The sequence below is a fragment of the Daphnia magna genome, unplaced genomic scaffold, assembly GCF_020631705.1.
Source record: "Daphnia magna isolate NIES unplaced genomic scaffold, ASM2063170v1.1 Dm_contigs189, whole genome shotgun sequence".
Lineage (NCBI taxonomy): Eukaryota > Metazoa > Arthropoda > Branchiopoda > Diplostraca > Daphniidae > Daphnia > Daphnia magna.
The window spans coordinates 1-70,353 of NW_025533163.1; the positions used below are offsets into that span (position 1 = coordinate 1).

A 70,353-nucleotide genomic window follows, 5' to 3' on the forward strand; every position below is an offset into this window, starting at 1 on the left:
GAACACCCAAAGCGTGAGAATGAATATGTGGTAACCAACCGGGCAAGCAAGGCGCGGCGTTCAAGCAGCAAGGCAAGCAAGGGGGCACAAGCAAGCAAGGTAAGGCGCCATGCTGATGGGTAAGAGGCTCCAAAAATACAAAAACATTTCGTGTTGGTAGGGAGCAGTAGTTGCCATTATTTTGCATCGATGGTTCTGTGTTAGAATGCTGGTTACCCGGTCGATGCATTTTAGTAACACAACAATTTAAAATGCTACGAAAGGTGTAATTGGAACGTAATGCAGACTTTCAATTGCAACAGCAGAGTGGCGCAGCGGAAGCGTGCTGGGCCCATAACTCAGAGGTCCGTAGATCGAAACTACGCTCTGCTAGTAAAAACTCGAAGGTGAAATATGAAGTCGATACATTTACAGAATTAATAACTAAGAAAAAAAATTTATTAATACCAGTAAACAAACTGTTGTAAATGATGTGTAACGAATAAATTCATAAAACAGCACCAAAATTCTCAGTATCGATGGTTCAGTGGTAGAATGCTCGCCTGCCACGCGGGCGGCCCGGGTTCGATTCCCGGTCGATGCATTTTACGTCTAATATTGACATTTCATTTAAAGAATCCCTAGGCGACCGTAACAAACACAAATTGCGACTAATCAGTTTCCCTAGTTACGTCACGACTTTCACGAACCCTAAGTATATCGCTACATGCAGTTGGCGAACTTCACCTTCTCTTAACATTACTACATTTTTGGTAAGCTACCACTTACTTGCGCATCATTAATATGCAATTTGAAATAAAAGTATTATTGAATGCAATTGTCAAATGGTTTACACGTCCACAAAGTTTAAGGATTATTGCCCTGGAATAGCTGTCACTCTAACGTCATTGAATGATACATTTAAACATGAAATGCTGAACAAACCCTCTGATCTCGACGTGATTTGAACACGCAACCTCCTGATCTGTAGTCAGGCGCGCTACCATTGCGCCACGAAATCCGAAACATAATGTTTTGTTTTGCAATCAAATAATGCACAACATTCAAATGCAAGTGCTACGTACGCCATTTAATTTTGTTTTTGGAGATCTGTAGTACATCATTAAAGTTAGGCAGAAAGATAATTTTACCTCGTTTTTAAGAAATATTTTAGATTTCAAGATAATTTAGAGTTATTGTGTGTAGTCAGGAGCGCTACCATTGCGCCACGAAATCCGAAACATAATGTTTTGTTTTGCAATCAAATAATACACAACATTCAAATGCAAGTGCTACGTACGCCATTTAATTTTGTTTTTGGAGATCTGTAGTACATCATTAAAGTTAGGCAGAAAGATAATTTTACCTCGTTTTTAAGAAATATTTTAGATTTCAAGATAATTTAGAGTTATTGTGTGTATTTCATTAACCTTGTGAGTAGCTTTAGAATAGTGGTAAACATGCGCTGTAAATGTTGAAGGAAGATCCCAGTGAATATTGGTGATAAACTTGATTGACACGCCGGAATCAGATAGATATACTAGGCAGATGCTTTCTGTGCTTTCCTATACTATAGAGGCCAAGGAACTTCGACAGTTAAAGAGACTATTTCGGACTAAAAGTTTTTTCGTTAAAGCACGGATGGTAATCAAGTTGCTGATGGGTAAGAGGCTCCAAAAAATACAAAAACATTTCGTGTTGGTAGGAAGCAGTAGTTGCCATTATTTTGCATCGATGGTTCTGTGTTAGAATGCTGGTTACCCGGTCGATGCATTTTAGTAACACAACAATTTAAAATGCTACGAAAGGTGTAATTGGAACGTAATGCAGACATTCAATTGCAACAGCAGAGTGGCGCAGCGGAAGCGTGCTGGGCCTATAACCCAGAGGTCCGTAGATCGAAACTACGCTCTGCTAGTAAAAAATCAAAGGTGAAATATTAAGTCGATACATATACAGAATTAATAACTAAGAAAAGTAATTTATTAATACCAGTAAACAAACTGTTGTAAATGATGTGTAACGAATAAATTCATAAAACAGCACTAATATTCTCAGCATCGATGGTTCAGTGGTTGGATGCTCGCCTGCCACGCGGGCGGCCCGGGTTCGATTCCCGGTTGATGCATTTTACGTCTAATATTGACATTTCATTTAAAGAATCCCTAGGCGACCGTAACAAACACAAATTGCGACTAATCAGTTTCCCTAGTTACGTCACCACTTTCACGAACCCTAAGTATATCGCTACATGCAGTTGGCGAACTTCACCTTCTCTTAACATTACTACATTTTTGGTAAGCTACCACTTACTTGCGCATCATTAATATGCAATTTGAAACAAGATTCCTTCGGTAATGTCCTTCGGGCAATTTTTTTGAAAAAAAAATTGTCTATAGACATGTAACGTGGGCCAAAGATAAACAGATTTTGGATCCAAGATTTCTAAATTTCAATCAATTTATAGTGTTCATCTGCTGTAGTCTACTGTCCGGAATTAGCAGCACGGGAGCTTATGTAAAAAATTAAAATGCAATAACGAATTTGAAGAATTTTATACAAAAAATGTACTACCGAATGCAATAGTTTTTTTAATACACTTCTGGGAATCTAACCATATCAATATTGGCTAGGATAATGTAAGTTTAAGACCTATCAAGCGACTTAAAAAAATTTTCCAAAAATTAGAAAACAATGACATGAAGAAAAAATGTTTTATTTCCGCATGAGTATTGAACAATTAAACTTAATGGTGCCAGCGCAACCCCTTACCACTACGCTGTTATTGACATAATGCGACTAGTATGAATAGCAGTTTAATTTTACATCATCTGCAGCAGTATACTGTCCGGAATTAGCAACACGGGGACTTATGTAAAAAAAAATGAGAATGCAATCGTGAATTAGATGAAGATTTTTCCTCAAAAAAGACAACAAATTGAATTGTCTTGTAAAAGCAATTTCAGGGAATGTAACCATATAAATATTACTTAGGATAGTTTAAGTTTAAGACATACTAAGCGACTTAAAAATTTAACAAAATATACGCATAAAAAGGAAAAAACTAAATAAATTTTGCGTTTTAAAGAGTATTGATCCATTGATCTTAGTGTTATGAGCCCAACACCTTACCGCTGAGCTATAACACACATACATGTGGATATAGCATCTAAAATTAGTTATCTTGTCGCCGCTGTGTAACTTTCTTTTTCATAGTCTCCGTTCTGGCAGCACGTTTACTACTGCAATATAAAAAAATATATAAAAATCTACTGCTTAAAACATTTTGTTAAAGAAAACACTTACTGTTTAGTGACTGTTATACAGCCTTCTGCACTGACTGCAATGCATTGACAGTTGTAAGGTTACGCAAACAAAATCAAATTCACTGCCTAGGATTCGGCAACCAGCTAGGTAACAATTACGCAAATTATTTTTTTAAAACTGTAATAGAATCAAATGAAAAAGCTACTATACCACGTATCAAATTTTGACAGAATTTTGTACAAAATTTGGGGACGATTGGTCATTCAGGGAAGAAACGTATATGGAAATACATAATGGACATTAAACCTTCTGAGATCTACTACTACTCCTACCCCCCCTATACCCCACACCCTAAAATTGTTAAAGTCCTTCAGTATATATACATATATACCCTCAGGGATAAAAGTATTATTAAATGCAATTGTCAAATGGTTTACACGTCCACAAAGTTTAAGGTTTATTGCCCTGGAATAGCTGTCACTCTAACGTCATTGAACGATACATTTAAACATGAAATGCTGAACAAACCCTCTGATCTCGACGTGATTTGAACACGCAACCTCCTGATCTGGAGTCAGGCGCGCTACCATTGCGCCACGAAATCCGAAACATAATGTTTTGTTTTGCAATCAAATAATGCACAACATTCAAATGCAAGTGCTACGTACGCCATTTAATTTTGTTTTTGGAGATCTGTAGTACATCATTAAAGTTAGGCAGAAAGATAATTTTACCTCGTTTTTAAGAAATATTTTAGATTTCAAGATAATTTAGAGTTATTGTGTGTATTTCATTAACCTTGTGTGTAGCTTTAGAATAGTGGTAAACATGCGCTGTAAATGTTGAAGGAAGATCCCAGTGAATATTGGTGATAAACTTGATTGACACGCCGGAATCAGATAGATATACTAGGCAGATGCTTTCTGTGCTTTCCTATACTATAGAGGCCAAGGAACTTCGACAGTTAAAGAGACTATTTCGGACTAAAAGTTTTTTCGTTAAAGCACGGATGGTAATCAAGTTGCTGATGGGTAAGAGGCTCCAAAAAATACAAAAACATTTCGTGATGGTAGGGAGCAGTAGTTGCCATTATTTTGCATCGATGGTTCTGTGTTAGAATGCTGGTTACCCGGTCGATGCATTTTAGTAACACAACAATTTAAAATGCTACAAAAGGTGTAATTGGAACGTAATGCAGACATTCAATTGCAACAGCAGAGTGGCGCAGCGGAAGCGTGCTGGGCCCATAACCCAGAGGTCCGTAGATCGAAACTACGCTCTGCTAGTAAAAAATCGAAGGTGAAATATTAAGTCGATACATTTACAGAATTAATAACTAAGAAAAGTAATTTATTAATACCAGTAAACAAACTGTTGTAAATGATGTGTAACGAATAAATTCATAAAAAAGCACTAATATTCTCAGCATCGATGGTTCAGTGGTTAGTTTATGGAGGGTTTTCCGGAAGGGGAAAAAACATGTATGAGGTGGGTGAATTTTAAAATATTACTAAAATTACATAAATAAAATATATGGGAAAGAATCTACTAATCTACTGGGTAGGGAGTTTCTACGGGAAAAGGGGGGATATCCTCAGCTTCGGGGTTTGGTGCACCATGATGGAAATGGGCACACACCATTTCCATTGATCCCTGGATCGATGCCAATCGGGCCTTGAATCGGAAGGCACCCCAGGATCTTCCGTTGATTCCGAGAATCGAACGGATTTCGTCGTTCCTGGGGTACCATGATCCAAGGGACCCGACAACCAGGGGGAGAATCCTCCCATGCGAAGAATATTTATCATATTTCCGCTGGTAGGCATTCTCCATACTCCCTGGTTGGTCATAGCAGACCACGACGTCGACCATCACCCGGGAACCGGATAGTTGAAATTCAACATCCGGTCTTAACCTTTGCCCGGGGATGGCATTGTTGATCGTGACGTCGTGTCCCTGCTTGACTAGCAGCGACTCCAAGAGATCTTGGATGGTGTTGTGCCTCTTGGTGGCGAGCTGGAGACCTTCTTCACAGTGGTTAAGCACATGAAACCCGGTCTCGTTTTCCTTTCCGCATCGGCGGCAACTCGTATCTTGCTCCTGTGAGCAAAACCACGAGTGCCCCCGAAGAGGAAGGATGTCGAGCCGGGCCCTGTGAAGATATCTCCAGTCTCGGAAGGAGAGGGGCGTACGGCAGGATACCAGGCGAGCCATGTCTTTCGACTTGTCTTCCAGGGAGAGGCCAGTGGCAACTACTCCCTGGTGGCTCTTGTCGGAAATTAGGTCCCTGGTATAGCGCTGCCGAGCTACTTTCCGAAGTCCGCGGACTGCCTTGACTGGGCTTACGGAGACGTCATCGGCGACAATTCTTATATTTTCATCGCCGGATACATCAATCCGCACTCCCAGTCGTTTGGCAGCTTGGCGGGCAAGAGTCCAAAGATTGGACCCTGCCTCCGCGTACCTCAGTCTGTAGAGCCCCCCATCCACGGATCCCGAAAGATATTCCCCAACTGGGTATTCCCCAACCCAGCACTAATATTCTCAGCATCGATGGTTCAGTGGTAGAATGCTCGCCTGCCACGCGGGCGGCCCGGGTTCGATTCCCGGTCGATGCATTTTACGTCTAATATTGACATTTCATTTAAAGAATCCCTAGGCGACCGTAACAAACACAAATTGCGACTAATCAGTTTCCCTAGTTACGTCACCACTTTCACGAACCCTAAGTATATCGCTACATGCAGTTGGCGAATTTCACCTTCTCTTAACATTACTACATTTTTGGTAAGCTACCACTTACTTGCGCATCATTAATATGCAATTTGAAATAAAAGTATTATTGAATGCAATTGTCAAATGGTTTACACGTCCACAAAGTCTAAGGATTATTGCCCTGGAATAGCTGTCACTCTAACGTCATTGAATGATACATTTAAACATGAAATGCTGAACAAACCCTCTGATCTCGACGTGATTTGAACACGCATCCTCCTGATCTGGGGTTAATATTCCATTCTACTTGTTTATTTATATTCATTTTTCAACTCATTTTCCGTTCTTTTAAATTTTTTTTCCCATTTCCCTTCAAGGTGAGCGAGGTAGCGGTCCCTGGTCTGGGGATCGCAAGAGACAATTGGCGGAGACACACATAAAAGAAAGACATTCTAGGAGAGGGGTTCAGTACACCACCCAGTATGTTTGCCTTGGCTGTAAAAAGGAATTTAATTCGTTTATTTCAGCCGGCAGACATGCAAAACCTTGTACTGAGTCCCTTTCCTCCAGTATTCTCCGCCAATCCCTCGAACTAACCATTGCATCTGCAATGGATGGTTTCGCAGGGGTCTCCTAATCCCGCTCACTCTTCTCTCCCCACGTTTTCCCCTTCCAGAATTGAAGGGGACAAAATCATTTTAAAATACCCTGGGAAACCCACGAAGTTGTGTGAGTGGACTACCTTGGCAACTAACACCAGAGCTATGGGTAGTATCCACAGACACCTAGAGACAGCCCACACACTAGGACTAGTTAAATATTGGGAATGCGGAGTGTGTGGATTTGCTGGAGATGGCCCTACACTAAAAGGGCATTACCAGAGATTGCACTCAGCACCACAGCAATCACCCTCCATCCGGTCGCCACGGTTTTTCAACGCAGATACCTCTGTTCGGGATTCTTCTGTGGTAGCGACCTTCCAAGAGGAGATCGCTGTCACAGAAGATGAGCGTCAAGAGTTATCCGTGATGGGAATGCCGGCGATCGAAGAGGAGGGGCCTGGTAATGCCCAATCTCCAGCAAATTTTACCCAAAGCCCCATTTTAATTCTTGAGAGGGAGTTCACCACATCTTTTAATACACAAAATTTTTGTTGGCTCTACAAACTCCCTCTACAAGAAATTTCTTATCCACCACCTGTAGCTCCGGAAGGGCCCCAACCTGATCCCACTCAAGAGACCCAACCCTTTTTCCCCAGTCAGCAAAATGTTCGAAGATGCAGCCAAGACAGCTCAGAAGAGCAAAGCCAAAGAGGCGGCGATTTCGCTTGTCTCTGGGTACCTGCTTTTCTGAGCTGCGAGACCCCCTTCTTGATCTTGAAGGCGTCCTCGAACGTTGCATTGCTGACTGGCTCCCAAAGCACAGATTTTAGAAGACCCTAGCCCTGAAAAACCCCGAGGAAACCCTAATGGTAGAAAAAGAAACCAAAACCGGCAGATGCAGAGAGCCCGGTGACAGATCAAGCTCAAGGCCTACGAAGCGAGGAAGATTCAACGGCTTTTCAATATCTACCCAAGAAGAGCCGTTCGAGAGGTGCTCGGAGATCGTTCACCCTCGTACGATGGCACTGTTGAAGCTGCGGAGGAATACCTCGAGAGGACTTACCACCGCTCGAGTCTACCTTCGCAGCAGTGCCAGAGTGCGAGGGTACTCTACGACACCTGCGACTGGTCCCATCCATCAAGGGACCAGATGGACTTCATCAATCGTGCGCCTAGCCAAAAAGAGCTTGAGGCTAAACTTCGCCGGGCTACAAATACATCACCAGGGGTCGATGGCCTAGAATATCGACATCTAAGAGCCCTCGACCCCGACTGCATCTTGCTTGAAACAGTTTGTAGAATAGTTTGGAAGATTGGAATTCCTAACTGTTGGAAAATATCGCGAACAGTCCCCATCTTTAAGAAAGGGGACACTAGCGATTATTCCAACTTTAGGCCAATTTCCCTTCTTCCGACCATCTACAAACTGTTCTCGGGGAGTAATCAGCCAGAGACTCACAGAGGTCGCCTCAGATCTTGGCTGGTTATCTCCCCGAGCAAAAGGGTTTCCTCCCGGGGGTCCATGGTATCCAGGAGCACACACAGCTCTTGCAGACCGTTGTCGAGGAGACAAGGACCAAACGAGGCATGTGTCTATAGCATGGCTAGACATGTGCAATGCGTTTGGTTCTGTTCCTCACGCCGTTCTTGGAGAGCTGTTTGCTTCTCTTCCGATACCAGACGACCTTCGGCGCATCCTGGCGGACATTTACTTGGGGAATCGGATGGATTTTGCCGTTCAGAAAGAATCTGTTCGTATTTCCCCAACAGCAGGTGTTCGTCAGGGTGACGCTCTTAGCGCCCCTATTTTTAATCTGGCTTCCGAGCCCCTCGTCAGGGCCGGAAAGTCCAATATCAACCCTGGATTTTTTTATTTGGCTCACTCGTCAAGACCACGGCATATGCTGACGACATTGCCGTGGTTACAAATTCTCCTGACGAGCTCCAAAATATTTTAGACATTTTATCCCTCACCGCTGACACCTTAGGGCTGCAATTCAACGCCGGGAAGTGTGCTTGCTTGGTCATTGACAAAGGCAAGCCGTCTGAGGCTCTGTGCCGAATCGGTACTCAACCCATTCGGTGCTTGGGACCAGACGACCAAGAGACATATCTTGGTACACCGATCGGAAGGGAAATTGCGGTTTCGTCCTCCCACTGACCTTATCCCTAACCTTGACAAGATTGCCGCCTCCCACCTCGCAACATGGCAAAAACTTGAGATTTTCCGTAGCCACCTTCTACCTTCCCTTTCCCATCACCTCGCTTCGGGTCGGGTCCTGAAAGACTGCCTCACCCAACTGGACACTGAGTGTAGGAAGTTCTTAGGCCTTTTTGCAACCTTCCCAATCACGCAACGGTCCCGTTTTTCTAAGCGGACCGGCGGGTTGGGGGCCTAGGAACATACCGCCTCACTGATGATGCCGATATCTGGACCATCGCCAGGGCTGCTCAGCTCCTCACTTGTAGAGACCCTACAGTGAGGAACATATGTCGAGAGCAGCTCCATGAAACCATCCGGCGAGGGTTCAGAAACGAGCATCCAGGAGTGTTGCCAGTTGGGGAATATCTTTCGGGATCCGTGGATGGGGGGCTCTACAGACTGAGGTACGCGGAGGCAGGGTCCAATCTTTGGACTCTTGCCCGCCAAGCTGCCAAACGACTGGGAGTGCGGATTGATGTATCCGGCGATGAAAATATAAGAATTGTCGCCGATGACGTCTCCGTAAGCCCAGTCAAGGCAGTCCGCGGACTTCGGAAAGTAGCTCGGCAGCGCTATACCAGGGACCTAATTTCCGACAAGAGCCACCAGGGAGTAGTTGCCACTGGCCTCTCCCTGGAAGACAAGTCGAAAGACATGGCTCGCCTGGTATCCTGCCGTACGCCCCTCTCCTTCCGAGACTGGAGATATCTTCACAGGGCCCGGCTCGACATCCTTCCTCTTCGGGGGAACTCGTGGTTTTGCTCACAGGAGCAAGATACGAGTTGCCGCCGATGCGGAAAGGAAAACGAGACCGGGTTTCATGTGCTTAACCACTGTGAAGAAGGTCTCCAGCTCGCCACCAAGAGGCACAACACCATCCAAGATCTCTTGGAGTCGCTGCTAGTCAAGCAGGGACACGACGTCACGATCAACAATGCCATCCCCGGGCAAAGGTTAAGACCGGATGTTGAATTTCAACTATCCGGTTCCCGGGTGATGGTCGACGTCGTGGTCTGCTATGACCAACCAGGGAGTATGGAGAATGCCTACCAGCGGAAATATGATAAATATTCTTCGCATGGGAGGATTCTCCCCCTAGTTGTCGGGTCTCTTTGATCATGGTACCCCAGGAACGACGAAATCCGTTCGATTCTCGGAATCAACGGAAGATCCTGGGGTGCCTTCCGATTCAAGGCCCGATTGGCAGCGATCCAGGGATCAATGGAAATGGTGTGTGCCCATTTCCATCATGGTGCACCAAACCCCGAAGCTGAGGATATCCCCCCTTTTCCCGTAGAAACTCCCTACCCAGTAGATTAGTAGATTCTTTCCCACATATTTTATTTATGTAATTTTAGTAATATTTTAAAATGCACCCACCTCATACATGTTTATTCCCCTTCCGGAAAACCCTCCATAAACTAGCCACTGAACCATCGATGCTGAGAATATTAGTGCTGTTTTATGAATTTATTCGTTACACATCATTTACAACAGTTTGTTTACTGGTATTAATAAATTACTTTTCTTAGTTATTAATTCTGTAAATGTATCGACTTAATATTTCACCTTCGATTTTTTACTAGCAGAGCGTAGTTTCGATCTACGGACCTCTGGGTTAAGGGGCCAGCACGCTTCCGCTGCGCCACTCTGCTGTTATGAGTTTCTACGGGAAAAGGGGGGATATCATCAGCTTCGGGGTTTGGTGCACCATGATGGAAATGGGCACACACCATTTCCATTGATCCCTGGATCGCTGCCAATCGGGCCTTGAATCGGAAGGCACCCCAGGATCTTCCGTTGATTCCGAGAATCGAACGGATTTCGTCGTTCCTGGGGTACCATGATCCAAGAGACCCGACAACCAGTGGGAGAATCCTCCCATGCGAAGAATATTTATCATATTTCCGCTGGTAGGCATTCTCCATACTCCCTGGTTGGTCATAGCAGACCACGACGTCGACCATCACCCGGGAACCGGATAGTTGAAATTCAACATCCGGTCTTAACCTTTGCCCGGGGATGGCATTGTTGATCGTGACGTCGTGTCCCTGCTTGACTAGCAGCGACTCCAAGAGATCTTGGATGGTGTTGTGCCTCTTGGTGGCGAGCTGGAGACCTTCTTCACAGTGGTTAAGCACATGAAACCCGGTCTCGTTTTCCTTTCCGCATCGGCGGCAACTCGTATCTTGCTCCTGTGAGCAAAACCACGAGTGCCCCCGAAGAGGAAGGATGTCGAGCCGGGCCCTGTGAAGATATCTCCAGTCTCGGAAGGAGAGGGGCGTACGGCAGGATACCAGGCGAGCCATGTCTTTCGACTTGTCTTCCAGGGAGAGGCCAGTGGCAACTACTCCCTGGTGGCTCTTGTCGGAAATTAGGTCCCTGGTATAGCGCTGCCGAGCTACTTTCCGAAGTCCGCGGACTGCCTTGACTGGGCTTACGGAGACGTCATCGGCGACAATTCTTATATTTTCATCGCCGGATACATCAATCCGCACTCCCAGTCGTTTGGCAGCTTGGCGGGCAAGAGTCCAAAGATTGGACCCTGCCTCCGCGTACCTCAGTCTGTAGAGCCCCCCATCCACGGATCCCGAAAGATATTCCCCAACTGGCAACACTCCTGGATGCTCGTTTCTGAACCCTCGCCGGATGGTTTCATGGAGCTGCTCTCGACATATGTTCCTCACTGTAGGGTCTCTACAAGTGAGGAGCTGAGCAGCCCTGGCGATGGTCCAGATATCGGCATCATCAGTGAGGCGGTATGTTCCTAGGCCCCCAACCCGCCGGTCCGCTTAGAAAAACGGGACCGTTGCGTGATTGGGAAGGTTGCAAATAAGGCCTAAGAACTTCCTACACTCAGTGTCCAGTTGGGTGAGGCAGTCTTTCAGGACCCGACCCGAAGCGAGGTGATGGGAAAGGGAAGGTAGAAGGTGGCTACGGAAAATCTCAAGTTTTTGCCATGTTGCGAGGTGGGAGGCGGCAATCTTGTCAAGGTTAGGGATAAGGTCAGTGGGAGGACGAAACCGCAATTTCCCGCCGATCGGTGTACCAAGATATGTCTCTTGGTCGTCTGGTCCCAAGCACCGAATGGGTTGAGTACCGATTCGGCACAGAGCCTCAGACGGCTTGCCTTTGTCAATGACCAAGCAAGCACACTTCCCGGCGTTGAATTGCAGCCCTTAGGTGTCAGCGGTGAGGGACAAAATGTCTAAAATATTTTGGAGCTCGTCAGGAGAATTTGTAACCACGGCAATGTCGTCAGCATATGCCGTGGTCTTGACGAGTGAGCCAAATAAAAAAAATCCAGGGTTGATATTGGACTTTCCGGCCCTGACGAGGGGCTCGGAAGCCAGATTAAAAATAGGGGCGCTAAGAGCGTCACCCTGACGAACACCTGCTGTTGGGGAAATACGAACAGATTCTTTCTGAACGGCAAAATCCATCCGATTCCCCAAGTAAATGTCCGCCAGGATGCGCCGAAGGTCGTCTGGTATCGGAAGAGAAGCAAACAGCTCTCCAAGAACGGCGTGAGGAACAGAACCAAACGCATTGCACATGTCTAGCCATGCTATAGACACATGCCTACGTTTGGTCCTTGTCTTCTCGACAACGGTCTGCAAGAGCTGTGTGTGCTCCTGGATACCATGGACCCCCGGGAGGAAACCCTTTTGCTCGGGGAGATAACCAGCCAAGATCTGAGGCGACCTCTGTGAGTCTCTGGCTGATTACTCCGAGAACAGTTTGTAGATGGTCGGAAGAAGGGAAATTGGCCTAAAGTTGGAATAATCGCTAGTGTCCCCTTTCTTAAAGATGGGGACTGTTCGCGATATTTTCCAACAGTTAGGAATTCCAATCTTCCAAACTATTCTACAAACTGTTTCCAGCAAGATGCAGTCGGGGTCGAGGGCTCTTAGATGTCGATATTCTAGGCCATCGACCCCTGGTGATGTATTTGTAGCCCGGCGAAGTTTAGCCTCAAGCTCTTTTTGGCTAGGCGCACGATTGATGAAGTCCATCTGGTCCCTTGATGGATGGGACCAGTCGCAGGTGTCGTAGAGTACCCTCGCACTCTGGCACTGCTGCGAAGGTAGACTCGAGCGGTGGTAAGTCCTCTCGAGGTATTCCTCCGCAGCTTCAACAGTGCCATCGTACGAGGGTGAACGATCTCCGAGCACCTCTCGAACGGCTCTTCTTGGGTAGATATTGAAAAGCCGTTGAATCTTCCTCGCTTCGTAGGCCTTGAGCTTGATCTGTCACCGGGCTCTCTGCATCTGCCGGTTTTGGTTTCTTTTTCTACCATTAGGGTTTCCTCGGGTTTTTTCAGGGCTAGGGTCTTCTAAAATCTGTGCTTTGGGGAGCCAGTCAGCAGTGCAACGTTCGAGGACGCCTTCAAGATCAAGAAGGGTCTCGCAGCTCAGAAAAGCAGGTACCCAGAGACAAGCGAAATCGCCGCCTCTTTGGCTTTGCTCTTCTGAGCTGTCTTGGCTGCATCTTCGAACATTTTGCTGACTGGGGAAAAAGGGTTGGGTCTCTTGAGTGGGATCAGGTTGGGGCCCTTCCGGAGCTACAGGTTGTGGATAAGAAATTTCTTGTAGAGGGAGTTTGTAGAGCCAACAAAAATTTTGTGTATTAAAAGATGCGGTGAACTCCCTCTCAAGAATTAAAATGGGGCTTTGGGTAAAATTTGCTGGAGATTGGGCATTACCAGGCCCCTCCTCTTCGATCGCCGGCATTCCCATCACGGATAACTCTTGACGCTCATCTTCTGTGACAGCGATCTCCTCTTGGAAGGTCGCTACCACAGAAGAATCCCGAACAGAGGTATCTGCGTTGAAAAACCGTGGCGACCGGATGGAGGGTGATTGCTGTGGTGCTGAGTGCAATCTCTGGTAATGCCCTTTTAGTGTAGGGCCATCTCCAGCAAATCCACACACTCCGCATTCCCAATATTTAACTAGTCGGAGTGTGTGGGCTGTCTCTAGGTGTCTGTGGATACTACCCATGGCTCTGGTGTTAGTTGCCAAGGTAGTCCACTCACACCTAGGACACTTCGTGGGTTTACCAGGGTATTTTAAAATGATTTTGTCCCCTTCAATTCTGGAAGGGGAAAACGTGGGGAGAGAAGAGTGAGCGGGATTAGGAGACCCCTGCAGAACCATCCATTGCAGATGCAATGGTTAGTTCGAGGGATTGGCGGAGAATACTGGAGGAAAGGGACTCAGTACAAGGTCTTGCATGTCTGCCGGCTGAAATAAACGAATTAAATTCCTTTTTACAGCCAAGGCAGACATACTGGGTGGTGTACTGAACCCCTCTCCTAGAATGTCTTTCTTTTATGTGTGTCTCCGCCAATTGTCTCTTGCGATCCCCAGACCAGGGACCGCTACCTCGCTCACCTTGACAGGATTTCTCCCCACATTTTAAAATGTTTGGCAGAGGAACTGGGATTTTAATGATTGTCCCATGGAGTCTTATACTAGTAGAATTTCTACTAGATGCTCCTTCCTCTGCCATTGCTACCCTGGGCCCACTTACATATAAGAGTGTAAAACAGAAATTCTTAGGAAGTAAAAACAAAAAATGAAATAAAATTCGGAAAAATATAGGGAGAAAAATTTAAAGACCAATTAAAAATATGAAGAAAAATATTTTTTTTTATAGGATTTGAGATGATTAAAAAAAAAATAAATAAATAATAAGGGAAATGGGAAAAAAAAATTTAAAAGAACGGAAAATGAGTTGAAAAATGAATATAAATAAACAAGTAGAATGGAATATTAAAATTACAGAAAAAATAGTATTGAATAAAAGCAAAATATTTGTTTTTGTAAAAACAGAAGAGTTTCTCGGATGAAGTTAGATAAAAGAGAAGAACAATAAAACGAGCTAAAACATAACATCAATAAAAACCCAGAGCCCTTTGAAAACATGTCTGCTCTCGACAAAGTCTAGCAGAAGCTACGATACTCTCAGCATCGATGGTTCAGTGGTACAATGCTCGCCTGCCACGCGGGCGGCCCGGGTTCGATTCCCGGTCGATGCATTTTACGTCTAATATTGACATTTCATTTAAAGAATCCCTAGGCGACCGTAACAAACACAAATTGCGACTAATCAGTTTCCCTAGTTACGTCACCACTTTCACGAACCCTAAGTATATCGCTACATGCAGTTGGCGAACTTCACCTTCTCTTAACATTACCACATTTTTGGTAAGCTACCACTTACTTGCGCATCATTAATATGCAATTTGAAATAAAAGTATTATTGAATGCAATTGTCAAATGGTTTACACGTCCACAAAGTCTAAGGATTATTGCCCTGGAATAGCTGTCACTCTAACGTCATTGAATGATACATTTAAACATGAAATGCTGAACAAACCCTCTGATCTCGACGTGATTTGAACACGCAACCTCCTGATCTGGAGTCAGGCGCGCTACCATTGCGCCACGAAATCCGAAACATAATGTTTTGTTTTGCAATCAAATAATGCACAACATTCAAATGCAAGTGCTACGTACGCCATTTAATTTTGTTTTTGGAGATCTGTAGTACATCATTAAAGTTAGGCAGAAAGATAATTTTACCTCGTTTTTAAGAAATATTTTAGATTTCAAGATAATTTAGAGTTATTGTGTGTATTTCATTAACCTTGTGAGTAGCTTTAGAATAGTGGTAAACATGCGCTGTAAATGTTGAAGGAAGATCCCAGTGAATATTGGTGATAAACTTGATTGACACGCCGGAATCAGATAGATATACTAGGCAGATGCTTTCTGTGCTTTCCTATACTATAGAGGCCAAGGAACTTCGACAGTTAAAGAGACTATTTCGGACTAAAATTTTTTTCATTAAAGCACGGATGGTAATCAAGTTGCTGATGGGTAAGAGGCTCCAAAAAATACAAAAACATTTCGTGTTGGTAGGGAGCAGTAGTTGCCATTATTTTGCATCGATGGTTCTGTGTTAGAATGCTGGTTACCCGGTCGATGCATTTTAGTAACACAACAATTTAAAATGCTACGAAAGGTGTAATTGGAACGTAATGCAGACATTCAATTGCAACAGCAGAGTGGCGCAGCGGAAGCGTGCTGGGTCCATAACCCAGAGGTCCGTAGATCGAAACTACGCTCAGCTAGTAAAAAATCGAAGGTGAAATATTAAGTCGATACATTTACAGAATTAATAACTATGAAAAGTAATTTATTAATACCAGTAAACAAACTGTTGTAAATGATGTGTAACGAATAAATTCATAAAACAGCACTAATATTCTCAGCATCGATGGTTCAGTGGTAGAATGCTCGCCTGCCACGCGGGCGGCCCGGGTTCGATTCCCGGTCGATGCATTTTACGTCTAATATTGACATTTCATTTAAAGAATCCCTAGGCGACCGTAACAAACACAAATTGCGACTCATCAGTTTCCCTAGTTACGTCACCACTTTCACGAACCCTAAGTATATCGCTACATGCAGTTGGCGAACTTCACCTTCTCTTAACATTACTACATTTTTGGTAAGCTACCACTTACTTGCGCATCATTAATATGCAATTTGAAATAAAAGTATTAGTGAATGCAATTGTCAAATGGTTTACACGTCCACAAAGTCTAAGGATTATTGCCCTGGAATAGCTGTCACTCTAACGTCATTGAATGATACATTTAAACATGAAATGCTGAACAAACCCTCTGATCTCGACGTGATTTGAACACGCAACCTCCTGATCTGGAGTCAGGCGCGCTACCATTGCGCCACGAAATCCGAAACATAATGTTTTGTTTTGCAATCAAATAATGCACAACATTCAAATGCAAGTGCTACGTACGCCATTTAATTTTGTTTTTGGAGATCTGTAGTACATCATTAAAGTTAGGCAGAAAGATAATTTTACCTCGTTTTTAAGAAATATTTTAGATTTCAAGATAATTTAGAGTTATTGTGTGTATTTCATTAACCTTGTGAGTAGCTTTAGAATAGTGGTAAACATGCGCTGTAAATGTTGAAGGAAGATCCCAGTGAATATTGGTGATAAACTTGATTGACACGCCGGAATCAGATAGATATACTAGGCAGATGCTTTCTGTGCTTTCCTATACTATAGAGGCCAAGGAACTTCGACAGTTAAAGAGACTATTTCGGACTAAAAGTTTTTTCGTTAAAGCACGGATGGTAATCAAGTTGCTGATGGGTAAGAGGCTCCAAAAAATACAAAAACATTTGGTGTTGGTAGGGAGCAGTAGTTGCCATTATTTTGCATCGATGGTTCTGTGTTAGAATGCTGATTACCCGGTCGATGCATTTTAGTAACACAACAATTTAAAATGCTACGAAAGGTGTAATTGGAACGTAATGCAGACATTCAATTGCAACAGCAGAGTGGCGCAGCGGAAGCGTGCTGGGCCCATAACCCAGAGGTCCGTAGATCGAAACTACGCTCTGCTAGTAAAAAATCGAAGGTGAAATATTAAGTCGATACATTTACAGAATTAATAACTAAGAAAAGTAATTTATTAATACCAGTAAACAAACTGTTGTAAATGATGTGTAACGAATAAATTCATAAAACAGCACTAATATTCTCAGCATCGATGGTTCAGTGGTAGAATGCTCGCCTGCCACGCGGGCGGCCCGGGTTCGATTCCCGGTCGATGCATTTTACGTCTAATATTGACATTTCATTTAAAGAATCCCTAGGCGACCGTAACAAACACAAATTGCGACTCATCAGTTTCCCTAGTTAAGCCACGTTCAGACTACAGCCTTTTTGAGCGTTTTACGTACTACGTATAACGTTTTTACGCTCCGAGTTACGTAGCTGGGAACGGAAGAGTGTTCAGACACAACGCTCTACGTAGTACGTAATACGTAAACTCAAAACGTAGTCAAAACGAAGTCAAAACTGAGCGTACGTAAAAATGAGATTGATCTCATTTTTACATAAGTTTTTGGGACGTTCTACGCACTACGTAGCCAAAATCTATTACGCTTGTCTACATTCTTTTGTTTTTTCAGGTTTTCTCTCCTGTTTATTCATTCTGGGATATGTCAGGTGTAGAATTGTAAATTTAATAATTAATTTTTTTAATTTTTATTTTAAAAATAAATATGGGGCCTACTAAAGTTGCCAAAAAGTATTCCCCTAACAAATTCAAGTCGCCCCCCAAAAAATCACCAATAAAGAAAATCAAAAAGTAAATATTATGTCATGAAATCTTTTGCAACTATTTTGGTTTATTGCTTATTCTATTTTAGGTCTTCAAGAAATTGGTCAGAAGAAGAACGTTTCGTCCTCAGAACTTTTATCAATAAATATAACAAAGAGCTACAACAGGTACAAAAATCTACAGCAGACGCTAGAATCTCCGCAGAATCTAGCCTAGGCCTACTCTACGTAAATTTGACAGTGTAGTCTGAACAGTCTACGAACACATTTACGTAAATATGGCTCCGTAAAAAACGCAGCGAAATTTACGAAGTACAAACGTAAACTTTTAACGTTATACGTTATACGTTATACGTAGAAAAGAGCTGTAGTCTGAACGATACTTTACGTCACCACTTTCACGAACCCTAAGTATATCGCTACATGCAGTTGGCGAACTTCACCTTCTCTTAACATTACTACATTTTTGGTAAGCTACCACTTACTTGCGCATCATTAATATGCAATTTGAAATAAAAGTATTATTGAATGCAATTGTCAAATGGTTTACACGTCCACAAAGTCTAAGGATTATTGCCCTGGAATAGCTGTCACTCTAACGTCATTGAATGATACATTTAAATATGAAATGCTGAACAAACCCTCTGATCTCGAAGTGATTTGAACACGCAACCTCCTGATCTGGAGTCAGGCGCGCTACCATTGCGCCACGAAATCCAAATCATAATGTTTTGTTTTGCAATCAAATAATGCACAACATTCAAATGCAAGTGCTACGTACGCCATTTAATTTTGTTTTTGGAGATCTGTAGTACATCATTAAAGTTAGGCAGAAAGATAATTTTACCTCGTTTTTAAGAAATATTTTAGATTTCAAGATAATTTAGAGTTATTGTGTGTATTTCATTAACCTTGTGAGTAGCTTTAGAATAGTGGTAAACATGCGCTGTAAATGTTGAAGGAAGATCCCAGTGAATATTGGTGATAAACTTGATTGACACGCCGGAATCAGATAGATATACTAGGCAGATGCTTTCTGTGCTTTCCTATACTATAGAGGCCAAGGAACTTCGACAGTTAAAGAGACTATTTCGGACTAAAAGTTTTTTCGTTAAAGCACGGATGGTAATCAAGTTGCTGATGGGTAAGAGGCTCCAAAAAATACAAAAACATTTCGTGTTGGTAGGGAGCAGTAGTTGCCATTATTTTGCATCGATGGTTCTGTGTTAGAATGCTGGTTACCCGGTCGATGCATTTTAGTAACACAACAATTTAAAATGCTACGAAAGGTGTAATTGGAACGTAATGCAGACATTCAATCGCAACAGCAGAGTGGCGCAGCGGAAGCGTGCTGGGCCCATAACCCAGAGGTCCGTAGATCGAAACTACGCTCTGCTAGTAAAAAATCGAAGGTGAAATATTAAGTCGATACATTTACAGAATTAATAACTAAGAAAAGTAATTTATTAATACCAGTAAACAAACTGTTGTAAATGATGTGTAACGAATAAATTCATAAAACAGCACTAATATTCTCAGCATCGATGGTTCAGTGGTAGAATGCTCGCCTGCCACGTGGGCGGCCCGGGTTCGATTCCCGGTCGATGCATTTTACGTCTAATATTGACATTTCATTTAAAGAATCCCTAGGCGACCGTAACAAACACAAATTGCGACTAATCAGTTTCCCTAGTTACGTCACCACTTTCACGAACCCTAAGTATATCGCTACATGCAGTTGGCGAACTTCACCTTCTCTTAACATTACTACATTTTTGGTAAGCTACCACTTACTTGCGCATCATTAATATGCAATTTGAAATAAAAGTATTATTGAATGCAATTGTCAAATGGTTTACACGTCCACAAAGTCTAAGGATTATTGCCCTGGAATAGCTGTCACTCTAACGTCATTGAATGATACATTTAAATATGAAATGCTGAACAAACCCTCTGATCTCGAAGTGATTTGAACACGCAACCTCCTGATCTGGAGTCAGGCGCGCTACCATTGCGCCACGAAATCCAAATCATAATGTTTTGTTTTGCAATCAAATAATGCACAACATTCAAATGCAAGTGCTACGTACGCCATTTAATTTTGTTTTTGGAGATCTGTAGTACATCATTAAAGTTAGGCAGAAAGATAATTTTACCTCGTTTTTAAGAAATATTTTAGATTTCAAGATAATTTAGAGTTATTGTGTGTATTTCATTAACCTTGTGAGTAGCTTTAGAATAGTGGTAAACATGCGCTGTAAATGTTGAAGGAAGATCCCAGTGAATATTGGTGATAAACTTGATTGACACGCCGGAATCAGATAGATATACTAGGCAGATGCTTTCTGTGCTTTCCTATACTATAGAGGCCAAGGAACTTCGACAGTTAAAGAGACTATTTCGGACTAAAAGTTTTTTCGTTAAAGCACGGATGGTAATCAAGTTGCTGATGGGTAAGAGGCTCCAAAAAATACAAAAACATTTCGTGTTGGTAGGGAGCAGTAGTTGCCATTATTTTGCATCGATGGTTCTGTGTTAGAATGCTGGTTACCCGGTCGATGCATTTTAGTAACACAACAATTTAAAATGCTACGAAAGGTGTAATTGGAACGTAATGCAGACATTCAATCGCAACAGCAGAGTGGCGCAGCGGAAGCGTGCTGGGCCCATAACCCAGAGGTCCGTAGATCGAAACTACGCTCTGCTAGTAAAAAATCGAAGGTGAAATATTAAGTCGATACATTTACAGAATTAATAACTAAGAAAAGTAATTTATTAATACCAGTAAACAAACTGTTGTAAATGATGTGTAACGAATAAATTCATAAAACAGCACTAATATTCTCAGCATCGATGGTTCAGTGGTAGAATGCTCGCCTGCCACGTGGGCGGCCCGGGTTCGATTCCCGGTCGATGCATTTTACGTCTAATATTGACATTTCATTTAAAGAATCCCTAGGCGACCGTAACAAACACAAATTGCGACTAATCAGTTTCCCTAGTTACGTCACCACTTTCACGAACCCTAAGTATATCGCTACATGCAGTTGGCGAACTTCACCTTCTCTTAACATTACTACATTTTTGGTAAGCTACCACTTACTTGCGCATCATTAATATGCAATTTGAAATAAAAGTATTATTGAATGCAATTGTCAAATGGTTTACACGTCCACAAAGTCTAAGGATTATTGCCCTGGAATAGCTGTCACTCTAACGTCATTGAATGATACATTTAAACATGAAATGCTGAACAAACCCTCTGATCTCGACGTGATTTGAACACGCAACCTCCTGATCTGGAGTCAGGCGCGCTACCATTGCGCCACGAAATCCGAAACATAATGTTTGGTTTTGCAATCAAATAATGCACAACATTCAAATGCAAGTGCTACGTACGCCATTTAATTTTGTTTTTGGAGATCTGTAGTACATCATTAAAGTTAGGCAGAAAGATAATTTTACCTCGTTTTTAAGAAATATTTTAGATTTCAAGATAATTTAGAGTTATTGTGTGTATTTCATTAACCTTGTGAGTAGCTTTAGAATAGTGGTAAACATGCGCTGTAAATATTGAAGAAAGATCCCAGTGAATATTGGTGATAAACTTGATTGACACGCCGGAATCAGATAGTTATACTAGGCAGATGCTTTCTGTGCTTTCCTATACTATAGAGGCCAAGAAATTTCGACAGTTAAAGAGACTATTTCGGACTAAAAATTTTTTCGTTAAAGCACGGATGGTAATCAAGTTGCTGATGGGTAAGAGGCTCCAAAAAATACAAAAACATTTCGTGTTGGTAGGGAGCAGTAGTTGCCATTATTTTGCATCGATAGTTCTGTGTTAGAATGCTGGTTACCCGGTCGATGCATTTTAGTAACACAACAATTTAAAATGCTACGAAAGGTGTAATTGGAACGTAATGCAGACATTCAATTGCAACAGCAGAGTGGCGCAGCGGAAGCGTGCTGGGCCCATAACCCAGAGGTCCGTAGATCGAAACTACGCTGCTGCGGACTACTAAGCTGCGTCGGATGCAGACGTCTTTTTGTGTTCTCCCGTTTTTCCATCATTTTGTGAGTTTTTGTTATTTTTTATTACTTTTTGTTGTTATATTCGTGTTTTTGAGTGTTTATTTTGTATAGTTTAGCTGTTTTTGTTGTGTTTTGCCCCAAATTGTTTTATTTGTGTGTTTGTTTACGTGTGTGGGGACCTTCCCCCCCTTTGGGCAGTTTGTTGACATTGTCTAGGGGACAATGGCTGCCAAGTGGCTCAATAGTGTAGATATTGATTTTGGGGTTCAATTCCCGAAATTGAGTATGCGTACGGTTCATGGTTTCGTGCGTAGTTTGAAGGTTGATGCTCAGGATCTCTTAGGCCTAGTTGCTGTGCTAGATACGAGAAACCAGGTCGCTAGAATTACGTTTACGTCAGAGGCATATACCTCAAATTTTTTGTCCCAACACAGTGGTATCGTCAGGACTGAATTGGAGGGGAAAGAAGTTAGTGTAGTCATCAGGGATAGCAATATTCAAGAGAAATTTGTTCGAATTGCAGGGATTCCACAGAACCTAGACTTGGGAATAGTTCAGACACGTCTTAAGGAATTTGGAAATGTAATTGAAGCTCGGTGGGAGCGCTATCGGGTGGCAGAGGATGAAGTTTTATACCCTGTCCTAGCCACTTGGATGATTGTACGAATGACGGTGACGAAAAACATTCCCTCATACATTACCATTGGCAGTTATCGTGCCATGGTTAAGTATGAGGGACAAAAGCCCACTTGCAGACTTTGCGACGAAGAGACACACTTTAGCTACGACTGCCTAACTTTGAAACGAAACCAGGAACCCACCATTGTCCAACCTGTTGCCAAAAAGACTAAAAAGACAGAGACTATTAAACAGACACCCGTAGTAATTCCCGTGGTAGCAAATTCCATGGTTTCCCAGGTACCTCTGGAAAGTGAATCGCAAGATTCACTCTCAGAAAGTACTAATAATTTGGAAACTGAATCCATGGAATGTGACACTGCTACCACTTCCGCATCTGTACCTCCGAAAGACAATCCTTTGAAACCAATTTCAAAATCCAAAATAGCAGCACCTGACACAAAGACAGAAGACCAGGAAACAGTGACAATTATCATGGAATCAATGGAACCCGACACGGGGGAAATTGATACCACTGATCCAGACAAAACTAAGGACCCCCTGAAAATTCCCACGTTACCACGAAGCAAACGATTTAAACCTACCCTGACGCCCCAAAATTCGAAACCCACTTCAGGCATTCCCGTACTAAAAAAACCTAACACATGACTTCACAATTAAAAATCGCTTCTATCAACATTGGAGGTATTCGATCAGTCGAGCGACGTCAAATTCTTTTAAATTTCTGCAGGGACGGTAATTTAGATATCGTAGGACTTCAAGAGGTAGCCTTTCACTCTTGCCCAATTATTGAAAGCTGTTACCACTTGCTAGCAAATGTCGGTCCCAACAAAAAAGGAACAGCCATTCTAATTAGACATGGTCTGGAGTATTCTCGACTGCTTCTTGAACCTGACGGAAGGCTTATCTCCATTGACGTAAAATGTTTTACGTTTATTAATATCTATGCCCCGTCAGGTAAGCAGGTAAGGAATGAGAGAAACAATTTTCTTCGTCAAACCGTTCCTGCCTACTCGATTACCACTCGACTGCCCTTCGTGTTGATGGGCGATTTTAATTGTGTTGACGACATCCAAGATAGGGCAAATATCCAATCCCTCCCTGTCCCAAGTAGTGTTGTTAGCTATGCTTTGAAGGAGATGGTTAATGGTCTTGATCTGGTAGATATCTGGAAAAAGCTAAATCATAGTGATCCGGGCCACACTTTCCATTACCACGATGGTTCTTCTAGGCTTGATAGGATTTATGCTAGTCGATCGTTTGCTGATAGATTTTTAAATATTTGTTTGCAGTCTTTATCGATTAGTGACCATCAGTCGGTACAATCCACACTTACTTGCAATCTTGATCTCCCAAATCGTAGCAGACCACCTGCCGGATTGTGGAAACTAAATACTTCAATATTGTCAGAAGAAGGTTTTCAGAAATATGTAACCAATTTTATTCAGGAATCTGCTAATCATCCTCTTAGGGAAAGTAATGTAGCAAATTGGTGGGAGAGTGTCCTGAAACCGGGTATCAAGCGCATTTCGGTGGATTATTCCAGGCAAAGAGCAAGGCTGATAAGAGAAACTAAGTTTTTCTATCAATCTTGCATACAGGAAATGGCCGAAGCAGATACCTTTGATTGGGTTGCCTTTCAACAGTTGAGAAAATTTTCAAAGTCTTGGGAGGAGAGCACACTCAAAGGGTGTGGGATTCGTTCCCGCTGCTTCGAAGGGCCAGATGTAGAGGAAGCAAGTATTTTTCACATAAATCGTGCCAGGAATAATTATCGAAAATGTTGCATTGATAAGATCATTGCCCCCAATGGCACTTGCTTATCGACCAAAGAGGAAATTTCAGCAGAAATTGTTGCTCATTTTACAAAAATTTTTAAGACTCAACCTTCTCCTGACATACTGGCAGGGTCTGAGTTCCTTGAAGGAGTAAGAGATTGCTTTAAGCCAACCCCAAACCTAACAGCACCAATTTCCCTTCTTGAGATTAGAGCTGCTCTAATAGCAATGAAGTCAAACAAGTCCCCTGGCACCGATGGCATTCCTTACGAGTTTTACGTAGAATTTTGGGACGTGATCGCACCCCACTTCTTGGATATGTTTAATCATATCCTGGAAAGGGAAACTCTGACGTCTTCGCAGGGCCAAGCGGCGATCAGGCTAATTCCTAAGTCTTCGGGACTTTGTGGAATTTCTAATTTTCGGCCAATTTCTCTTTTGAATTGTGACTACAAAGTCATGGCATCTGTCTTAGCGAGACGATTGAGGCAGACACTATCTTCTACCATAGGGCCTCATCAAAAAGGTGGGGTACCTGGTAGATTGATTTTCGATAATTTAAGTCTTTACAGAGATGTCATTCAATTTGTTGATGACCGGGGATGCCATGACTCTTCCAACTCTTTGATTCGGGGTATGGGCGCTGCCATTGTTGGAGTTGACTTTGAAAAGGCCTACGACCTGGTTAACAGGGAAGTCCTCTGGAGGATTCTGGATGCCATGGGTTACCACACCACTTTCGTCCGTTGGTTAAAGATTATGTATTCTGTAACAGGAATGTCAATCCTCAACGGATCGGAGGTGGCTGGGGTGATTAGTGATATTCAGTCGATTCGCCAGGGATGCCCCCTATCTGTCCATCTCTTCGTTCTATACATTGAGCCTTTGCTTGTGCGTTTATCTCGAGTTCTCAAGGGTATATCATTGTTTAATGAAAAACTCACTGTCAGAGCCTTTGTTGATGACGTCACCATTTTCGTTTCTTGTGACGAAGATTTTACCAGGGCAGGACAAATCCTTGATATGTTCTGTCAGTGGACAAAGGCAAGGATGAATAAGGATAAAACAAAAGCCCTGGGACTCGGGACTTGGAGCTCTAGATCAATTTGGCCTCTTGAGTGGCTTGTGTCAGCGCCAACATTGTCCCTGTTAGGAATTAAATTTTCCCATTCCATAGAAGAGACAGCTAGTAGGATTTGGAATGATGCATTTAGCTCTTTAAATGGTATTCTGCGAGAGAATGCCAGTCGACGGTTTAATATTTACCAGAGGGTGCTTTTCCTCAAGTCGAAGGCTCTCTCCGGAACTGTGTACTTTGCACAGGTATTACCTTGTAATAAAAAAATGGCTGACCAGATTTCGAAGGCTGTCATGAAATTTCTATGGATGGGAAAAGTAGAAAGGCCGAAGAAAACCGTAATTTTCCGTACTGTCAAAGAAGGGGGACTGGGAATGGTCAACACACACCTCTTTTACTGTTCCCTTTTCCTGTGCCCCATGTATAAAGTCCTGACAGGCCCAAACAGCCCAGAAAGCTCTCTACTTCGGTATTGGATGTCCTTCCCTCTCCGAACCTTATTGCCACTCTACAAGGACAACACCGTCCCCGTAGCAGTCATGAAGAGGCCCTATTACCTTCAGGAACCCCTGCATCAAATCAAGCAACTCTTTGCATCTTCAATCCTGGTGCAGGGGAATCCAATGGTTCATCGGAAAACTTACAACCATTGGGTCCTGGAGGTGACGACAATGGGAAAGCTGGAGATCCTGAGGCCTAATCTGGATTGGCCACGAATCTGGAAGGCGACTGCAGCCCTTCCTAGTAACATCAGAGAGACCATGTTCCTGTTCAACCAGCGACTTCTCCCTACCAGGACCAGATGCCATCGGTTGGATCCCAACGAGGACGCAAAATGCCCAATCTGCCATCAAGACCCCGAAACCGATGAGCATCTGATGTTCCAGTGTCCTGAACGCCTCACCGTTTGGAGCTGGTTGGAAGGAATCATGCGTCAAAAGGGCTGCAAGACATCAAAAGAAGATCTGATTCGTGGTCATTTTGGGCCAATAGGGAATCTCCGGCAAGCGTTTACTCTTCTGGCTGCCTACATCTTCATCAACTGGAAGGCAAGGAACCATCAACGTACCCCAAATCAAGAAGAAGTAGAGAGCTTATGGAAAACACTTTACCCCCATAGTTAAATCCACCATTCTTTTTTATCCTTTCCCATATTTTACTTTCATTTTGTTCATTTAGTTTGTTTGTGTTTTATTTAATACCTAAATATGTAAAATCTTTGTTTATTTTTGTTTATTGTAATATCCTACCCCAATGTCATCTGCTATTGTTTACTTTTGTTTATTTTTAATTAGCATAACCTATGATCCCTTGCATTTGCTTGTTTTTGTTTCTGTTTTGCTCTAAGGCCCCCATTGCCAAATTTTCTTTTCTCTGCCCTAATAACGTCTGCATCCGAAGGGCGGAATTATTTGTTTGTTTTTGTTTGCTTTTGTTTATTTTGTTTTTTTGAAAATTGAAAATTAACAGAAAATAAAAGAGAATTTTACAATAAAAAAAAAAAGAGGTCTGTAGATCGAAACTACGCTATGCTAGTAAAAAATCGAAGGTGAAATATTAAGCCGATACATTTACAGAATTAATAACTAAGAAAAGTAATTTATTAATACCAGTAAACAAACTGTTGTAAATGATGTGTAACGAATAAATTCATAAAACAGCACTAATATTCTCAGCATCGATGGTTCAGTGGTAGAATGCTCGCCTGCCACGCGGGCGGCCCGGGTTCGATTCCCGGTCGATGCATTTTACGTCTAATATTGACATTTCATTTAAAGAATCCCTAGGCGACCGTAACAAACACAAATTGCGACTAATCAGTTTCCCTAGTTACGTCACCACTTTCACGAACCCTAAGTATATCGCTACATGCAGTTGGCGAACTTCACCTTCTCTTAACATTACTACATTTTTGGTAAGCTACCACTTACTTGCGCATCATTAATATGCAATTTGAAATAAAAGTATTATTGAATGCAATTGTCAAATGGTTTACACGTCCACAAAGTCTAAGGATTATTGCCCTGGAAAAGCTGTCACTCTAACGTCATTGAATGATACATTTAAACATGAAATACTGAACAAACCCTGTGAATCACTCAGATACACAGAGTTATTTCTAGTCAGATGGCGAAGGAGAAGAGGCCTAAGCCGTTGTATTATTCTCCAGTAGAGAAAAAGGGCGACAAAGGGTTTTTACAAGTGCGGAAAAATGTGCTTTCTTTCTCTGTCACTGCTTGTTCCCCGTTGTCTGCTGGCCGCAATCCTTTTCCACTCCCCAGCTTCTGCCGTTGCCAGATCAATTTTTGTGCCGGTGCACAACACTCCAGCAACTAGGATAGGTGTCCGTTGGTTATTTATTCCGGCTGCAGATTGTTTTCTGAAATGACACAGAGTTTAATTACAGGTCGCAGATATTCGCCAGTTTTAGTTTTGACGACGGCCTTTCGTACGACGCCTTCTTTGTCGGGGAAGGTCTCTATCACTATTCCAACTGGCCATTCCCCGCGACGATGGTTTTCGTCAATTATTATGACTTCGTCTCCTACTTCAAGGCGCTGTGTTTGGCGGAACCATTTTTGCCGTTCAATTAAGTTTGGGATATACTCTCTCATCCATCTAGCCCAATATTGGTCTATAATGAATTGCGTTTGCATCCAGCGCCGCCGGGTAAGTTTATGAGAGTCATCTGTGACAGTTGGCGGAATATGGGGTTCATGACGACCGAGGATGAAGTGGTTGGGCGTGAGGGCTTCGGGTTCGCTAGGGTCCATATGGACGTTGGTGAGAGGCCGTCCGTTTAACAAAGACATCACTTCACTAAACACTGTTTGAAGCACTTCGTCGGTGACTGACTGGTTTTGGAGGACCGCGCGGAGTGCTCGTTTGCTAGACTGAACCATCCTTTCCCAGATTCCGCCAAAATGCGGTCCGGAAGGGGGTGAGAAATGCCATTTGATGTTATGCTCAGCTGCGTGTGTTGTAACCCTTTCTGAGTTGAGTTTGTTGATTCCATCGCTTAGTTCCGTTTCTCCTGCTACCAGGTTGGTGCCATTATCGCTGAAAATAGCGGCGGGTTTGCCGCGAACGCTTATAAAGCGGCGTAGAGCATTGATGAACGCGTCGCTGGTTAGCGACCATACTACTTCTAGATGGACGGCTCGTGTTGCGAGACAAGTGATTAATAAACCATACCTCTTGTCTGACTTTCTTCCAATCACTACATATAGTGGGCCAAAGAAGTCTAAGCCCACATTTGTAAACGCTGGTAGAAACGGTTGAAGCCGTTCCTTTGGCAAGCTTGCCATTAAAGGGGGCCTCGGACGAGAGCGAGATAGACGGCATTCGCGGCATTTGCTTAATATTTTCCGGATTTGTCGGCGGCCGCGCGGCACCCAGTATTTCCATCGCAGCTCACTTAGGGTCCATTCTACTCCTGAATGGTGTACCTTTTGATGCGCGTCGCGTATGATGAGATCTGTAAGGTGGTGATTTAGTCCTAATATTACGGGGTTGCGAGCTTCCAGTGAGATATCGGCGTGTTTGAGGCGGCCTTCGGCTCTTAACAGCCCATTTTCATCAATGAATGGGTTCAATTTTCGTAGGCAGGAGGTGCCTTTTACATACTTTCCGGCGGATAAAGCGGCGTATTCTTGAGGGTAAGATTCATGGCCGGCTGCGGACAAACACAAAATGAGTGCATGCTCTAACTCCTCTGCATGGAATGGTGTTTCGTCTTTGATAGGACGGTGCAACTTGGCTACACTGCGTTTTAGATCGTTAAGATTATCGTGATTGCTTATCATTTCTGATATGGCTGCTGATGGTAAGGAAGAGATGGGCTCCACATTTATATGGTCGATTGTCGTTTTTGAGCACCACTCGATGTCGTTTGTTCCGAGCGGTAGCAACTCAACATCCATTGTTTCGTACAAAGATTTCTTTAAAAATGTTGGTCCGCTTAACCACCGGGATGAGGAGCTTAGTTTGGAAGGGGGCATTCCTCTCGTGCAGTCATCTGCGGGATTTTTTGATCCGGATATGAACTTCCACTGGTTTGGCTCTGAATGTCGGAGGATTTCACCAACGCGGTTTGAAACAAAACTGGAATAGTTGCAGTGGGAGGAGTGGATCCAACGTAGAACTATCTCTGAGTCTGTCCAAAAGTGGTATACTTTTATAGGCAGTCTTAATTCGTTTTTTATCGTTTTTGCTAGCCGAATGGCTGTGACTGCACCTTGGAGTTCAAGGCGGGGAATAGACAGCATCTTCAGAGGGGCCAGTCTGCTTTTGGCCAGCACAAAACTTAATTGGATTTTTTCTTTGGCTATGATTCGTAGATACGCTATTGCTCCAAACGCGTTGGACGAGGCATCAGCGAAAAGGTGTAAGTTCGAGTGCTTGCAGTTCCTTAGCCCAAGAAGTCCATTTTAACAGAATTTCGGATGGTAATGTTTCATCCCATCCCAAGGGTTCTGAGTGGGGTTCTGATGTTCGCCTTTTAGTTGATCGCCAGGTTGCTTGAAACAATATCTTTGCTTGGGTGATAACGGGGAGAAGAATGCCTAATGGGTCGAAAGAACGGGACATTGCTGATAGCATTTGACGCTTTGTTGTGACTACTTCTATTGGCCTTATCCGAATTTTGTAGCAATCGATATCACAAACCCACACGAGGCCAAGTAAGTATTCGATGGGTAATTTGTCAAAATCTAAATTGAGTGTTTTGTTCGATCGTTCTGTGACTGGAATCGAAGCTAGAAGGCGCCGTGATGAAGATGCAAATGCTGTTAGGCGGAATCCGCCGATTGCGAGGCACTTGACCGCTTGCTCTGAAAAGAGGATTGCCTCATCTTCGGTTTCGAAGGAGTCACTTACGTTGTCGGCGTAGAAATTATCGACAAGTTTTTTAGCTACGGCTGGGAACTGCGTATTGCAATTTACCGCATGTTGCAAAACCCAAAATGCGGAAGTGGGTGAGGAAACGGCTCCAAAAACCTGTGTGGTCATTTGTAACGTACGAAGTGGTCCGTCACTGCCCGGGGTACGCCATACAAAACGTAATGCGGACTGATCTTTCGGGGTTACCCCAACCCTATGGTACATACTCTCTATGTCTGCGGATACGGCGAATAAATACTGGCGCGATCGTAGTAACACACCTGTTAAGTTCGATAATAGCACAGGACCGCGTAAGAGGAAATCGTTCAGACAAACGTTGTTGAATTTTGCAGAGCAATCAAAAACTACGCGTATCTTGTTCGGCTTATTAGGATTGGTGACAAAATGGTGCGGGAGGTACCAGACCTTTCCGATAGGTATGTTTAGTTGGTTGTAGGGGACCTCGATGGCGTAACCGTTTTTGAGGTGACTTTCAATGATTTCCCGGTAGCGAATTGCGTTTTCCTTGTTTTCTTTGGACAGTAGACGACGCTCAACAGCGAAGAAGCGCGACATTGCTTGCGCGCGGTTGTTTTGCATTTTTGGATTTGATGATTTGAACAGAAGATCGACCTGCCATCCACAACGAATGTTAACAATTGATTTTTTGAGAATGTTGATGGCCAACACGTTTTCTGGGGAGCTATGTTTTGTCTCTTGTATTTCTACTCCAAAAGCCTCCGTGCTGTAGAATTTTTGCACGATGTCAGCCAATTGCATTTCGGAAGGTATTCTGGTGAGGTTTATACTTCGTTTTGAACTTGGTTCATGTATAAGAAAGGGTGGGATTTTGCCTACTACTGCCCATCCGAATACTGTTAAAATAGCGCGTGGTTCGTTTTTGTCATGGCGGGATATTCTAGTATCCAAAATTTCATGCGCATCCACAGTGTCCATCCCGATGAGAAGCTCTACTTTAGACGAATCGATGGAATGTAGGTTTAGATCGGAAAGATGGGGCCATTCAAATTTTGTTGTATGCCAGTTAATTTTGCGCGGTGACAGCTGAATGTTTGGGACAGTGAAGGCATCGTTTACTTGAAACACTCTAGTTCCATTGTCGGATTCAATAGCGAAACTGACAATGCTAGAGTTGAGTAAAATGGCGTTATGGAATGAACCGAATCGAATTTTCTGGTTAACTCCCTTAAGGTAAAGTCGTTTTGCAAGGCTTGATTTTATTAGGGTAGCTTCGCTACCTGGGTCAAGAACACCAAACGTCAAGATTTTTTCGCTTGCGCTGCGCACGACTATTGGGACGATGGCGAGTAGTACGGGTTTTAACGACGTTTTCGGTGCATGCACTAGAAATATTTGAACAGTCTCCTTATCTTTCGGCTGAGGCCTGCCAGGGAAAACACGGTCTGCTCCGTGAATGAGAGTGTGGTGCTTGCCGGGACAGGCATTACACGTGATGTCAGTGTTCCCGCAGGAGCGCCCGTAGTGTCCAGGACGTAAGCATTTAAAGCAGTGATTATTCTGTCCACAAAAGGCAGCTCTCTGGGATGGTAACATTTTGCGAAATATCACGCATGCTTCAAGACGGTGGCCGGGACTATCGTTGCAAGCCAGGCACGCAGGCCACTCGTTGTTTGCTCTGCCAGGTCTTTCTGATGTTTCGTGAATAGAGGCGTTCAGAATCGTGGGTGGGAAGACCACTGCAGAGCGCATGGATGGATTTTGCTTAGGTGGTATGTAGCTGCTGATTTTAGCTCCGCGTAACTCTTCCGCTCCTACGATAGCGTCAAGCCAACAGTCGAAATCGGCTAAAGAGGAGATTTTAGGACGAAGATTGTATGCGTATCGTCCCCAGTCTTGCTGCAAATTAAAGGGAAGTTTTGTTGCAAGTTGGTTGACTACTATTGAGTGCGTGAATTCTATCATGCTTGGATCTCCGGCTACACTTGATACTGCATCTCGGACGAGAGAGGCGAGTTCAGCAAGCGACTTAAAGTCACCGTTTCTGAAAGGTTGGACCATCTGCAAATGATGGATGTGAGCTTGAATAATTAATGCTGACACACCATATTTGTTTTTTAACTCATTCCAGGCTTGTGAGTAGTTGTATGAACCGTTGAAGAGGTGTGCCATTCTCTTCTGAATGTCTTCAGTCAGATTTTCGCGCAAAGCTAGCACCTTGTAGAGATCTGGTAGTGCAGTTTCTTCTATTGTTGCTCTCATTACTTGGGCGAAAGCTGGCCAGCGGCGACAGTCGCCATTGAATTTTGAAATCGGTATTTTGGGCCAGTGTGCTGGCGGTGGATAGCTGGATGGACCAGGTGGGGGATATGAGTATTGTATTGCCGGTGATTGTCCCTCTCTATGAGATGTTGTGTTAAATTGTAAGTACCGTTGTGGCTGTCGATCAAGTAGACTAGCACATGCTGATGCAATGGGTGTAGAAGTGAATGGTTGAGCAATTGATTGGCGATTTCTTTGTATGGAACCGTTTCTTTCATTGATTGCTGCTTGGATTTTGCTTAAATTTTCCTCTCCTCTTCTTTTCACTTCGGCGAGTGTGTGCTCGTGTTTGGACCTAGCTTGCTGCAGCTGCATTTCAAGATCTATGTTCGTGTCAACTAGTGGCAATTGAGAGTGTTTGCTAGATTCCGATACATCATTTTCAACATGACTCTTATGCTGACTCACATTCCACTGAGTACACTGTCTCTTTCCTTTCCTTGATGATTTGTGATCTATAGCCGAAAGGTATGCTTTCATTCTGTGCAGACAGCTTTCGTTGGATTCTTGGACGTCATTAAGCCAGGCGGTGGTAGCCACTGCTTCTTCCTCAGTTAAATTTGGCCTGCTGGTGTAACGCGTATGGAGAGCTATTATTCTTCTTAAAGCTTCTTCAAGGTCGGCGAAATAGCTTCTTAGATCGTTTGCACTTGGCTTATCCTTTAAGAGGTTTCCGATTCGAGTAATAAGTTTGGTGTGTAGTCGCTTTGCTACAGTGCGTTGAGCAAATAGTACATGCTTGTCATTTGCCATGTTGTTTTCATCTTCTTCCATTTTGCTATCGGTTAAACAACACGCTTCTGTACGGGTCAGGATATAATAGTTTAAAAACAGAAACAAAACAAGATATCAAGCATTAAAATACCGATTGTGATGTTCGATGTTCGTTTGTTCGTGGGTTTAATGTTCGTTGGTTAATGTTCGATGTGCAATGCTTGTTGTTCGATGTTCGATGTTCGATAAGGTCGGCTATTATTAGGACTAATAGCAAGTAACTGTATGCAAAGTACTAAAATGCAGAGGCGGTTATTGGAAGCGGTTATTGGTGGTACGTAAAAAAAAAAACTACATGAAATGGACAGAGTGTTTCTTTTTCGAGGGACTCACCGAAAGTAGTATGTGTGCTGCACGCTACCGGGGTGTTCCGTTCACGATCGGTGTATCCCGGGTTTCGGCACCAAAATGTGAATCACTCAGATACACAAAGTTATTTCTAGTCAGATGGCGAAGGAGAAGAGGCCTAAGCCGTTGTATTATTCACCAGTAGAGAGAAAGGGCGACAAAGGGTTTTTACAAGTGCGGAAAAATGTGCTTTCTTTCTCTGTAAATGCTTGTTCCCCGTCGTCTGCTGGCCGCTATCCTTTTCCACTCCCCCGCTTCTGCCGTTGCCAAATCAATTTTTGTGCCGGTGCACAACAAACCCTCTGATCTCGACGTGATTTGAACACGCAACCTCCTGATCTGGAGTCAGGCGCGCTACCATTGCGCCACGAAATCCGAAACATAATGTTTTGTTTTGCAATCAAATAATGCACAACATTCAAATGCAAGTGCTACGTACGCCATTTAATTTTGTTTTTGGAGATCTGTAGTACATCATTAAAGTTAGGCAGAAAGATAATTTTACCTCGTTTTTAAGAAATATTTTAGATTTCAAGATAATTTAGAGTTATTGTGTGTATTTCATTAACCTTGTGAGTATCTTTAGAATAGTGGTAAACATGCGCTGTAAATGTTGAAGGAAGATCCCAGTGAATATTGGTGATAAACTTGATTGACACGCCGGAATCAGATAGATATACTAGGCAGATGCTTTCTGTGCTTTCCTATACTATAGAGGCCAAGGAACTTCGACAGTTAAAGAGACTATTTCGGACTAAAAGTTTTTTCGTTAAAGCACGGATGGTAATCAAGTTGCTGATGGGTAAGAGGCTCCAAAAAATACAAAAACATTTCGTGTTGGTAGGGAGCAGTAGTTGCCATTATTTTGCATCGATGGTTCTGTGTTAGAATGCTGGTTACCCGGTCGATGCATTTTAGTAACACAACAATTTAAAATGCTACGAAAGGTGTAATTGGAACGTAATGCAGACATTCAATTGCAACAGCAGAGTGGCGCAGCGGAAGCGTGCTGGGCCCATAACCCAGAGGTCCGTAGATCGAAACTACGCTGCTGCGGACTACTAAGCTGCGTCGGATGCAGACGTCTTTTTGTGTTCTCCCGTTTTTCCATCATTTTGTGAGTTTTTGTTATTTTTTATTACTTTTTGTTGTTATATTCGTGTTTTTGAGTGTTTATTTTGTATAGTTTAGCTGTTTTTGTTGTGTTTTGCCCCAAATTGTTTTATTTGTGTGTTTGTTTACGTGTGTGGGGACCTTCCCCTCCCCCTTTGGGCAGTTTGTTTACATTGTCTAGGGGACAATGGCTGCCAAGTGGCTCAATAGTGTAGATATTGATTTTGGGGTTCAATTCCCGAAATTGAGTATGCGTACGGTTCATGGTTTTGTGCGTAGTTTTAAGGTTGATGCTCAGGATCTCTTAGGCCTAGTTGCTGTGCTAGATACGAGAAACCAGGTCGCTAGAATTACGTTTACGTCAGAGGCATATACCTCAAATTTTTTGTCCCAACACAGTGGTATCGTCAGGACTGAATTGGAGGGGAAAGAAGTTAGTGTAGTCATCAGGGATAGCAATATTCAAGAGAAATTTGTTCGAATTGCAGGGATTCCACAGAACCTAGACTTGGGAATAGTTCAGACACGTCTTAAGGAATTTGGAAATGTAATTGAAGCTCGGTGGGAGCGCTATCGGGTGGCAGAGGATGAAGTTTTATACCCTGTCCTAGCCACTTGGATGATTGTACGAATGACGGTGACGAAAAACATTCCCTCATACATTACCATTGGCAGTTATCGTGCCATGGTTAAGTATGAGGGACAAAAGCCCACTTGCAGACTTTGCGACGAAGAGACACACTTTAGCTACGACTGCCCAACTTTAAAACGAAACCAGGAACCCACCATTGTCCAAAAACCTGTTGCCAAAAAGACTAAAAAGACAGAGACTATTAAACAGACAACCGTAGTAATTCCCGTGGTAGCAAATTCCATGGTTTCCCAGGTACCTCTGGAAAGTGAATCGCAAGATTCACTCTCAGAAAGTACTAATAATTTGGAAACTGAATCCATGGAATGTGACACTGCTACCACTTCCGCATCTGTACCTCCGAAAGACATCCCTTTGAAACCAATTTCAAAATCCAAAATAGCAGCACCTGACACAGAGACAGAAGACCAGGAAACAGTGACAATTATCATGGAATCAATGGAACCCGACACAGGGGAAATTGATACCACTGATCCAGACAAAACTAAGGACCCCCTGAAAATTCCCACGGTACCACGAAGCAAACGATTTAAACCTACCCTGACGCCCCAAAATTCGAAACCCACTTCAGGCATTCCCGTACTCAAAAAACCTAACACATGACTTCACAATTAAAAATCGCTTCTATCAACATTGGAGGTATTCGATCAGTCGAGCGACGTCAAATTCTTTTAAATTTCTGCAGGGACGGTAATTTAGATATCGTAGGACTTCAAGAGGTAGCCTTTCACTCTTGCCCAATTATTGAAAGCTGTTACCACTTGCTAGCAAATGTCGGTCCCAACAAAAAGGAACAGCCATTCTAATTAGACATGGTCTGGAGTATTCTCGACTGCTTCTTGAACCTGACGGAAGGCTTATCTCCATTGACGTAAAATGTTTTACGTTTATTAATATCTATGCCCCGTCAGGTAAGCAGGTAAGGAATGAGAGAAACAATTTTCTTCGTCAAACCGTTCCTGCCTACTCGATTACCACTCGACTGCCCTTCGTGTTGATGGGCGATTTTAATTGTGTTGACGACATCCAAGATAGGGCAAATATCCAATCCCTCCCTGTCCCAAGTAGTGTTGTTAGCTATGCTTTTAAGGAGATGGTTACTGGTCTTGATCTGGTAGACATCTGGAAAAAGCTAAATCATAGTGATCCGGGCCACACTTTCCATTACCACGATGGTTCTTCTAGGCTTGATAGGATTTATGCTAGTCGATCGTTTGCTGATAGATTTTTAAATATTTGTTTGCAGTCTTTATCGATTAGTGACCATCAGTCGGTACAATCCACACTTAATTGCAATCTTGATCTCCCAAATCGTAGCAGACCACCTGCCGGATTGTGGAAACTAAATACTTCAATATTGTCAGAAGAAGGTTTTCAGAAATTATGTAACCAATTTTATTCAGGAATCTGCTAATCATCCTCTTAGGGAAAGTAATGTAGCAAATTGGTGGGAGAGTGTCCTGAAACCGGGTATCAAGCGCATTTCGGTGGATTATTCCAGGCAAAGAGCAAGGCTGATAAGAGAAACTAAGTTTTTCTATCAATCTTGCATACAGGAAATGGCCGAAGCAGATACCTTTGATTGGGTTGCCTTTCAACAGTTGAGAAAATTTTCAAAGTCTTGGGAGGAGAGCACACTCAAAGGGTGTGGGATTCGTTCCCGCTGCTTCGAAGGGCCAGATGTAGAGGAAGCAAGTATTTTTCACATAAATCGTGCCAGGAATAATTATCGAAAATGTTGCATTGATAAGATCATTGCCCCCAATGGCACTTGCTTATCGACCAAAGAGGAAATTTCAGCAGAAATTGTTGCTCATTTTACAAAAATTTTTGACACTCAACCTTCTCCTGACATACTGGCAGGGTCTGAGTTCCTTGAAGGAGTAAGAGATTGCTTTAAGCCAACCCCAAACCTAACAGCACCAATTTCCCTTCTTGAGATTAGAGCTACTCTAATAGCAATGAAGTCAAACAAGTCCCCTGGCACCGATGGCATTCCTTACGAGTTTTACGTAGAATTTTGGGACGTGATCGCACCCCACTTCTTGGATATGTTTAATCATATCCTGGAAAGGGAAACTCTGACGTCTTCGCAGGGCCAAGCGGCGATCAGGCTAATTCCTAAGTCTTCGGGACTTTGTGGAATTTCTAATTTTCGGCCAATTTCTCTTTTGAATTGTGACTACAAAGTCATGGCATCTGTCTTAGCGAGACGATTGAGGCAGACACTATCTTCTACCATAGGGCCTCATCAAAAAGGTGGGGTACCTGGTAGATTGATTTTCGATAATTTAAGTCTTTACAGAGATGTCATTCAATTTGTTGATGACCGGGGATGCCATGACTCTTCCAACTCTTTGATTCGGGGCATGGGCGCTGCCATTGTTGGAGTTGACTTTGAAAAGGCCTACGACCTGGTTAACAGGGAAGTCCTCTGGAGGATTCTGGATGCCATGGGTTACCCCACCACTTTCGTCCGTTGGTTAAAGATTATGTATTCTGTAACAGGAATGTCAATCCTCAACGGATCGGAGGTGGCTGGGGTGATTAGTGATATTCAGTCGATTCGCCAGGGATGCCCCCTATCTGTCCATCTCTTCGTTCTATACATTGAGCCTTTGCTTGTGCGTTTATCTCGAGTTCTCAAGGGTATATCATTGTTTAATGAAAAACTCACTGTCAGAGCCTTTGTTGATGACGTCACCATTTTCGTTTCTTGTGACGAAGATTTTACCAGGGCAGGACAAATCCTTGATATGTTCTGTCAGTGGACAAAGGCAAGGATGAATAAGGATAAAACAAAAGCCCTGGGACTCGGGACTTGGAGCTCTAGATCAATTTGGCCTCTTGAGTGGCTTGTGTCAGCGCCAACATTGTCCCTGTTAGGAATTAAATTTTCCCATTCCATAGTAGAGACAGCTAGTAGGGTTTGGAATGATGCATTTTGCTGTTTAAATGGTATTCTGCGAGAGAATGCCAGTCGACGGTTTAATATTTACCAGAGGGTAATGTTCCTGAAGTCGAAGGCTCTCTCCGGAACTGTGTACTTTGCACAGGTATTACCTTGTAATCAAAAAATGGCTGACCAGATTTCGAAGGCTGTCATGAAATTTCTATGGATGGGAAAAGTAGAAAGGCCGAAGAAAACCGTAACTTTCCGTACTGTCAAAGAAGGGGGGCTGGGAATGGTCAACACACACCTCTTTTACCGTTCCCTTTTCTTGTGCCCCTTGTACAAAGTCCTGATAGGCCCCAACAGCCCAGAAAGCTCTCTACTTCGGTATTGGATGTCCTTTCCTCTCCGAACCTTATTGCCACTCTACAAGGACAACACCACACCTGTAGCAGTCATGAAGAGACCATATTACCTTCAGGAACCCCTGCATCAAATCAAGCAACTTTTCGCATCTTCCATTCTGGTGCAGGGGAATCCAATGGTACATCGGAAAACATATAACCATTGGATCCTGGAGGTAACGACAATGGGAAAGCTGGAGATCCTGAGGCCTAATCTGGATTGGCCACGAATCTGGAAGGCGACTGCAGCTCTTCCTAGTAACATCAGAGAGACCATGTTCCTGTTCAACCAGCGACTTCTCCCTACCAGGACCAGATGCCATCGGTTGGATCCCAACGAGGACGCAAAATGCCCAATCTGCCATCAAGACCCGGAAACCGATGAGCATCTGATGTACCAGTGTCCTGAACGACTCACCGTTTGGAGCTGGTTGGAAGGAACTATGCGTCAGATGGGCTGCAGTTCGTCAAAGGAAGATTTGATACGTGGCCATTTTGGACCAATAGGAAATCTCCAGTTTTCTTTCACTCTTCTGGCTGCTTACCTCTTCATCACCTGGAAGGAAAGAAGTCACCTTCGCGTCCCACGTCAAGAAGAAGTAGAGAGCCTATGGAAAGCCCTTCGTCAACCTAGATCCCTATGTCCTACCTTATCTTTACCATAAATTTTATTATATTTTGTTTATTTTTGTTTATTTTGTATTTCCTTTTCCCAACATCAATGGCCTTTGAATATTTTTTGTTTATATTTTCTGTTACCAAGTCTTCTGCTTTGTTTACTTTTGTTTTGTTTTATTTTACGGTATTATCCCACCTCAACACACATTGCATTTGTTTGTTTTTGTTTTTGTTTTGTTTATTATTATAGTCCCCAACATTGCCACATTTTCGTCTACATCCCTTTGCTAACGTCTGCATCCGACGACCAGATTGTTTTTTTTTTGCTTCGTTTATTTAATGCCCCAATTAGCTGATAACAAAAGATAATAAAAGAGAATTTTACAAAAAAAAAAAAAGAGGTCCGTAGATCGAAACTACGCTCTGCTAGTAAAAAATCGAAGGTGAAATATTAAGTCGATACATTTACAGAATTAATAACTAAGAAAAGTAATTTATTAATACCAGTAAACAAACTGTTGTAAATGATGTGTAACGAATAAATTCATAAAACAGCACTAATATTCTCAGCATCGATGGTTTAGTGGTTAGGCTTTAAGGGTATTTTCCAAAAGGGAAGAAACTTGTATTAAAAGGGTTCATTTTAAAATGTATTAAAATAAGGGAAAAGTACAAAAATATATTTAAAACCAAATACAATTACATAAAATTGACTAAAAAAAAACTATTCTACTGGGAGTGGGGAATCTTCGGAACTTGGGGGTTTTCCTCGTCTTCGGGGTTTGTTGCACCGTAGTGGAAGTGGGCACACACCATTTCCATTGATCCCTGGATTGCTGCTAATCGGGCCTTGAATCGAAATGCACCCCAGGACCGTCCATCGATACCAAGTATCGAGCGAATTTCTTCATTCCTGGGGTTCCATGATCCAAGGGACCCGATGACCAGGGGGAGAATCCTACCAAGGGAAGAATATTTAGTAATCTTTCGCTGGTAGGCATTCTCCATGCTCCCTGGTTGGTCATAGCAGACCACGACGTCAACCATCACCCGGGAACCAGATAATGTTAATTCAACATCTGGTCTTAGGCGTTGCCCGGGGATGGCTTTGTTGACAGTGGCATCGTGGCCTTACTTGACAAGCAGCGTTTCCAGGAGATCTTGGACGGTGTTGTGCCTCTTGGTGGCTAACTGGAGACCTTCTTCACAGTGATTAAGAACGTGATACCCAGTCTCGTTTTCCTTCCCACATCGTCGACAACTCGTATCCTGCTCCTGAGAGCAAAACCACGAGTGCCCCCGAAGAGGAAGGATGTCGAGCCGGGCTCTGTGAAGGTATCTCCAGTCGCGAAAGGAGAGGGGCGTACGGCAGGATACCAGGCGAGCCATGTCTTTCGATGTTCCTTCCAGGGAGAGGCAATGGGCTACAACTCCCTGGTGGCTCTTGTCAGTGAGCAGGTTCCTGGTATAGCGCTGCCGTGCTACTTTCCGAAGTCCGCGGACTGCCTTAACTGGGCTTACGGAGACGTCATCGGCGACAATTCTTAAATTTTCGTCGCCGGATACATCAATCCGTACTCCCAGTCGTTTGGCAGCTTGGCGGGCAAGAGTCCAAAGGTTAGACCCTGCCTCCGCGTACCTCAGTCTGTAGAGCCCCCCATCCATGGATCCTGAAAGATATTCCCCATCTGGTAACACTCCTGGATGCTCAGTTCTGAACCCTCGCCGAATGGTGTCGTGGAGCTGCTCTCGGCAAACATTCCTCACTGTAGGATCTCTACAAGTGAGGAGCTGAGCAGCTCTGGCGATGGTCCAGATATCAGCATCATCAGTGAGGCGGCATGTTCCTAGGCCCCCAACCCGCCGATCTGCATAGAAAAAGGGGACAGTTGCGTGGTTGGGTAAGTTGCAAATAAGGCCTAGGAACTTCCTGCACTCAGTGTCCAGTTGGGTAAGGGAATCTTTCAGGACCCGACCCGAAGCGAGGTGATGGGAAAGGGAGGGAAGAAGGTGACTACGGAAAATTTCAAGTTTTTGCCATGGTGCAAGGTTGGAGGCGGCAATCTTGTCAAGGTTAGGGATAAGGTCAGTTGGTGGTCGGAACCGCAATTTTCCGCCTATCGGTGTACCAAGATATGTTTCTTGGTCGTCTGGACCCAAGCACCGAATCAATTGATTATCAATTCGGCACTGGGTCTCAGACGGCTTGCCTTTGTCAAAGACCAGACAAGCACACTTCCCGGCATTAAATTGCAGTCCCAAGGTGTTAGCGGTGTGGGTTAAAACGTTTAAAATATTTTGGAGCTTGGAAGGAGAATTTGTAACCACGGCAATGTCGTCAGCATATGCCGTGGTTTTCACGAGCGAGCCAAATAATAAAAATCCGGGGTTAATATTGGACTTTCCGGCCCTGACGAGGTGCTCGGAAGCCAGGTTAAAAATAGGGGAACTAAGAGCGTCACCCTGGCGAACACCCGCTGTCGGGAAAATGCGAATGGATTCTTTCCCAACGGCAAAATCCATCCGATTTCCCGAATATATGTCCACCAGGATGCGCCGGAGGTCTTCTGGTATTGGAAGTGATGTGAACAGCTCATCCAGAACGGCGTGAGGCACAGAACCAAACGCATTGCACATGTCCAGCCATGCTATGGACATGTGCCTTCGCTTGGTCTTTGTTTCCTCGACAACCGTCTGTAAGAGCTGTGTATGTTCTTGAATACCATGGACCCCCGGGAGGAAACCCTTTTGCTCGGGAGATAACCAGCCAAGGTCTGAGGCGACCTCCGTTATTCTTTGGCTGATCACTCCCGAGAACAGTTTGTAAATGGTGGGAAGAAGGGATATTGGTCTATAGTTGGAATAGTCGCTAGTGTCCCCCTTCTTGAAAATGGGGACAGTTCGCGATGTCTTCCAACAGTTAGGAATCCCCAGCTTCCAGACCATTTTACAAACTGTTTCCAGCAGAATGCAGTTGGGGTCGATGGCTCTAAGATGACGGTATTCTAGGCCATCAACCCCTGGTGATGTATTGGTAGCCCGGCGAAGCTTAGCTTCAAGCTCTTGTTGGGTTGGCGCACGATTGAGGAAGTTCATCTGGTCCTCTGATGGTTGGGACCAGTCGCAGGTGTCGTAGAGTTCCTTCGCACTTTGGCACTACTGCGGAGATGGTCTCAATCGGTTGTAAGTCCTCTCGAGATATTCCTCCGCAGCTTGAACAGTACCATCGTACGAAGGTGAACGGTCTTCGAGCACCTCTCGAACGGCTCTTCTTGGGTAGATGTTGAAGAGCCGCTGAATCTTCCTCGCCTCGTACGCCTTTTGCTTGATATGTCGCCGGGCCTTCTGCATCTGCCGGTTTTGGTTTCTTTTTCGTTTGTCAGGGTTTCCTCGGGGTTGTTCAGGGCTAGGGTCTTGTAAAATTTGAGCTTTAGGGAGCCAGTCAGCTGTGCAGCGTTCGAGGACGTCGTTTAGGTCATTAAGTGTCACACAGCCCAAGAAGGCAGGAACCCAGAGACTAAAAAAATCGTCGTCTCTTTGGCTCTGCTCTTCTGAGCTGTGCTGACTACGTCCTCGAATACTTTGCTGACTAGGGACAAGGGATAACATCTCAAGGTTCGGTGAAGGGTCTAAAATCTGTTCTGTTAAAATTTGGGGGTTAATATTTTCTTGTGGAGGGAGTTCATAAAGCCAACTAAAATTTTGTGTATTAAAGGAAGTGGTGAACTCCCTCCTAAGATCTAAAATTGGGCTGTCGTTAAAATATGCTGGAGATAGGACATTACCAGGGGTTTTAACGATCGCTGGGATTTCCACCACGGATTGCTCATCACGCTCGTCTTCTGTTGCAGTAACCTCCTCTAGAGAGATCACTGCAGCAGAAGAGTCACGGTTGGAGCAATCCATATTGGGCATCCCAGAAAATCGGATGGAGGGTGATGGATTGGGACTGGAATGTAATCTTTGGTAATGTCCTTTTAGGGTAGGGCCATCTCCAGCAAATCCACACACTCCGCATTCCCAATATTTAACTAGTCGGAGTGTGTGGGCTGTCTCTAGGTGTCATTGGATACTACCCATGGCTCTGGTGTTATTTGCCAAGGTAGTCCACTCACACCTAGGACACTTCGTGGGTTTACCAGGGTATTTTAAAATTATTTTGTCCCCTTCAATTCTGGAAGGGGAAAACGTGGGGAGAGAAGAGTGAGCGGGATTAGGAGACCCCTGCAGAACCATCCATTGCAGATGCAATGGTTAGTTCGAGGGATTGGCGGAGAATACTGGAAGAAAGGGACTCAGTACAAGGTCTTGCATGTCTGCCGGCTGAAATAAAGGAATTAAATTCCTTTTTGCAGCCAAGGCAGACATACTGGATGGTGTACTGAACCCCTCTCCTAGAATGTCTTTCTTTTATGTGTGTCTCCGCCAATTGTCTCTTGCGATCCCCAGACCAGGGACCGCTACCTCGCTCACCTTGACAGGATTTCTCCCCACATTTTAAAATGTTTGGCAGAGGAACTGGGATTTTAATTATTGTCCCAAGGAGTCTTACTCTAGTAGCATTTCTACTAGATGCTCCTACCTCTGCCATTGCTACCCTGGGCCCACTTACATATGAAAGAATAAAACAGTAATTCTTATTGACTTAAACCAAAGAAGTAAAGCAAAAATCGGTAAAATATTGTTAGAAAAATAAAAAATAAACCATAAAAAATCTGAAGAGAATTTCTAAATAAATATAGAAAGAAAGGATTTATAGAAATTTAAGAAAGAGGAAAATAAAATAGCAAAATTGACGTTTTAAGTAATAAAAATTAAAAATAAAATAATTTAGTGAAGAATAAAATAAAATAAAAACAGAAGAAATTGTGGAATAAAAAAAAATTAAGTGAAGAATTAAAAAAAATATTAAATAAATTTAAACCGAAGAAATTGTGGAATAAAAAAAATTTATGAAGAATAAAAAAATTAAAAAACCGAAGAAAGTGTGGAAGTAAAAGAGGTATCAAAAAGGTTTCGCGAAAAATAAGGATAAAAGATAGTCTGCTCATGTAAACAAACGATAAAAACGGGAGCTCATAAAAACACGTCTGCTTCGGACGGAGTCAGACAGAAGATTCCCCGAAAGGTGTAATTGGAACGTAATGCAGACATTCAATTGCAACAGCAGAGTGGCGCAGCGGAAGCGTGCTGGGCCCATAACCCAGAGGTCCGTAGATCTAAACTACGCTCTGCTAGTAAAAAATCGAAGGTGAAATATTAAGTCGATACATTTACAGAATTAATAACTAAGAAAAGTAATTTATTAATACCAGTAAACAAACTGTTGTAAATGATGTGTAACGAATAAATTCATAAAACAGCACTAATATTCTCAGCATCGATGGTTCAGTGGTAGAATGCTCGCCTGCCACGCGGGCGGCCCGGGTTCGATTCCCGGTCGATGCATTTTACGTCTAATATTGACATTTCATTTAAAGAATCCCTAGGCGACCGTAACAAACACAAATTGCGACTAATCAGTTTCCCTAGTTACGTCACCACTTTCACGAACCCTAAGTATATCGCTACATGCAGTTGGCGAACTTCACCTTCTCTTAACATTACTACATTTTTGGTAAGCTACCACTTACTTGCGCATCATTAATATGCAATTTGAAATAAAAGTATTATTGAATGCAATTGTCAAATGGTTTACACGTCCACAAAGTCTAAGGATTATTGGCCTGGAAAAGCTGTCAATCTAACGTCATTGAATGATACATTTAAACATGAAATGCTGAACAAACCCTCTGATCTCGACGTGATTTGAACACGCAACCTCCTGATCTGGAGTCAGGCGCGCTACCATTGCGCCACGAAATCCGAAACATAATGTTTTGTTTTGAAATCAAATAATGCACAACATTCAAATGCAAGTGCTACGTACGCCATTTAATTTTGTTTTTGGAGATCTGTAGTACATCATTAAAGTTAGGCAGAAAGATAATTTTACCTCGTTTTTAAGAAATATTTTAGATTTCAAGATAATTTAGAGTTATTGTGTGTATTTCATTAACCTTGTGAGTAGCTTTAGAATAGTGGTAAACATGCGCTGTAAATGTTGAAGGAAGATCCCAGTGAATATTGGTGATAAACTTGATTGACACGCCGGAATCAGATAGATATACTAGGCAGATGCTTTCTGTCCTTTCCTATACTATAGAGGCCAAGGAACTTCGACAGTTAAAGAGACTATTTCGGACTAAAAGTTTTTTCGTTAAAGCACGGATGGTAATCAAGTTGCTGATGGGTAAGAGGCTCCAAAAAATACAAAAACATTTCGTGTTGGTAGGGAGCAGTAGTTGCCATTATTTTGCATCGATGGTTCTGTGTTAGAATGCTGGTTACCCGGTCGATGCATTTTAGTAACACAACAATTTAAAATGCTACGAAAGGTGTAATTGGAACGTAATGCAGACATTCAATTGCAACAGCAGAGTGGCGCAGCGGAAGCGTGCTGGGCCCATAACCCAGAGGTGCGTAGATCGAAACTACGCTCTGCTAGTAAAAAATCGAAGGTGAAATATTAAGTCGATACATTTACAGAATTAATAACTAAGAAAAGTAATTTATTAATACCAGTAAACAAACTGTTGTAAATGATGTGTAACGAATAAATTCATAAAACAGCACTAATAATCTCAGCATCGATGGTTCAGTGGTTAGTTTATGGAGGGGTTTCCGGAAGGGGAATAAACATGTATGAGGTAGGTGCATTTTAAAATATTACAAAAATTAGATAAATAAAATATGAGGGAAAGAATCTACTAATCTACTGGGTAGGGAGTTTCTACGGGAAAAGGGGGATATCCTCAGCTTCGGGGTTTGGTGCACCATGATGGAAATGGGCACACACCATTTCCATTGATCCCTGGATCGCTGCCAATCGGGCCTTGAATCGGAAGGCACCCCAGGATCTTCCGTTGATTCCGAGAATCGAACGGATTTCGTCGTTCCTGGGGTACCATGATCCAAGAGACCCGACAACCAGGGGGAGAATCCTCCCATGCGAAGAATATTTATCTTATTTCCGCTGGTAGGCATTCTCCATACTCCCTGGTTGGTCATAGCAGACCACGACGTCGACCATCACCCGGGAACCGGATAGTTGAAATTCAACATCCGGTCTTAACCTTTGCCCGGGGATGGCATTGTTGATCGTGACGTCGTGTCCCTGCTTGACTAGCAGCGACTCCAAGAGATCTTGGATGGTGTTGTGCCTCTTGGTGGCGAGCTGGAGACCTTCTTCACAGTGGTTAAGCACATGAAACCCGGTCTCGTTTTCCTTTCCGCATCGGCGGCAACTCGTATCTTGCTCCTGTGAGCAAAACCACGAGTGCCCCCGAAGAGGAAGGATGTCGAGCCGGGCCTTGTGAAGATATCTCCAGTCTCGGAAGGAGAGGGGCGTACGGCAGGATACCAGGCGAGCCATGTCTTTCGACTTGTCTTCCAGGGAGAGGCCAGTGGCAACTACTCCCTGGTGGCTCTTGTCGGAAATTAGGTCCCTGGTATAACGCTGCCGAGCTACTTTCCGAAGTCCGCGGACTGCCTTGACTGGGCTTACGGAGACGTCATCGGCGACAATTCTTAGATTTTCGTCGCCGGATACATCAATCCGCACTCCCAGTCGTTTGGCAGCTTGGCGGGCAAGAGTCCAAAGATTGGACCCTGCCTCCGCGTACCTCAGTCTGTAGAGCCCCCCATCCACGGATCCCGAAAGATATTCCCCAACTGGCAACACTCCTGGATGCTCGTTTCTGAACCCTCGCCGGATGGTGTCATGGAGCTGCTCTCGGCATATGTTCCTCACTGTAGGGTCTCTACAAGTGAGGAGCTGAGCAGCCCTGGCGATGGTCCAGATATCGGTATCATCAGTGAGGCGGCATGTTCCTAGGCCCCCAACCCGCCGGTCCGCGTAGAAGAACGGGACCGTTGCGTGATTGGGAAGGTTGCAAATAAGGCCTAGAAACTTCCTACACTCAGTGTCCAGTTGGGTAAGGCAGTCTTTCAGGACCCGACCCGAAGCGAGGTGATGGAAAAGGGAGGGAAGAAGGTGGCTACGGAAGATTTCAAGTTTTTGCCATGGTGCGAGGTGGGAGGCGGCAATCTTGTCGAGGTTAGGGATAAGGTCAGTTGGTGGTCGGAACCGCAATTTTCCTCCGATCGGTGTACCAAGATATGTTTCTTGGTCGTCTGGACCCAAGCACCGAATTAATTGATCACCAATTCGGCACTGGGCGTCAGACGGCTTGCCTTTGTCGAAGACCAGGCAAGCACACTTCCCGGCATAAATTGCAGTCCCAAGGTGTTTGCGGTGAGGGTAAAAACGTTTAAAATGTTTTGGAGCTCGGAGGGAGAATTTGTAACCACGGCAATGTCGTCAGCATATGCCGTGGTTTTCACGAGCGAGCCAAATAATAAAAATCCGGGGTTAATATTGGACTTTCCGGCCCTGACGAGGGGCTCGGAAGCCAGATTAAAAATAGGGGAACTAAGAGCGTCACCCTGGCGAACACCTGCTGTCGGGAAAATGCGGATGGATTCTTTCCCAACGGCAAAATCCATCCGATTTCCCGAATATATGTCCACCAGGATGCGCCGGAGGTCTTCTGGTATTGGAAGTGATGTAAACAGCTCATTCAGAACGGCGTGAGGCACAGATCCAAACGCGTTGCACATGTCTAGCCATGCTATAGACATGTGCTTTCGTTTGGTCTTTGTCTCATCGACAACCGTCTGTAAGAGCTGTGTATGTTCCTGAATACCATGGACCCCCGGGAGGAAACCCTTTTGCTCGGGAGATAACCAGCCAAGGTCTGAAGCGACTTGCGTTATTCTCTGGCTGATCACTCCCGAGAACAGTTTGTAAATGGTAGGAAGAAGGGATATTGGTCTAAAGTTGGAATAGTCGCTAGTGTCCCCTTTCTTGAAAATGGGGACAGTTCGCGATGTCTTCCAACAATTAGGAACCCCTAGCTTCCAAACCATTTTACAAACTGTTTCCAGCAGAATGCAGTTGGGGTCGATGGCTCTAAGATGACGGTATTCTAGGCCATCAACCCCTGGTGATGTGTTGGTAGCCCGGCGAAGCTTAGCTTCAAGCTCTTGTTGGGTTGGCGCACGATTAAGGAAGTTCATCTGGTCCTCTGAAGGTTGGGACCAGTCGCAGGTGTCGTAGAGTTCCCTCGCACTTTGGCACTGCTGCGGAGATGGTCTCAATCGGTTGTAAGTCCTCTTGAGATATTCCTCCGCAGCTTGTACAGTACCATCGTAGGAGGGTGAACGGTCTTCGAGCACCTCTCGAACGGCTCTTCTTGGGTAAATGTTGAAGAGCCGCTGAATCTTCCTCGCCTCGTACGCCTTTTGCTTGATATGTCGCCGGGCCTTCTGCATCTGCCGGTTTTGGTTTCTTTTTCTTTTTCAGGGTTTCCTCGGGGTTGTTCAGGGCTTGGGTCTTGTAAAATTTGTGCTTTAGGGAGCCAGTCAGCTGTGCAACGTTCGAGGACGTCGTCTAGGTCATGTAGAGTCTCACAGCTCAAGAAGGCAGGAACCCAGAGACTGACAAAATCGTCGTCTCTTTGGCTCTGCTCTTCTGAGCTGTTATGACTACGTCCTCGATTGCTTTGCTGACTGGGGACAAAGGTTAAGGTCTCGGGGTTAGGTGAAGGGTCTAAAATCTCTTGTAATAAAATTGTGGGGCTAGTATTTTCTTGTGGGGGAGTTCATAAAGCCAACTAAAATTTTGTGTATTAAAAGAGGAGGCGAACTTCCTCCCAAGATCTAAAATAGTGCTTGCGGTAAAATTTGCTGGAGATTGGACATTACCATGGGATTCCTCGATCGCTGGGATTTCCACCACGGATAGCTCATCACGCTCGTCTTCTGTTGCAGTAACATCCTCTAGAGAGATCACTGCAGCAGAAGAGTCATGGTTGGAGCCATCCATACTGGATATCCCAGCAAATCGGATGGAGGGTGATGGGTTGTTATTAGAATGTAACCTTTGGTAATGTCCTTTTAGTGTAGGGCCATCTCCAGCAAATCCACACACTCCGCATTCCCAATATTTAAGTAGTCGGAGTGTGTGGGCTGTCTCTAGGTGTCTGTGGATACTACCCATGGCTCTGGTGTTAGTTGCCAAGGTAGTCCACTCACACCTAGGACACTTCGTTGGGTTTTTCCAGGTTCAATTTTGGAAGGAAAATTATTTTCCCTTCAATTCTGGAAGGGGAAAACGTGGGGAGAGAAGAGTTAGGAGCGGGATTAGAAACCCCAGGAACCATCCATTGCAGATGCAATGGTTAGTTCGAGGGATTGGCGGAGAATACTGGAGAAAGGGAATTAAAAAAAAGTTTTTATTTTTTGCCGGCTGAAATAAACGAATTAAATTCCTTTTTACAGCCAAGGCAGACATACTGGGTGGTGTACTGAACCCCTCTCCTAGAATGTCTTTCTTTTATGTGTGTCTCCGCCAATTGTCTCTTGCGATCCCCAGACCAGGGACCGCTACCTCGCTCACCTTGACAGGATTTCTCCCCACATTTTAAAACGTTTGGCAGAGGAACTGGGATTTTAATGATTGTCCCATGGAGTCTTACTCTAGTAGCATTTCTACTAGATGCTCCTACCTCTGCCATTGCTACCCTGTGCCCACTTACATATGAAAGAATAAAACAGTAATTCTTATTGACTAAAACCAAAGAAGTATAGAAAAAATCGGTAAAATATTGTTAGAAAAATAAAAAATAAACCATTAAACATCTGGAGAGAAAATTCTAAATAAATATAAAAAGAAAAGATTTATAGAAATTTAAGAAAGAGGAAAAAAAAAATAACAAAATTGACGCTTTAAGTAATAAAAATTAAAAATAAAATAATTTTGTGAAGAATTAAAAAAATTAAAACAGAAGAAATTGTGGAATAAAAAAAACTTGAGTGAAGAATAAAAAAATATAAAATAAATTTAAACTGAGGAAATTGTGGAATAAAATAAGAAAAAAAAAATTGTGAAGAATAAAAAAAATTTTAAAAACCGAAGAAAGTGTGGAATCAAATGAGAAAAAAAGAATCAAGGATGAAAAGAATAAATAAAAAAATTCTATTGAGTATTAAAATTAAAGAAATATATGCATTAAAATTCAATATTTGTTTTGGTTAAAGCATAAGAATGTTTTTAAGGGATTTTTGGATGTCAATGGATAAAATGTAAAAATAATACAAGGAGCTAAAACACTTCATCAATAAAAACCGAAGCTCTTTAAAAACACGTCTGCTCTCCACGAAGTCTAGCAGAAGGGAAAAAGAAGATAGAATGCTCGCCTGCCACGCGGGCGGCCCGGGTTCGATTCCCGGTCGATGCAATTTACGTCTAATATTGACATTTCATTTAAAGAATCCCTAGGCGACCGTAACAAACACCAATTGCGACTAATCAGTTTCCCTAGTTACGTCACCACTTTCACGAACCCTAAGTATATCGCTACATGCAGTTGGCGAACTTCACCTTCTCTTAACATTACAACATTTTTGGTAAGCTACCACTTACTTGCGCATCATTAATATGCAATTTGAAATAATAGTATTATTGAATGCAATTGTCAAATGGTTTACACGTCCACAAAGTCTAATGATTATTGCCCTGGAATAGCTGTCACTCTAACGTCATTGAATGATACATTTAAACATGAAATGCTGAACAAACCCTCTGATCTCGACGTGATTTGAACACGCAACCTCCTGATCTAGAGTCAGGCGCGCTACCATTGCGCCACAAAATCCGAAACATAATGTTTTGTTTTGCAATCAAATAATGCACAACATTCAAATGCAAGTGCTACGTACGCCATTTAATTTTGTTGTTGGAGATCTGTAGTACATCATTAAAGTTAGGCAGAAAGATAATTTTACCTCGTTTTTAAGAAATATTTTAGATTTCAAGATAATTTAGAGTTATTGTGTGTATTTCATTAACCTTGTGAGTAGCTTTAGAATAGTGGTAAACATGCGCTGTAAATGTTGAAGGAAGATCCCAGTGAATATTGGTGATAAACTTGATTGACACGCCGGAATCAGATAGATATACTAGGCAGATGCTTTCTGTGCTTTCCTATACTATAGAGGCCAAGGAACTTCGACAGTTAAAGAGACTATTTCGGACTAAAAGTTTTTTCGTTAAAGCACGGATGGTAATCAAGTTGCTGATGGGTAAGAGGCTCCAAAAAATACAAAAACATTTCGTGTTGGTAGGGAGCAGTAGTTGCCATTATTTTGCATCGATGGTTCTGTGTTAGAATGCTGGTTACCCGGTCGATGCATTTTAGTAACACAACAATTTAAAATGCTACGAAAGGTGTAATTGGAACGTAATGCAGACATTCAATTGCAACAGCAGAGTGGCGCAGCGGAAGCGTGCTGGGCCCATAACCCAGATGTCCGTAGATCGAAACTACGCTCTGCTAGTAAAAAATCGAAGGTGAAATATTAAGTCGATACATTTACACAATTAATAACTAAGAAAAGTAATTTATTAATACCAGTAAACAAACTGTTGTAAATGATGTGTAACGAATAAATTCATAAAACAGCACTAATATTCTCAGCATCGATGGATCAGTGGTAGAATGCTCGCCTATCACGCGGGCGGCCCGGGTTCGATTCCCGGTCGATGCATTTTACGTCTAATATTGACATTTCATTTAAAGAATCCCTAGGCGACCGTAACAAACACAAATTGCGACTAATCAGTTTCCCTAGTTACGTCACCACTTTCACGAACCCTAAGTATATCGCTACATGCAGTTGGCGAACTTCACCTTCTCTTAACATTACTACATTTTTGGTAAGCTACCACTTACTTGCGCATCATTAATATGCAATTTGAAATAAAAGTATTATTGAATGCAATTGTCAAATGGTTTACACGTCCACAAAGTCTAAGGATTATTGCCCTGGAATAGCTGTCACTCTAACGTCATTGAATGATACATTTAAAAATGAAATGCTGAACAAACCCTCTGATCTCGACGTGATTTAAACACGCAACCTCCTGATCTGGAGTCAGGCGCGCTACCATTGCGCCCCGAAATCCGAAACATAATGTTTTGTTTTGCAATCAAATAATGCACAACATTCAAATGCAAGTGCTACGTACGCCATTTAATTTTGTTTTTGGAGATCTGTAGTACATCATTAAAGTTAGGCAGAAAGATAATTTTACCTCGTTTTTAAGAAATATTTTAGATTTCAAGATAATTTAGAGTTATTGTGTGTATTTCATTAACCTTGTGAGTAGCTTTAGAATAGTGGTAAACATGCGCTGTAAATGTTGAAGGAAGATCCCAGTGAATATTGGTGATAAACTTGATTGACACGCCGGAATCAGATAGATATACTAGGCAGATGCTTTCTGTGCTTTCCTATACTATAGAGGCCAAGGAACTTCGACAGTTAAAGAGACTATTTCGGACTAAAAGTTTTTTCGTTAAAGCACGGATGGTAATCAAGTTGCTGATGGGTAAGAGGCTCCAAAAAATACAAAAACATTTCGTGTTGGTAGGGAGCAGTAGTTGCCATTATTTTGCATCGATGGTTCTGTGTTAGAATGCTTGGTTACCCGGTCGATGCATTTTAGTAACACAACAATTTAAAATGCTACGAAAGGTGTAATTGGAACGTAATGCAGACATTCAATTGCAACAGCAGAGTGGCGCAGCGGAAGCGTGCTGGGCCCATAACCCAGATGTCCGTAGATCGAAACTACGCTCTGCTAGTAAAAAATCGAAGGTGAAATATTAAGTCGATACATTTACACAATTAATAACTAAGAAAAGTAATTTATTAATACCAGTAAACAAACTGTTGTAAATGATGTGTAACGAATAAATTCATAAAACAGCACTAATATTCTCAGCATCGATGGATCAGTGGTAGAATGCTCGCCTATCACGCGGGCGGCCCGGGTTCGATTCCCGGTCGATGCATTTTACGTCTAACATTGACATTTCATTTAAAGAATCCCTAGGCGACCGTAACAAACACAAATTGCGACTAATCAGTTTCCCTAGTTACGTCACCACTTTCACGAACCCTAAGTATATCGCTACATGCAGTTGGCGAACTTCACCTTCTCTTAACATTACTACATTTTTGGTAAGCTACCACTTACTTGCGCATCATTAATATGCAATTTGAAATAAAAGTATTATTGAATGCAATTGTCAAATGGTTTACACGTCCACAAAGTCTAAGGATTATTGCCCTGGAATAGCTGTCACTCTAACGTCATTGAATGATACATTTAAAAATGAAATGCTGAACAAACCCTCTGATCTCGACGTGATTTAAACACGCAACCTCCTGATCTGGAGTCAGGCGCGCTACCATTGCGCCCCGAAATCCGAAACATAATGTTTTGTTTTGCAATCAAATAATGCACAACATTCAAATGCAAGTGCTACGTACGCCATTTAATTTTGTTTTTGGAGATCTGTAGTACATCATTAAAGTTAGGCAGAAAGATAATTTTACCTCGTTTTTAAGAAATATTTTAGATTTCAAGATAATTTAGAGTTATTGTGTGTATTTCATTAACCTTGTGAGTAGCTTTAGAATAGTGGTAAACATGCGCTGTAAATGTTGAAGGAAGATCCCAGTGAATATTGGTGATAAACTTGATTGACACGCCGGAATCAGATAGATATACTAGGCAGATGCTTTCTGTGCTTTCCTATACTATAGAGGCCAAGGAACTTCGACAGTTAAAGAGACTATTTCGGACTAAAAGTTTTTTCGTTAAAGCACGGATGGTAATCAAGTTGCTGATGGGTAAGAGGCTCCAAAAATACAAAAACATTTCGTGTTGGTAGGGAGCAGTAGTTGCCATTATTTTGCATCGATGGTTCTGTGTTAGAATGCTGGTTACCCGGTCGATGCATTTTAGTAACACAACAATTTAAAATGCTACGAAAGGTGTAATTGGAACGTAATGCAGACATTCAATTGCAACAGCAGAGTGGCGCAGCGGAAGCGTGCTGGGCCCATAACCCAGAGGTCCGTAGATCGAAACTACGCTCTGCTAGTAAAAAATCGAAGGTGAAATATTAAGTCGTTACATTTACAGAATTAATAACTAAGAAAAGTAATTTATTAATACCAGTAAACAAACTGTTGTAAATGATGTGTAACGAATAAATTCATAAAACAGCACCAATATTTTCAGCATCGATGGTTCAGTGGTTAGTTTATGGAGGGGTTTCCGGAAGGGGAATAAACATGTATGAGGTAGGTGCATTTTAAAATATTACTAAAATTACATAAATAAAATATGAGGGAAAGAATCTACTAATCTACTGGGTAGGGAGTTTCTACGGGAAAAGGGGGGATATCCTCAGCTTCGGGGTTTGGTGCACCATGATGGAAATTGGCACACACCATATCCATTGATCCCTGGATCGCTACCAATCGGGCCTTGAATCGGAAGGCACCCCAGGATCTTCCGTTGATTCCGAGAATCGAACGGATTTCGTCGTTCCTGGGGTACCATGATCCAAGAGACCCGACAACCAGGGGGAGAATCCTCCCATGCGAAGAATATTTATCATATTTCCGCTGGTAGGCATTCTCCATACTCCCTGGTTGGTCATAGCAGACCACGACGTCAACCATCACCCGGGAACCGGATAGTTGAAATTCAACATCCGGTCTTAACCTTTGCCCGGGGATGGCATTGTTGATCGTGACGTCGTGTCCCTGCTTGACTAGCAGCGATTCCAAGAGATCTTGGATGGTGTTGTGCCTCTGGGTGGCGAGCTGGAGACCTTCTTCACAGTGGTTAAGCACATGAAACCCGGTCTCGTTTTCCTTTCCGCATCGGCGGCAACTCGTATCTTGCTCCTGTGAGCAAAACCACGAGTGCCCCCGAAGAGGAAGGATGTCGAGCCGGGCCCTGTGAAGATATCTCCAGTCGCGGAAGGAGAGGGGCGTACGGCAGGATACCAGGCGAGCCATGTCTTTCGACTTGTCTTCCAGGGAGAGGCCAGTGGCAACTACTCCCTGGTGGCTCTTGTCGGAAATTAGTTCCCTGGTATAGCGCTGCCGAGCTACTTTCCGAAGTCCGCGGACTGCCTTGACTGGGCTTACGGAGACGTCATCGGCGACAATTCTTAGATTTTCGTCGCCGGATACATCAATCCGCACTCCCAGTCGTTTGGCAGCTTGGCGGGCAAGAGTCCAAAGATTGGACCCTGCCTCCGCGTACCTCAGTCTGTAGAGCCCCCCATCCACGGATCCCGAAAGATATTCCCCAACTGGCAACACTCCTGGATGCTCGTTTCTGAACCCTCGCCGGATGGTGTCATGGAGCTGCTCTCGGCATATGTTCCTCACTGTAGGGTCTCTACAAGTGAGGAGCTGAGCAGCCCTGGCGATGGTCCAGATATCGGCATCATCAGTGAGGCGGCATGTTCCTAGGCCCCCAACCCGCCGGTCCGCGTAGAAAAACGGGACCGTTGCGTGATTGGGAAGGTTGCAAATGAGGCCTAGAAACTTCCTACACTCAGTGTCCAGTTGGGTAAGACAGTCTTTCAGGACCCGACCCGAAGCGAGGTGATGGGAAAGGGAGGGAAGAAGGTGGCTACGGAAGATTTCAAGTTTTTGCCATGGTGCGAGGTGGGAGGCGGCAATCTTGTCGAGGTTAGGGATAAGGTCAGTTGGTGGTCGGAACCGCAATTTTCCTCCGATCGGTGTACCAAGATATGTTTCTTGGTCGTCTGGACCCAAGCACCGAATTAATTGATCACCAATTCGGCACTGGGCGTCAGACGGCTTGCCTTTGTCGAAGACCAGGCAAGCACACTTCCCGGCATTAAATTGCAGCCCCAAGGTGTTTGCGGTGAGGGTAAAAACGTTTAAAATGTTTTGGAGCTCGGAGGGAGAATTTGTAACCACGGCAATGTCGTCAGCATATGCCGTGGTTTTCACGAGCGAGCCAAATATTAAAAATCCGGGGTTAATATTGGACTTTCCGGCCCTGACGAGGGGTTCGGAAGCCAGGTTAAAAATAGGGGAACTAAGAGCGTCACCCTGGCGAACACCTGCTGTCGGGAAAATGCGGATGGATTCTTTCCCAACGGCAAAATCCATCCGATTTCCCGAATATATGTCCACCAGGATGCGCCGGAGGTCCTCTGGTATTGGAAGTGATGTGAACAGCTCATTCAGAACGGCGTGAGGCACAGATCCAAACGCGTTGCACATGTCCAGCCATGCAATAGACATGTGCTTTCGTTTGGTCTTTGTCTCCTCGACAACCGTCTGTAAGAGCTGTGTATGTTCCTGAATACCATGGACCCCCGGGAGGAAACCCTTTTGCTCGGGAGATAACCAGCCAAGGTCTGAAGCGACTTGCGTTATTCTCTGGCTGATCACTCCCGAGAACAGTTTGTAAATGGTAGGAAGAAGGGATATTGGTCTAAAGTTGGAATAGTCGCTAGTGTCCCCTTTCTTGAAAATGGGGACAGTTCGCGATGTCTTCCAACAATTAGGAACCCCTAGCTTCCAAACCATTTTACAAACTGTTTCCAGCAGAATGCAGTTGGGGTCGATGGCTCTAAGATGACGGTATTCTAGGCCATCAACCCCTGGTGATGTGTTGGTAGCCCGGCGGAGCTTGGCTTCAAGCTCTTGTTGGGTTGGCGCACGATTAAGGAAGTTCATCTGGTCCTCTGAAGGTTGGGACCAGTCGCAGGTGTCGTAGAGTTCCCTCGCACTTTGGCACTGCTGCGGAGATGGTCTCAATCGGTTGTAAGTCCTCTTGAGATATTCCTCCGCAGCTTGTACAGTACCATCGTAGGAGGGTAAACGGTCTTCGAGCACCTGTCGAACGGCTCTTCTTGGGTAAATGTTGAAGAGCCGCTGAATCTTCCTCGCCTCGTACGCCTTTTGCTTGATATGTCGCCGGGCCTTCTGCATCTGCCGGTTTTGGTTTCTTTTTCTTTTGTCAGGGTTTCCTCGGGGTTGTTCAGGGCTAGGGTCTTGTAAAATTTGTGCTTTAGGGAGCCAGTCAGCTGTGCAACGTTCGAGGACATCGTCTAGGTCATGTAGAGTCTCACAGCTCAAGAAGGCAGGAACCCAGAGACTGACAAAATCGTCGTCTTTTTGACTCTGCTCTTCTGAGCTGTGGTGACTACGTCCTCGATTGCTGTGCTGACTGGGGACAAAGGATAAGGTCTCGGGGTTAGGTGAAGGGTCTAAAATCTCTTGTGATAAAATTGTGGGGCTAGTATTTTCTTGTGGGGGAGTTCATAAAGCCAACTAAAATTTTGTGTATTAAAAGAGGAGGCGAACTCCCTCCCAAGATCTAAAATAGGGCTAGCGGTAAAATTTGCTGGAGATAGGACATTACCAGGGGATTCCTCGATCGCTGGGATTTCCACCACGGATAGCTCATCACGCTCGTCTTCTGTTGCAGTAACATCCTCTAGAGAGATCACTGCAGCAGAAGAGTCACGGTTTGAGCCATCCATACTGGATATCCCAGCAAATCGGATGGAGGTTGATGGGTTGTTATTAGAATGTAACCTTTGGTAATGTCCTTTTAGTGTAGGGCCATCTCCAGCAAATCCACACACTCCGCATTCCCAATATTTAACTAGTCGGAGTGTGTGGGCTGTCTCTAGGTGTCTGTGGATACTACCCATGGCTCTGGTGTTAGTTGCCAAGGTAGTCCACTCACACCTAGGACACTTCGTGGGTTTACCAGGGTATTTTAAAATGATTTTGTCCCCTTCAATTCTGGAAGGGGAAAACGTGGGGAGAGAAGAGTGAGCGGGATTAGGAGACCCCTGCGAACCATCCATTGCAGATGCAATGGTTAGTTCGAGGGATTGGCGGAGAATACTGGAGGAAAGGGACTCAGTACAAGGTCTTGCATGTCTGCCGGCTGAAATAAACGAATTAAATTCCTTTTTACAGCCAAGGCAGACATACTGGGTGGTGTACTGAACCCCTCTCCTAGAATGTCTTTCTTTTATGTGTGTCTCCGCCAATTGTCTCTTGCGATCCCCAGACCAGGGACCGCTACCTCGCTCACCTTGACAGGATTTCTCCCCACATTTTAAAATAATTGGCAGAGGAACTGGGATTTTAATGATTGTCCCATGGAGTCTTACTCTAGTAGCATTTCTACTAGATGCTCCTACCTCTGCCATTGCTACCCTGGGCCCACTTACATATGAAAGAATAAAACAGTAATTCTTATTGACTAAAAACAAACAAATAAAGAAAAAATCGGTAAAATATTGTTAGAAAAATTTAAAAAAAACCATTAAAAATCTGAAGAGAAGATTCTAAAAAAATATAGAAAGAGAGGAATTTAGAAATTTAAGAAAGAAAGAAAAAAAATAGCAAAATAGATGTTTTAAGTACTAAAAATTAAAAATTAAATAATTTTGTAAAGAATAAAAAAATAGAAACCGAAGAAATTGTGGAATAAAAAAAATTTAGTGAAGAATAAAGAAAAAATTTTAAAAACAAAGAAATTGTGGAATAAAAAAATTAATGAAGAATTTAAAAAAAAAATAAATAAATAATAATTTAAAAACCGAAGAAAGTGTGAAATCAAATGAAAAAAAAATTCATGGATGAAAAGAATAAATAAATAAATTCTATAGAGTACTAAAATTAAAGAAAGATATGCATTAAAATTCAATATTTGTTTTGGTTAAAGCATAATAAAAAATTTTTTTTAAAGGGTTTTTTGGATGTAAATGGATAAAATGTAAAAATAATACAAGGGGCTAAAACATTTCATCAGTGGTAGAATGCTCGCCTGCCACGCGGGCGGCCCGGGTTCGATTCCCGGTCGATGCATTTTACGTCTAATATTGACATTTCATTTAAAGAATCCCTAGGCGACCGTAACAAACACAAATTGCGACTAATCAGTTTCCCTAGTTACGTCACCACTTTCACGAACCCTAAGTATATCGCTACATGCAGTTGGCGAACTTCACCTTCTCTTAACATTACTACATTTTTGGTAAGCTACCACTTACTTGCGCATCATTAATATGCAATTTGAAATAAAAGTATTATTGAATGCAATTGTCAAATGGTTTACACGTCCACAAAGTCTAATGATTATTGCCCTGGAATAGCTGTCACTCTAACGTCATTGAATGATACATTTAAACATGAAATGCTGAACAAACCCTCTGATCTCGACGTGATTTGAACACGCAACCTCCTGATCTGGAGTCTGGCGCGCTACCATTGCGCCACGAAATCCGAAACATAATGTTTTGTTTTGCAATCAAATAATGCACAACATTCAAATGCAAGTGCTACGTACGCCATTTAATTTTGTTTTTGGAGATCTGTAGTACATCATTAAAGTTAGGCAGAAAGATAATTTTACCTCGTTTTTAAGAAATATTTTAGATTTCAAGATAATTTAGAGTTATTGTGTGTATTTCATTAACCTTGTGAGTAGCTTTAGAATAGTGGTAAACATGCGCTGTAAATGTTGAAGGAAGATCCCAGTGAATATTGGTGATAAACTTGATTGACACGCCGGAATCAGATAGATATACTAGGCAGATGCTTTCTGTGCTTTCCTATACTATAGAGGCCAAGGAACTTCGACAGTTAAAGAGACTATTTCGGACTAAAAGTTTTTTCGTTAAAGCACGGATGGTAATCAAGTTGCTGATGGGTAAGAGGCTCCAAAAAATACAAAAACATTTCGTGTTGGTAGGGAGCAGTAGTTGCCATTATTTTGCATCGATGGTTCTGTGTTAGAATGCTGGTTACCCGGTCGATGCATTTTAGTAACACAACAATTTAAAATGCTACGAAAGGTGTAATTGGAACGTAATGCAGACATTCAATTGCAACAGCAGAGTGGCGCAGCGGAAGCGTGCTGGGCCCATAACCCAGAGGTCCGTAGATCGAAACTACGCTCTGCTAGTAAAAAATCGAAGGTGAAATATTAAGTCGATACATTTACAGAATTAATAACTAAGAAAAGTAATTTATTAATACCAGTAAACAAACTGTTGTAAATGATGTGTAACGAATAAATTCATAAAACAGCACTAATATACTCAGAATTGATGGTTCAGTGGTAGAATGCTCGCCTGCCACGCGGGCGGCCCGGGTTCGATTCCCGGTCGATGCATTTTACGTCTAATATTGACATTTCATTTAAAGAATCCCTAGGCGACCGTAACAAACACAAATTGCGACTAATCAGTTTCCCTAGTTACGTCACCACTTTCACGAACCCTAAGTATATCGCTACATGCAGTTGGCGAACTTCACCTTCTCTTAACATTACTACATTTTTGGTAAGCTACCACTTACTTGCGCATCATTAATATGCAATTTGAAATTTGGATCTGCGGCGGCCACGGGTGGAGTTGCTTCTTCTGGTTCCAATTCCAGCTCTGGCGTAGGTGGAATTTCGACGTCGTCCGGCTGATCCTTACGTAGCTCTAAGGGGTGTAATGATTGAATGGCACGGTTGATAAGATTCCCGTTCGGCGTCTTGACCATAACCGAACGGATCAACCAACGTCCACATAAGGCGCTTGGTGTTGTCATCGTGAATGATGACAACTTCTCCTACCCGGATCTTGCGGCCGGGTCCCCCTTTACAGTGGAACTTGTCGATTTGGAGAAGGTAATCCGTCACAAATCGTTCGCAGATATCGCTGACATACTCCCTACGTTGACGATCCATTTTCAGCAGTTTCAAATTGGTTGCGTCAGGAGCCATGAGGTTTTCGGCTGGCTCCGGCGGAGTGCAGTTCGAACGCCTATTGTTGAGAAACTGGTTCGGGGTGATGGGGAGCGGGTCGTCGCTCCCTTCTGCCACGTAGGTGAGTGGCCGTGCATTCACCACGCTCTCGGTTTCAATGAGACTAACCTCTAGCTCGTCGTATTCCAGACATGCACGACCATTGGAGCGCCTCAACAAATCCTTCATCGTCCGCACCATGCGCTCCCAGAACCCTCCCCACCATGGGGCTAGGCTGGCGGAGAAAATCCATTCGGTTTTCCGCATTGCCAGAAGGTCGTGGATCGCTGGGTCAGATCTTAAGACTTTCAAGTGTTTCGAGACGCATCTGAATGTTTGGGCATTGTCCGAATACATGATGGAGACGCTACCTCTCCTGGCGGAAAATCTTCGAAATGCGAGGAGGAAGTCGCGCGCGGACATCGTTTTTGTTAGCTCCAGATGGACGGCCCTCGTTACAGCACAGGTAAATAGGCAGGCATAGCTCTTTGGCTGTTTAATTGTGCCTTTCTTTTTGGCTGAGGATTCGTCCAATTGGAGATTTTCTTCATTTTCCTCCGATGGTTCTGTGGTTGGAGGTTCTTCAATGGGCTCCATCGCTGGAGGCTCTACTGTAGGCTCCAAAGCCGAACCATCCGTTTGCGAGGGATCCGTGGAGGATGTAGGATCCGTTTGCTTGCGTTTCTTACGCAATGTTGGGTGTTTGTAATATAGCGGCCCTGCGAAATCAACACCCGTGATTTCGAAGGCTTTCGCTTGTTTCAGTCGATTAATCGGTAGAGGTGCAGCTATTTCTCTGAATGGCGGTGAAGATAGCCGTTGGCACTTGACGCAGGCGTGCCAGACTGATTTGGTCTGTTGGCGTCCTTTGATGATCCAAAAACGTTCTCTTAGATCCGATAGAGTGGTTTTAACTCCAGCGTGTTTTAGCGAGACGTGTCGATCTTGGATGATTAGTTTGACGACTGGATATTGAGCGGGAAGAAAGATGGCGGGTTCAATCTCCCTGTCTCTTAGCGCTAGCTCTACTCTTCCTGTTATTCTAATCAACTTGTCTCTTGCGTCCCACACGGGTCGGAGTGCGGCAATTTTCTCTTTATGGTGCGGTTGCCGCCCTTCTTGCAGATCCTGAAACGTCTTGGGAAAAGCTTCTTTTTGGAGCTGCCTATAGATAAGTAGCTCTGCCTTCGTCAGTTCCTCTACTTTTAGGTGTTCTACCATTATCTGTTTTCCGTCTCCTGTCTTGATTGGAGTCTTCACTTGTGTGGCGTTTGTGGGGCGGTTTTTGGATGCGAATCTCAGTATCTAAGCAGTTCTTCTGAGTAGTCGATTCCAAGACGGAATTCGATCCAGGTGCCATTCCACTGGAGTGGCTGGCTCCACGGAAGCTACCGACATGGTGACGGTTTTTGATTTTGCTTCCGCTTCGATTCTTTCATGGATACTGGGTTCTTCTACCTCGGGCGTTGAATCCGGCTATTTGGTTTCGTCTTCTTTCAGCCATGATGGTCCGCTCCACCATAGCTCGGAGTGTACCAGCGTTACGCCTGGCGCTCCCCGCGAGGCGAGATCCGCAGGATTTTGGACGCCTGGACAGTGCCGCCACCAATTTGGGCCAGAAAGTTTCTTAATAGCATCGACTTGGTTCCTGACGAATGGTTTCCACCTGTTGGTGTCTCCTCGGATCCAGCCAAGTGCCACTAGAGAGTCAGCCCAGAATATAGTTCGCCACGATTCGATGTGGAGAAAGTCCTTGAGTTTTTCTCCCAACCGTGCCGCCAAAAGTGAGCTTAAAAGCTCCAATCTTGGTAAGGTGACCTTTTTCTTTGGGAGAGGCGCCACTTTTGTCTTGCTAGCAAGAAAATGGATGACTGTGTCGCCGTTTTTGCTTTGTAGCCTTGCGTAGGCAACGGCTCCATAAGCGGCCTCGGATGCGTCGCCGAAGACATGAATTTCTGCATTTTGTATGACCCTTTTCGAGTAGCCTATCCAACGTGGGATTTTTAAGTTGGCAAACTCGTTCAACCCAGTCATGGCTGCTATCCATGTCTTCCGTATTTCAGGAGGCGCTTCCGCATCCCAGTCAATTTCGGCTTCCCAAAGTTTCTGGTAGATTATTTTCAGCAGGAGCGTTGTGGGTGCTAGAAACCCAATGGGATCGAATACTCTTGCCGATATTCTTAAAATATTTCTTTTGGTCACTAGTTCTCCCAATTCCGTCGCGGCTTCGATGATAGGTGCGGGATCGAATTGGAAGGTGTCGGATTCGGTATCCCATCGAATCCCTAGGACCTTAGGCTGACCTTCTTCCAGTTTCTGAGTAAAAATTTTCACTATGGGGTTGATGAGCCCCTTTTCACTGAGAAATTTGCGAACTGTTTTGTCATTGGTGACCCAACTTCGCATGTTGAGTTTTGCCTCCTGGAAGATGGATTTCGTCTCCTGTATCCTGGTTTTGGCTGTGGAGATGTTGTCGGCGCCTCCAAGGTAGTCGTCAACATAAATTTGCTCCTTGAGCTGTCTTACTGTGGTGGAGTAGATTGATTCCATGCCGTCTAGGTGCTTGTTTAGGGTAGCTCGCAGCAAAAATGGGCTGGAGCTGAGCCCAAATGGGACTCGTTTCCACTTGTATGCCACTAGAGGCGAATTTGGCGTTTCTGGCTCCGTGATCCACAGGAATCTGACAGCTTCGGCGTCTTCAGGATGCAGGGCGATGTTTAAGAAAGCTTTTTCGATGTCTGCTATCCATGCGATTTTGTTCAAACTTTATCGCATTAAGACGGCTAGCAGATCGGGATTTAGGTTCGGGCCGGTTTCTAAGACATCGTTGAGGCTTGGGCCATACTTTGATTTTGCCGCCCCGTCGAATACCGGTCGAATCTTCGTGGATTTTTTGTCCTGTCGGATGACAGGATGGTGTGGCAGATAAGTGTGGAGTCCTTCGTAATTTTGGTCTGCCTCCTCTACGAAGTTTTGGACGCGAAGCTGGTCTATTTCCTTATGGTAGGCTGATAGAAGCTCTGGTGTTCTTTTGAGTCTTTTCAATAGACTCTCCAGTCTTCCTTTTGCCATCAGGAAATTCTTTTCTAGCCTCTATTTGTCCGTTTTCCACGGGATTGGGGTGCAGTATCGCCCATCTTTTTGACGGGTGATTTTGTCGCCAAAGGAGCTGAGAGCATCGTCTGGCTCCACTGCATCACAATCGTCTAGAATGGCAAAGTGTTCCAGCTTCCAGAACAGAGATAAGTCAAAGTCCGTTTGCCGCTTCAATTCTTCTTTTACGATTTTCCGTTTTTCCTTTTTGTTTTTGGAGGTATGGTTGAGCTCCTGGCTGGAAATTTCTTCCATAGGCCTCGGCTGGGCGGGCGAAAATTCTTTGGCCTCCTTGCCGGCTCCCATTACGTCCATATCTTCGGAGGGAGTCGTAAAATAAAATTCTGAATCGAGACATCTGGCTGCGTACGATGATACTGTCTGATGATTGGAAAAGCTACTGCATTGTAGCATTTGCTGGATTATTGCCTTTTCTTTTTTCGATCTTTTTTCCTTCGAAGGTCCAGCTATCATGCGACCTAGTTTTGTGTTGTATGCTCTAAGGCCGCACGGACTTTGGATAGCCGGTTCGTTAGGAATGATCTTAAACATTTGGTCGACTCCGATTAAAATGCCGACTTCTTTTTCTTGGCTGTTGGTTTCAAACCTGTCGTCAGCCATTTTTTCGTCTTCCAACCACAGGTGTCTTGCGAATGCCGTGTGGGAGTAGGGTCCAGTGTCTCCGATGTAGTCCGTTTCCAGGGCTGTTATTTTGACGAGTGGGGCTCCTTTCCAGGTGCCCCGAACCGCCAATTCCACTGCGTTGATTTGCTCTACTGGATTGGGTTTCCTTTGTTTGAAGACTCTCGTCCCGATATTTTCCACGGCCACTATCTTCAAATTCAGCGATTTTGAAATAGATCTGGTGACCCAGGATCTATGGCTGCCATCATCAATGAATAATATTGCCCTGGTTTCTTTACCATTGGGGCCTACCACCATCACTGTTGCCGTTTTCACCACGAGATCGCCGTAGGTGTTTGCACTGGAGACAGATGCCATAACGTTCGTTGGGGCATTGTTTCCGGTGTGTGCAAATCTTGTCACCTTTTTGTCACAGAGGGCGGTGTGGTGTGTCGCCTGGCAGTGTTTGCATAAGTAGTTGGTGGGGCAGTTTGAAGTTTCGTGATTAGGGCTGAAACATCTGACGCAACTTTTCTGCCTGGCGATTATGGCCTTTTTGTCCTTGAGGTTTACTGGACAAACCGTGGGGTAGTGTATTTCCCCGCAGAAAATGCACGGTCTTGTGCATTGTCGGACGATGAAATTGTCTTGTCGTCCTGGTGGTGTATTTGATGGCTGTGTGCTTTGTTTTGAATATCTTCTGGCTTGTGGAGCTAGTTGGGATCTAGCTCCAATCGCCAGTTGAGAGGCTGTAGCAGCTGGTGGCTGTTTCGCTGGTGTAGTTGTTATCGTCTGCTGTGGAGTTTTAACCGTTTCCGATTTCCATCGGCTGTACCTTTCAGCAGCGTCGACTTGATCCCTGATGAAATTCAGCAGGGCTGTGATGTCGGTGATGTCGTTTGCATCGGAACTCGACCATTCTTTCTGCAATTCTGCAGGAAGCAATTTCATTAATTTTGTGCCAAGGAGTCCTCCAAAGGTGTCTTTTTGTACCCCGAGTGTCTCCAAGGCATTTATGTGCGACTGGACGGTGAGCTGAAGTCTTCGAAGAGCCGATACGTCTGTCATAGACTTAACAGGAGCCAGGTTATCAAATTTGCATAGATGGGTTTGAATGAGGGCCTTTGGTTTGGCATAGACCCTTTTCAATTCAGCAATAGCGATGTTGTAGTTTGCTGCAGTCAGTTCCAAGTTTTCCACGCACAAGTATGCTTCCCCCTTGAGATATTCTTTGAGATAGTCGAATTTTTGGACGTCCGACATTGTGGACGAGTGGATGGAGGCGTTAAAGCTCTCCCAGAATGACGTCCACTCAAGGATATCTCCTTTAAAATGTTTGATTTGCCTTTGGGGAAGGCGTGTTGATTGTGGTGCAGGTATGGCTGCTACTGGAGCAGGAGCGGCTGCTATTGGAGCAGCAGCGGCTGCGGCTGCAATTTGTGCCGTAGCTTGGTTTTGAGCTATCAGCTGCTGAATTTGTTGCGCGTAGGCCTGTTGTTGTTGAAGGACTTGTGCTGCAAAGGCTTGCTGTTGTTGTGTGAGCAAATCATGCAGCACCTTGCTTCTGTCTTCTTCCCGTTTTCGCTCGTCTTTTCTTTGCTGGTCTTGGAACTCAGCGTCCAGTTGACGTTTGTACTCCTCGCGTTTGTTTTTGGCTATAGCGAGTACAGCACTCATGTCTTCTTCGACTTCTGCCACTGCGGAGTAATCTTGTTCGATTTGCTCCTCGGTGGCGTTAGTGGATTGTAAGTTCCATCTAACTTGGTCGCTTGCCTTGATGAATTTCTGGTAACGTTGCTTGAGGAGTTCGGTTTCCGTTGCAAGGTCGTTATCCAGTTCTGCCGTCATGGAGAGGTTTTTGTCTTGATTTTGTCCATCGTCCTAGTAAGGTGGCCTTTCAGGCCTGCCCGTGTTGCCGATGCCCCTCGTGACATTTTTATTTTGGTTGCTGGAACGAACTAAGGCAAAAAGAGAAAAGGGAGGCTTGGATTTTCCTGCTCCTATCACCGAAATTTCTTCAGTTGATGTCGGGTTTTTCCGACCTTTTCCGTTGCTTGATTCTTAGTAGTAACAGCTGGGTCCTACTTCTGGATTTCCCTTAAAGAAGTGGGCAAAAAATTGAGTTGAAAGCGCTTAGCTTTCGTGTTGCCACCAGTTGCGAGTAATGGAAGGGAGTAGCGTTTCGCTGTACTCCAAACAGTGGGCGTATTTTTTAAACTCCACTGGCTTGGGATGTTCTTCCTTCCTTTACTAGGCGACTGTGAGATGTGGCGAATAAATTTGGCTCTTAGTTAGCTTTCGGTAACTTAGAGCACTTTACCGACTTTGTTGTCAGTTATACAGGTGTCACGAGGTTTGGACAATGGCTTAGCACGATCTAAGATTATTGGACATTAAGCGGAGTGCAAAAAAAATTTGGCTCCTCCAATGGCATAAAGAATTCAAAGCAAGGTTTCAAGAGTGGCGAAGAAATCATAAGTTTTAAAAAGGGGATCCACCATAGCGTTATTTCTAAAGGCTAGGTGGCATTAATTTGCAATTTTTTTATGAAATAAATGAAAATTTTGGAATTCTTGGAAAGAATATAATAATTAGTGGCGTACTACTTCAATATAAAAAGAAATTATCACAATTTCTGAAGTGTACAAACGAAGTTGTAATTTTGAACGCTATGTGGCGTAGACCTTCGTTTCTTTGAAAGAGAAAAAAAATTTTTTGATTTTGAGATCACCAACAAAAAAGGAAAGAGTTTCGAATCTGAGCGCTAGATGGCGTAAGACGTTCAGTTCTGAAGAAAATGTTTGAAAATTTAAAAAAGGAAAAAAGTTTGCTATTTTGAGCGCCAGATGGCGTAGGCGTTCAGTTATAATGGAATTTTGAAAGATTTTGAAAGTTGAGAAAAGTGATTGGAATTTCAAGCGCTAGATGGCGTTTGCTGCCTCGAAATTTAAATAAATAGAGATTGGCGTTGCCTAATTTCTAAATATGTAAGAAGGTTTTTTCGTTTAGGGAGTGTAATTATTAAATTACTCTACAGTTTAGAAAAAGAAAAGGAAATGGCAACAATGGATTTTTAGTTTTATGTTTATTACTGTAGAACAATCATAATTCGTGGTAAAGATCGATTAGATCGTCAGGGTCAATTTCGATAATTATGATGTCTTCTTCTTCTTCTATTGCTATTTCTTCTCCTTCTTTTCCTTTTCTCTTTCTCTTCTTCCTTCTCTTCTTTCTTTTTCTTCTTCCTTCTTCTCTTCCTTTTGTTTAAGTCTCTAATTTTTGAAAATGTCTTGGAGACCCGAGGTGCTCCGCTACAGCGGAGAGAGACCACGAGAAAAAGAAAGGGAAAATTTATGGGAGGCCTAACCTCCAACAAAACAAAGAAGAAGAAAAAAAAATTTTTTTGAAAAGGAAGAGTAAAGAAATTCAATCCAATATGGCCGCCACCGACCACGTGAGTGAGAGGCAAAAACTCAAACTCTTTGGCTCGAAATAGGGAAGAGAAAAAAAAGTAGCAAACGAGAAAAAAAGAAAAAGAATTAAAGTGTTTCAACAAAAAAAATATTTTACGGGGAGGTAACCTTCGTGGAGGTTTCTCCAAAGATTCCTAGCTTGAGCTAGGTTGAGCCCACCGTGATGGCCGCCACTGACCACGCGGTGGAAAAAAAGAGAAAAGAAAAAAAAATTTTTTTTTTACAAGACAATTATTTACCTGTCGCAGTTACTACGACGTAAGTAGCAAAAATGAAAAAGGCAAAAATTTGCCCTGCGGCTAACACGTGGTGTTCACCGAATAAGAAAAGAAAGAAAAAATTTTTAGGGGTGAGTTACGTCTCCCCACAGTCCACAGACAGCGAAATTTCTTAGTAAATTTAAATTACTTAACTAGTTCGAAGGACCATGTAAGATTTTAGTCTCCGGTTCGAAGGACCATGTAGGATTTTAGTCTCCGGTTCGAAGGACCATGTAGGATATTGTTCAGCCCGTGACTGAACTTACCTTAGTAAAGAGAAAAATGTGGTGATGAAATAAGAACACACGGGAGCACTGGCTGCTGTCTGGTCGGTGTGAGGTATATTTTGTAACTGATTGCCCCTTGCCCTGTACATTTTCCGGCCGGTAGGCCGAGGGGCGGGGCTACACAAAATAAATTGTAACATGGTGGCCTCCTAGCGAGGGCCACCCAAATCATATTCAATAAAACGTAATGGAAGTCGCGTCCGTCTTCCAGCTCGTGTTGTCGGATGTTGGGAACGAGATATATTCCCAACATGGTTTACACGTCCACAAAGTCTAATGATTATTGCCCTGGAATAGCTGTCACTCTAACGTCATTGAATGATACATTTAAACATGAAATGCTGAACAAACTGTAATACATCCCCTTGGGGAGTTAGTATTACCAAAGAATTAAATGTTGTTTCAAATTGGAATTTAAGTGAACTCGGAGGCGAATTACCCACAATGATAGACATGTATTTTACTTGACTAAGGCCATAAGAATTACACGGGAAAGGACATACAATATGACAAGAAAGGGAATAACGAGCCAGACCATAATGGCCAACGAAATAAGGACAATTTGGAAGCTTACCGATGTAGCGCGAGCGTTACGGGAGCGCGCGTTGGTAAAACGATAGGAAGCGGAGAAATTAACACTGAGCAATTCGACTACTAAACGTTTCAGAACTGTGAGAAGACTCTAGCAAATTCAAGAATTTGCACCGACAGAGTTTCCGCGTCTAAACGTTGTGGAAGTTGCCGAACGACTCTGTTTGTCGGAAATGTGGGTTCATCACGAAACCTCGCATTTCGGGAGTGGTCACAGACGCTGATGGCCTGTCGCAACTCGGCACGAGCAACCAATCAAGAGATGTTTTATTAAGTGGTTGATGGTGACGTGTAAGCAACCAATCAACTGATTGTTTATTTATTGTGCGATATGCGCATCAGTTGCAGGTGTTCATCGAGGTCAGCTAAAAGCGTTGATGACTTCATCTCCGAATTGACAAACAATGTTTCAAGGAAGTAAACAGGAAATACGATACGAATTGCAAACGTTAACATAAGAAGAAAGGTGGATATCATAAATGAAAAAGGGAGTAACATAAGATCATAAAATTTGGGCATGTTGAGTAAATATATTTGTAGGCCTTCGTTACATCGCTCCGGGCTGCGTAAGATTACGTCCCGTAATCAGACTTCATGGTTGTGATAAGAGGTTTTAACTTCTTTAATTGGAGGACAGTAGATACCGAAGAGGCCAGGACAGCAGCAAATGCGTAAGACGATGAGAACAAGGATGAAAATTACGGTGACGACCAAGGAGATTATGATGACCTCCCAC

The 70,353-nt window shown here is 43.5% G+C and overlaps 3 protein-coding genes and 18 non-coding genes across 21 annotated transcripts; 12 read left to right on the forward strand and 9 right to left on the reverse strand.

Annotated features, from left to right (window-relative positions):
* The first annotated feature begins 512 nt into the window (after positions 1–512).
* Trnag-gcc lies at positions 513–583 on the forward strand. The gene has a single exon. It is a non-coding gene; the product is annotated as a tRNA-Gly (tRNA).
* A 345-nt stretch (positions 584–928) lies between these two features.
* On the reverse strand, positions 929–1,000 carry Trnac-aca. The gene has a single exon. It is a non-coding gene; the product is annotated as a tRNA-Cys (tRNA).
* An 824-nt stretch (positions 1,001–1,824) lies between these two features.
* Trnai-uau lies at positions 1,825–1,896 on the forward strand. Its single transcript has one exon. It is a non-coding gene; the product is annotated as a tRNA-Ile (tRNA).
* Positions 1,897–3,778: 1,882 nt separating this feature from the next.
* Positions 3,779–3,850, reverse strand: Trnaw-cca. The gene has a single exon. It is a non-coding gene; the product is annotated as a tRNA-Trp (tRNA).
* Positions 3,851–5,793: 1,943 nt separating this feature from the next.
* On the forward strand, positions 5,794–5,864 carry Trnag-gcc. Its single transcript has one exon. It is a non-coding gene; the product is annotated as a tRNA-Gly (tRNA).
* A 9,290-nt stretch (positions 5,865–15,154) lies between these two features.
* Positions 15,155–15,226, reverse strand: Trnaw-cca. The gene has a single exon. It is a non-coding gene; the product is annotated as a tRNA-Trp (tRNA).
* An 821-nt stretch (positions 15,227–16,047) lies between these two features.
* Positions 16,048–16,118, forward strand: Trnag-gcc. Its single transcript has one exon. It is a non-coding gene; the product is annotated as a tRNA-Gly (tRNA).
* Positions 16,119–16,463: 345 nt separating this feature from the next.
* On the reverse strand, positions 16,464–16,535 carry Trnaw-cca. The gene has a single exon. It is a non-coding gene; the product is annotated as a tRNA-Trp (tRNA).
* An 821-nt stretch (positions 16,536–17,356) lies between these two features.
* On the forward strand, positions 17,357–17,427 carry Trnag-gcc. The gene has a single exon. It is a non-coding gene; the product is annotated as a tRNA-Gly (tRNA).
* A 2,048-nt stretch (positions 17,428–19,475) lies between these two features.
* Trnag-gcc lies at positions 19,476–19,546 on the forward strand. The gene has a single exon. It is a non-coding gene; the product is annotated as a tRNA-Gly (tRNA).
* A 1,238-nt stretch (positions 19,547–20,784) lies between these two features.
* Positions 20,785–20,855, forward strand: Trnag-gcc. Its single transcript has one exon. It is a non-coding gene; the product is annotated as a tRNA-Gly (tRNA).
* A 345-nt stretch (positions 20,856–21,200) lies between these two features.
* Positions 21,201–21,272, reverse strand: Trnaw-cca. The gene has a single exon. It is a non-coding gene; the product is annotated as a tRNA-Trp (tRNA).
* A 4,603-nt stretch (positions 21,273–25,875) lies between these two features.
* On the forward strand, positions 25,876–26,603 carry LOC123467494. The gene has a single exon (XM_045167393.1). It carries the CDS (start codon positions 25,887–25,889, stop codon positions 26,589–26,591), a length of 705 nt encoding a protein of 234 aa, XP_045023328.1. The 5' UTR covers positions 25,876–25,886; the 3' UTR covers positions 26,592–26,603.
* Positions 26,604–27,142: 539 nt separating this feature from the next.
* Positions 27,143–27,213, forward strand: Trnag-gcc. Its single transcript has one exon. It is a non-coding gene; the product is annotated as a tRNA-Gly (tRNA).
* A 611-nt stretch (positions 27,214–27,824) lies between these two features.
* On the reverse strand, positions 27,825–29,390 carry LOC123467493. The gene has a single exon (XM_045167392.1). It carries the CDS (start codon positions 29,388–29,390, stop codon positions 27,825–27,827), a length of 1,566 nt encoding a protein of 521 aa, XP_045023327.1.
* Positions 29,391–29,841: 451 nt separating this feature from the next.
* On the reverse strand, positions 29,842–33,444 carry LOC123466391. The gene has a single exon (XM_045167394.1). The coding sequence runs from the start codon at positions 33,421–33,423 to the stop codon at positions 29,842–29,844; it is 3,582 nt and encodes a 1,193-aa protein (XP_045023329.1). The 5' UTR covers positions 33,424–33,444.
* Positions 33,445–34,074: 630 nt separating this feature from the next.
* Trnaw-cca lies at positions 34,075–34,146 on the reverse strand. The gene has a single exon. It is a non-coding gene; the product is annotated as a tRNA-Trp (tRNA).
* A 10,682-nt stretch (positions 34,147–44,828) lies between these two features.
* Positions 44,829–44,899, forward strand: Trnag-gcc. The gene has a single exon. It is a non-coding gene; the product is annotated as a tRNA-Gly (tRNA).
* A 345-nt stretch (positions 44,900–45,244) lies between these two features.
* Trnaw-cca lies at positions 45,245–45,316 on the reverse strand. The gene has a single exon. It is a non-coding gene; the product is annotated as a tRNA-Trp (tRNA).
* Positions 45,317–52,091: 6,775 nt separating this feature from the next.
* On the forward strand, positions 52,092–52,162 carry Trnad-auc. The gene has a single exon. It is a non-coding gene; the product is annotated as a tRNA-Asp (tRNA).
* Positions 52,163–53,401: 1,239 nt separating this feature from the next.
* Trnad-auc lies at positions 53,402–53,472 on the forward strand. The gene has a single exon. It is a non-coding gene; the product is annotated as a tRNA-Asp (tRNA).
* The last annotated feature ends 16,881 nt before the right edge of the window (positions 53,473–70,353 follow it).

Excerpts from the sequence above, each read along its gene's own strand:
- LOC123467494 (XM_045167393.1), top strand. The coding sequence starts at position 25,887 with ATGTATAAAGTCCTGACAGGCCCAAACAGCCCAGAAAGCTCTCTACTT.
- LOC123467493 (XM_045167392.1), bottom strand. The coding sequence starts at position 29,390 with ATGGATGTTGAGTTGCTACCGCTCGGAACAAACGACATCGAGTGGTGC.
- LOC123466391 (XM_045167394.1), bottom strand. The coding sequence starts at position 33,423 with ATGGAAGAAGATGAAAACAACATGGCAAATGACAAGCATGTACTATTT.